The following is a 71,650-nucleotide window of genomic DNA, read 5'->3' as shown; positions in this document are numbered from 1 at the left end:
GGAAGTGACGCGCCACCATCAGCGTCAGCCTGAAGAAGCCGGCAGCTGTCGGCGAAACCGTAGCTACAAACAGGTAAACAAAACTGTTTCTTTGTTTAAAAAAGAACGAAAGCATGGATTTACAAAGACACAGCAAGAACACACCTAAGATGCCCTAAAAGTGTTCTACATCACTAACAACCCGCATTTAACTTTGTTTTACAGTTTCACCAAAAAAGTCTTGCAGTGCCAGGATTTGAAGATTTCTAAGTCTACAGGCCTTCAGAAGGTTTTTGAGGCTGGGAAAAACAAACAACAGCTGTTTTTGCTCATTTAAAAAAAAGGCATGCAGCCATTTTTTTAAATTCATACATTTCAGATATGAGTCTGTTTGGCCAGATTGAGATCAGATATGTTTGGCACAAACCACAATGCATCTTTTAAGAAGAAGTACTTGATGCAAAGTGTGAAGCATGACGATGGAAACGTTGTACAGTGAAGTTGCCGCTGCCGTAGGGATTGGACAGCCTGCTGTCACTGATTCAACCATGAACTTGGCATCAAATTTAAAAAATGATTGAAGATGACACTGTCTGATACACTCAGGGTAATAATCTTATCTGGAGAAGGCAAGTAAATGTACCAGGTACAAACAAGTCCCTGACTTTATCTTGGGTGCTGGGATTTAAACTACAAGTAAAAACTAAACCTTAAAACATCTCACAAATGCAGGGATTTGCGACTGAGGTGTTTAAAAATGAGCAATTTTCCAAAATGTCTAATTTACATGATTTAAAAAGTCAGTTCTGACGATTTTACTGAATGATTCTTTCGACAGAAGAAGTAAAACCATATTTGCTGTTATGGGGTAGAAGCAGATGGACAGGAGATGGATAAAAAGTAAAAAAGTGAAGGGTCACTTGAGTGAGCTAAGTGCCGCTGTATAATGTCAGGCCACTTCCTCTCCGTCTCGCTAAGAGCGGCTGGGCTAAGCTTCTCTTGGCCTACATACAGCCTAAACAGCAGATTACTGACTGTCCCGTAAAATCCCATGCACCAGGGCTTGTGCCACTGTCACCATGTACAAACCACCCAATCAGCCTGCAGCCACTATCACAACCTCCTTAACCTCTCCTCTTCAATCCACAGCACCTCCTCCATTTCTGTTTTTGGATTTTTGATTTAAATTCAATCTGAAAACATCTGTGTAGAAGGAGATAAAAACTTGAATCACCTCTCATTCCCTAGCAACGCTACCATCTCCCAGTTTTAACCTCTCCGTGACCACCTGGCACGGGACAGCTTCCTTCAGTCTCTCACCTAAACCACCAGACCTGAGATTAGGGTTAATCTGGACCTTGTGTCATCCTGGATCCATCCATCCACCACCCCCACAGCCCCATTCTTTCCGCCCTGCCTCCCTCCCTCTGCTTTACCAAAGAGGCTTTGGTTTAAAATCCTTTATTGTAAACCCCCGCTCCCTTTGCAGTGGCTTTCCGCCTGCTGCCAACTGCAACTTTTCCTCCCGCACCACATCCTCAGCCAATCCTCGAGCAGACAGAACCTGTCCCCGAGCTATGCTAGTTAAAAGATGCTAGCAAAGGATTTTCCCCCTTCTATTGTCTCGCCCTTCACAATAAATTTGGAATCGGGCAAGAACTTTACAGGTTTTGCTCATATGAGAAGCCCCGGATCGTATAAATGCATATACGAGCCCTTGGTGACTATACATAGGAAGCGTGACTCTTGCGTAACGACTTGCTGCTTTTGTCTGAGCTGTTTGTGCCGAACACGAATTGTTTGAGAGTCCTTTTAGCTCACATGTACCATGAAATTACTTAGAAAGCATGAGAATTCCTCTTCTATTCTGCCGTCTCAATAAACCCAACGCTAAGTACATTTAGCCATCCACGGCCCTCGCGATCCTCGCAGCCCGAAGACAGAGCGAAGGCCCGAGATGGACGGAGGCAATCTACAGCGGTGGAGAGAGCAAAGACGCATGGAGAAAGGAGACAAAAAGATGCAAAGACACAAAGCGCTTAATGCCCTCCTTTTTTTCTCTCTCTCTGTAAAAATTAATGGCAAATTCTCCCTCAAGCAAAGTCTCCCGTCTTGCGTTGAAAGGCCAAAAACCTTTAGTTGACAAACTAGAAGAAAAGGGGATTGAGAGTTCGGAGAGCTGTAACAAATATGGACCAGAAAGGACCCTTCAGCACCGAAACCTGCACCAAACGGACGATTTAATGATTAAACGGCTTCAAACCTGTAAGTTAAAATCATCAGCAAATATTTGAATGATAATTTGAGAAAGGTTTAATTTGTTTTAATTGCAGACGATGAGCAGACGATGTTGTTAATGGATTTAAATTAACTGCCGTCTTGAAAATTCGGATCCAAATAAATCGGGGTCGAAGTGGTCTCCGGTGCCGTCTCTCCACGACCGGGAAAATACAGCAGGCAACTTTAACCTGCACAGAAATACACAAAGTCACAAAACACACACGGCGGTGGCTGTTTAAATGCAATTAATGTGGAAAAATTCACATTTGAGATGATTCTTGAACTTTAATATCACGTGTTTCTGTAACTCTGTACATTTACATTTGTACATTTTCGGCTGTGATGTTTGGAGCGCTGAGTCCTTCGACCTAAAATGCACCACGAGCCAAAACAGCCATCCTGGATGCCAAATGATGCAGACCTAACTGGGTCGGTAATGCAACGTGGTTGGATGAATTAGCAGTGCTTATTATTAAAAATTACCACTGTGCTTTCTGCTTAGCTAGGCTGCAAAAATTGATTTACCTTATTTCCTCAGTCTGCAACCATCACAAAGACATCCTGTTACAACGAGGGCGCTGACAATCACTGTTGGTGCTAATCAGAGAATACCACGTCTTTTACAAAGCAGGCAAGGGCAACGTTCACAAACTGCAACAACACCGGATCGCAAATCAGAACAAAAACATGTCCGTGCTGATGTTGACTTTTCCATATTTAATTCTCACGACTGTATGCTGTGTTGTCTTTGAAACTGCATGCCCCAAAGCAGATCACTCATGTTCAAACAATAATATCTGAAGACGAGCGAAATGGTGCAAAATGGGAAGTAGGTCACATAGCAATTTATTTGACAAAAAGGGATGGGGGGTGGGGAACTGGGGCAGGGTGTGTGCAGAGACAGCAGCAAAAAGAGAGGGGTTGGGGGGTGGGGGTGGGGGGGTGGGGGTTTACAGATCAGATAGTAAAAGTGTGTGTGTGTGTGTGTGTGTGTGTGTGTGTGTGTGTGTGTGTGTGTAGAAGAGCAACTGACCGTGCATAAAGAACGCAGTCAGCTCAGGAAACAAGTTACACACACTTATCAATTAATAGTCTATCTAACTGAAACTCACTCACTCACGCACGCACGCACGCACGCACGCACGCACGCACGCACACACACACACACACACACACACACACACACACACACACACACACACACACACACACACACACACACACAAATAAATAAAACACATGTTTCAGAGGCGTCGTTACCCGTTTTAGTGAATTTGAAACAGATATTACAGCGTTGCAGCGATATTGCACATCAGCAAAACTGACACAGATAGTGTCAGCAACATTGATCAGTGATCAATTAACAGCATAGCTACATTTGGCACAACTAAACACACACACACACACACACACACACACACACACATACACACACACACACACACACACACACACACACATTTAAGCTCATCTTCTTTTATGTATTTTATTTTACCATCTCTGAACATCAAAAATACAGAATTTTCAGAAGTCGGAGCTAAATGCTGCAGCGGATTAAACTGAAAACATGTTTTCTCAAAAACTCATTTAAAGCAAAAGTTTAAATATTTTTCGATAAAGAACAAACACCATAAATATGAAACTTAAATGTAGTTGCTATTAATAAAAAAATGATGATTTCTCTAATTTGTAATAAACAAAATCTGCTTTTATTTTATTCATTTTTGCAATAAAAGCTGCAGCAGTTTGACTTGAGGCTTCCTAAGCAGACATACTTTTATAAATTTAGAAATAGCTTCAGTTAGATTTTTGAATAAGATTGTTTGAACACGGATGCACATGTACAATCCAGTCAGGTCTTAGGTCTGTGAGTTTGCATGTGTGGAGATTTGGTCCTCCACAATCTGCACAGACTGCGCTGAGGACATGTAAAGCCACATTAACACATGAGAGAGGCTCTGGAGCACCAGTCTTTTCTAATGACTCCATAATCCGACCCAAATGCTGCCTGTTTGCTAATCTCTCCATCAGATTACCAAACTAGAGACGAGCACTGCCTATTTGTCCCCATCTGTCTCTCTGCCTGTCTCTTCTCTCAGCTTGTCTCTTTATATAATCGCTCGCCTGTTTCTCCCCATGTTTCTCAGCATGCTAAAAAAAATTTCTTTTCTTGCCTCTTTCTGATCTTCCTTGAAAGCCTGTTTGCCTGCTCTCATCCTCACATGTGTGAGTTGTTTTAAATCAAGTTGTAAGATACAAAAAAATAAAAATCTAATTTGTTTAAATATCCTGCCAACATGGAGGACGGGTATAAATATGCAGAACAAATCTGGTTTGAAACTAAAATGGAAAGTCTAAAAAATACTTTAAATAAATTTAAAGTAAATTAAACAAATCATCAAAAAAAATGTGTTTTTATGCTTTTTTAAAAATCTTCTACAAACAGAAGCCATCTGTCGTTCCACCTCGAAGCTCTGCTGCAACGTTTCTGTGCACTTTGTCTGCAACGCATCTAAACCAGTGGCATGTTTGTCTCACATCAGCCATGTTTGAACCTGCGCGCCGCCTGTAACGTCACTTTGATTTTACAGAAATCACCCTCTGTCCCTACACCCATTGATTTTATCTTATGCAAAAATATAGATGAAAAAAGTACGTTTGATGCATGCAAACGACGTCTTTAAATCACATCTGCAGATCGTTCAGATTCTGTGACAAACTGCAGTCTGCATTTTTCATGAAGTGCATCAAATTCTAGGACATACTATTCCTCAGAGGTAATTTATTTGGAGCGGTGTTTAAAGTCGACGTTTTAAATAGTTTTAAAATGGAAATTAAAGAGTGTGTGTGGAAATGAGCAGCAGTTTGGCCTTTAGTCTTAAAAATTATATTTAGTACAGATAGAAATGCTTAACCTGGAAACAACACACACACACACACACACACACACACACACATATATATATATATATACATATATAAATATTGGTATATGATAAAAAAAGAAAAACACAGTTGGATGAGTCAAATTATGAAAAAAATCTTATCCTTCTCTCTCTCTCTCTCTCTCTCTCTCTCTCTCTCTCTCTCTCTCTCTCTGTCTCTCACTCTCTGCAGACATGACAGTTGCAGATGTCGACACTTATCAAAATAATGAGAAAGGTTAGCAGCGGGAACATCAGGCTGGGCTGAGTGGTGAAGGAGCGCTGGAGAAAGATGGAAACGGGTTGGTGATGAAATAAAAAAGATGCGGGGTCATCCCTGGTAGATTCAGCTCTGGACTCGTGTCAGTGTGCACGTGTGTGTGTTTGACAGGGGGAAAGGAAGAAAAAAAAAAGGGGGGGGGGGGATGCGACTGCCCATTTACCAGAATCAGCTGATGGCCTCAGATGATGGAGCGGAGTGGGGTCAAGGGTCAAAGCCTTGCATTGTCAGCCCAGTCCCGCTCTCCCCTGGGGTTCCCTCCCTCCCCCACCCCTTCTGCACATTTACATACATTTATCAAGACCGTGCACTGGGGCGACCCACGAAGGAGGGCGCGCGGCATGCGTCTACGCCTCACCTGCACGACTCCTTTCGTTTTGTGTTGCATTCAGGTTCTGGTGCAAGGATCGTCTTTGTGGACAAACGTGCATTTCCACGCACGTCCGTGTGCAGGACAAGACAAGAGCTCCCATCCCAACACCACCCCCTCCACCCACCTTCAGCATTAGACCTAGCATCTCACCCCTCTTCCCCTACACACCTCCCCCACTTTGCCTGTGTAATCCCTGCCAGCTGGCCCTGTTGGCTAATCCCTCTGCACTGATCAGCTGGGCCATGCATCCAGTAGGGGACAGGACAGGGACAGGGGCAGATAGGGGCGGGACACTCTATAGATGTGCGTGTGTGGTGTAGCTGTATGTGTGTGCGTGTGTATATGAGATGGGGGGTGGTGTCGAACAGAAAGCATAAATTGAAGCCCGTGCCTTCTCCTCAGCGCACTGTGTTTGTGTGTGAGCCAGCTGCCTGTTCCTCCTCGTCCGTCCATCCCTTCTTTCCCTCCTTCTCCGTCTTCTTCCCTCGGATCCATATACATATATACCTACCCGGCTTATATATGTATATTTTACATCTTGGGCTTTTTTCCTTTTTCTGTTTCAAGTTTTGTCTTGATCAGATGGATGTTTTTTCTAACGGTGATGACTGGCTAGAATTTAGCCGAGTCTCTTGTTTTAACCTCTCCTCCTTCCCCTGACTGCATGCGTGACACCTGCCTGCCTGCCTCCCATCCCTTCGATCCCCCCACCCCCTCGTCCGCTGTCCCTCCAAACCCCTCAATCCCCCCGCTCTTCCCAACGCAGAAGGACCTTCAGGAGAGGATGGAGCTGTGCAGTCACAACTACAGCAACAACAACTAAACCAGGACCGAGGACCGGATCGAGGAAATACTCTCTGCAGCTTTTTTTTTTGCCTCGTTTTTAGAGAGGAAGGACATATTTGAGCTGGGGCGGTTAAAAGATTTACATTAGCACCCTGTAGGCTAAAACTGAAAGGAATGATTTAAAAATGTGGAATTTTAAGTGGACAACAACAACTTTAATATTTTATGTTTGTTAAATGATCTATTGGTACGTCTCACTAGTTGTACAACATCCAAAATGTTATTTTGATGCTGTTTTTATTCTGTCCCTGGCTAGAGTTGCATGCGCAGAGTGTACACACACACACACACACACACACACACAGACGAAGAGAGAGAACAGTAAAGGGATGAGAGTAGGAGGGAGGGCAAAGGGGAGATAATGACACAACTATAACAAGCTTAAACCGTACCAGGCGCTTAAAAAACAGTAAAACTGGAGCCATGTTCAGATTTAAGACATTGCGACGCATCGAAACGTGTGCATGCGTCTCTGTAAAAATCTAGTCTCTGTCCTTTGTTTTGCTCTGAGGGGAAGATGGTCTGCAGGAATGGTAGAAATCAGGTGCTGCTGCTCTCGGTGCAACAAAGGTAGCTTTGCTCGCTCGCCTCTCTCTCTCTGTTTGTTTTAATCATCTGTTGTTTGTACACAGGATATGTTGTTGCTATGTTCTCTTCATATGTGTCGCTGCAACCCCCCCACCCATTGCGTGCATGCGTGTGAACACTTATCAGCTGATCCAAGGAGTCAAAGTCGGTTTAGTTTTCCTGCATTACACCAAAAGGAGACTCTGCATGTTTGCGTGGGATTAGTGTGTGAGCCAGAGCCGCACTCCCGCCCCTGAGCCCACAGGGACAACAGATCACAGGTGAGGAGAGACGAATCAGAAAGTCAAACAGGGACGAACGAGTGATGCAAAAGCTAAAGCTACCTGGCAGTGCTTAGGAAAACTGCTGCATTCCCAAAAGCAAGGGGGAAGGACGGAGTACGGAAAGTAGCTGAGAACGCTTTGGAAGTTTTGGGTTTGAGCTCTTTGTGTTCACAGTGGACCTTGATTTAATTTCAATACAATTAAGGCACGCGGTGAATGCCAAGAGAGGAGCCACAGTCAACCCCATCGCGCTCACAGGCAAACCGGAGAGGATAGGCACCATAGTAGCTGGGCAGAGTCTGCTGGTGTACTGGTTTCCATATTGGCAGAACAAACAGAGCCACTGGCGGTCCACCAGGGCTGGTCCTGTGGCCAAATGGACAGAGGGCTCACAGCGGGGGGATCCGGCGTATGGTGACAGAGGGATCCTTCAAAGGTCTGTGTGCTTACTCCTCACTGAGGAAGTGGCGTGAAACTGCTACGAGCTGAACCATCCGCATGCACGCTGATCTACGCTCAGTTATCAGGCTGTGAAAACACATCTCCCTTGCTCATTTGGAATGATTTACTTCCTGTATCACATTTGTGCTTTTATTTAGTTTTTATTTTTTGTCCTCAAAAGCATTTCAATAAAGACGTAATTTCATGGACCACATTTTTATTTGTAATGTTGTTTTTTTATTTTGTCAAACACAAAAAAAAGCCCTATGAGCATAATTTAAATCAAAAGCATCCCCCTAACATCACATCAAACGACTGAAGCTGTAAACCGCTGCAGGCAACAGGGATGTGAGCTGACCTACATCTGAGAGGTTGGAGGCAAATTATGCAAATAGTGTGAGGAGAAAAGGTGCTCTGAAGTGATGCTGCATCCTCAGGTCTCACATTTAAACACTTTATTCAGGTCAAATTTGGACTTAGTGTAAATCTAAAAATATTTCATGTCTTTATGTTGTCTCTGCACAGTTAGCAGCATATATTGGTGGTGGTGGGGGGGGGGCACACGTGCCACATATGTTGAGACAGAGGTCATCAACTGTTTTCAGCCCCCTTTTGACGGTCTGCACATTATGCATTTTCAAAATGCTCAGCACAATTAGGAGAAATGAGGGGGTAATACTCCACACATCAACAGAGCAGGACCCCCCGGTGATGGAGAGCAGGTGACCGTACACAGACCCCCCCCCCCCCCCTCCATCCCTCCCCCACATGTGATCAAATTATTCATCATCCTAACATGTCCCTATGGGAAATAAATCTTCTGTTCTAGTTTAGGTCCTTATCAGCTTTTGTTTTCTTTTCAAAAATAATTCTCAGAGATTCAGCGCGAGCTTTTGTGCAAAGTAATAAAGCGACTAAAACTCCAATCGGGAGGTCTTAAAATAAAATACAAAAGGTCTTCTATAATAATGATGAAAAATATTAAGCACTACAGTTTGATAAAGCGCTGCCTTTTCTTTTTAAAGGACACAAAAAGAGCTGAAATCCAGTCTAATCATGTTGGCGACATGGTGAAGCGTCACTAATGGAAGAAAGAGATGGATGCTTTATGATAATGAGGGGAAAATAAAGCAGAACCATAACCTTGCAGAGCAACATGAACCCAAAGACACGTTCTATAAGGACTCTCTGACTGGACAATTATCCATCATGAATTAAAAACTGTTCCACCAGGTGAAAGAAATGCAGGGTGACTCTTATGTGAGCTAGGAACGAGCCTGCACCAATCCTCCTGAACATATTAAATCCCTGAAACTGCATGAAAATAAACACAAGGATGAAGGTTTGACCAATTTCAAGTGCCTCTTCTGAGGGTTTGTGGAGTCTGTTGTCATGAAAAAGTGAGACTCAACCAGAGCTGTTTTTTTTCTTCATCTCTTTCTGCTTTATGTGCTGTGACCCTCCACCTCCACCTCCACCTTCCCCTTTCTTCTCCACCGTCGTCTCGGAGGCGTCCATGCTCCTCTGCTTTCTGGCTGCTCATTTGCATCCCAGGAGGGGCTTAAAGGCATCCCCAGAGACGCACTGATAAGGGTCACAGGAGAACCCCTTGAGGTGGCGTGTTTGCCCCCCACCCCCACCCCCACCACTCACGACACGTGCCGTCGACCCCCAATCTGACTCAACACACACACACAAAAGCGCTAAAAAGCTGAGTTATGGCCATTCGGAGAACACATGCATGATTGTGTAAAATATCCTTATTGCTGTGTGTGTGTGTGTGTGTGTGTGTGTGTGTGTGTGAGAATTAAAATTACATTATTTTCTAAAAAGTTTGACCATTATTTAAAAGACAAATGATAATCTGACTTTTAAAAAGTCAAAATACAACACGGTGACTTTTGATACCGTGTGTTTCCTTCCAGCTGCAAAAAATTAAAAAGAAAATTTTTACTTTATCATCTTTTGCTTTCAACAAACCCTTAAGTGTACCGTAAAACTTGGACGGTTTTACTTCTTTGCTGTAACCTATTTAAAACACATTTATGTTAAACAATTAAAATGTATTTTCTTAATGGATGGTCCTCAGTATTAAAAGGCATTATTCTGATGCATAATGTGAAAATAATATAAACACAATTTAAAACAAAAATGCAGAGAGCTTGATATCAGGCCCCAAGTAATCCAGTCTTCAAAGAAACAGTCATCTGTCGCCCTCTTGTGGCCACTACGCTTAGTACATCTAAGGACAGAAAATGGCGGGTTGCAGACGTTTATAGTGCTGTGTGAAAATCCTCTTTACAGTTTTCCCTCCTTTTTTTGGTCACCTCTAAATTTTTAGAGCAGTTGTTCCCAATCTGGGGTCCATGACTCACATGATTGCAGGGGGTCACCACAATTTCTTCCAGTGCGGAGGTTGTGAGGTTACCAAGACACTATATTCTTGAAAATTATTTATAAAATACAGATAACACACCAAATAGGAAAAATCTAAACACTGTAAGAAGCATGACATCTGTAAAAAGTTTGCAATTATTTGTAGGAGTTTGGGTTGGGGGCCCTGGCTCATCTTGGACACGGGAAAGGCGGTCCTCGTGAAAAAGGGTTGGGAACCACCATTTTAGGTCCTAGACTTTCATGTCAGAGAAAGGTAAATACAAATTTGACTTTTTAAATCATGATTTAATTAAAGGTGGAGAGCATACTTCTGTAAACCGGCCCTAAAAAACACCTCGTGGTCACTCTCGTGCCTCTCAGTCTCTGGAAAGTTAAATCCAGACCAGTTACACCAACTGTGCTAGGTCTGCTTATGGCCCAAATGTAGAATTGGGAAAACCCTAAGGCTAAAAAAAATAAAACCTCAAAAAGCAACACAAACACTCAACGCTTTGAGACATTCAAGAAGAAAAGTACCCAGAAGTAGGGACGATATGCGATAGCACTGATGTTATGGATAGCCGATGTAATCCATAGATTTCCCTAAGCACCGTGCCAAAGCAACACCACCTTCTGCTTCAGTTAAAAAACCTAAACTTCATCACTATCACATGTCCAAATACCCCATAGCCACTCCTCCTCCTGAAACATATAGTAGAAATAAATACTGGCAGTTTTACTCATCAGATCAATACAATACAAATTACACAACAGCCACAGTTTATGCAAATATCGTTCAAAACTACAAAAAAAGTGTGTGATGACCAAAGGATCCCAAAGATCTCTCACCCCGCCACACCAAAAAAATAAGAGTAACATTTGAGTAAAAAAATAGATCACATAATTTCACTGCACCAAGTCAAGCATGGTGGTGGTAGTGTGATTATTAGGGGTCAAATGTCTAACCTCTGACCTTAAACAGGGTTAGGGTCATGAATGCTAAACCACAGCAAATATATGAATATCGAGTCAAAACTTATTTGAATATTACAACCAGTTAAGTTTCTAGAGCCATACCTTTTATCTCCCCATAGGGCTAGGGAGGTTTCAGTAGCTTTTCCTTCACTCATTTGAAAGCTGTGTTTGTACGTACTTTGGTTTTCTGACACTGTGTGACAAAGCTAAAACAGAAGAAACCAGTTTGGGAAGACACTTTTTCACAACATGTGGCCTAAACACATTTACACAGCGAGGAGTCAAACCTTTTACACAAATGCAGCAGTGTGTTTGCTGCCGACATTAGCAGCTACACTAAGGTGACTGGATGGACAGACTGGCCAATGAAGAGAAGAATCCAGATTGACTTTGTGGAGCATCTTTATTATGCCACAAATAAAAGCCAGTAGTTCTTAAAGAGGACGTTTCTGTTTCGTTTAATAAGCCGACAATGACACAGAGGAGGGTTTCCTTCAGTTGTGACTATATTATGAAAGTGTCTGAGCAGAGATGAGAATCGGGAACGACAAAAGCTGAAAGTAAGAAAGATGGCATAGAAGTATAAAACAAAGTCTTGAATGATTGCAGGCTGGTTGTAAAGATGAAAAACAACATACTGGTACATGTGGAAAATACAAGAATAAAAGCACTTTCCACGGTCAGACATAAGGAATGCACACCATTCTGCTGAATATACATTTATTACTTTTGAACTGATTATTAGAAAGAGTGGAGCAAGGCCACTCACATCAGTCTTAAAGAATGAATAAAATGAGGAAAGAAAAACAGCAGCCCATTGCAACATTGATTTGAATGAGAAATAAAAAGATGAGGAAATAAGTCCAATCAAGACTAGTAACAGAGGGCCCGACATTTTCTTAGACCTTTAAATTATACAGTATGGAAAGACCATCAACTTAACTTTCCCTCTGAATACAAACAAATTATCTTGTTCTTCAATGTTTGTCTTTAGATCTTCCTAGTCCCGTCTCAAACCCAACACCCCAACCAACACAGGAAAACAAAAAAGCAGAGGCCCTTCAAGAACATCTGGAGTTCTTGCAAATAAAAACACAACATGTACAAAAAAAAAAAAAAAAATCTCGGGTGTACGATTGGCACCAGCCTACGCTGAAAATCCACTGTTGAGGAGGCTCCACTGGGTCCTGACAAAAGATATGAACATCCTTTGAAGGGGGAGGTAAAGGTGGGGAAGGTTACTAAGAAAACGAGAAATTGCCCATCCTTCACTTTGGGATATTATTACCAACACTACAAATTTCTATTGGATTTGTGTTTGTGCAAGAATGACAGACATGCTCTTGGACCTTAAAAAAATAAAGAGGATGGTGATCTTTTCATTTCAAAAAAGGGGGAAAAAACAGGACATTGTAGCATACAAAGGAAGAAGCATTTGTAGTGGAATGGGGTACGGCAAAAAAGGATTTCCCCTAGGGGTGCTATGCATTTAGTTGTAGTCCTATGAATAATCGTTTCCTTTTACTACAAGTTCGAAGTAAGTCTTTAAAGTCAAGAAATTAATGTCTTCATTTAGTTTTCTCTTTTTTTGTATTTTTGTCCTCGTGTTTAAGTCTTCACCCCTACTAGAATTTCTTAGAGATCTGAATGTGATGACGTATTGGGGCAGACGGGGCTCTAGAGGGGGCCACTGCAGTCACTTGAGCAAAGCACCAACTGTTACTTGACTCGTCCTTGGCGCTCCTAAAAAGAGGAAAACAAGTTTGTTACACATGACCGCTACAAAAGTGCATACTACATATGAACATGCAACATAAAATAAAGACTTCTAGTTTATGCTTTTATGTAACCCCAATTTACAGAATCCCTTCGTTTTTTTGGACACAAGTAAAAAATGTTATCAAGTACTTGGTAGGCCTGTACGGTATACCGGTCCGTACCAAAAACCGGTGTTCATTTCTTTTACATGAATTTCTTTTATACACACTGGAGAAAAGCCTAGACAATATCTGGAATGTATGCAGTAGGAAGTGTTTCAGCGGGGACGGATTACAGTGCTACACACAGTGAAAAGTTCACATGTAGCACGGTAACCGACCAGAGGTAGCTCCGTAGTAAATTCTGTGCTTATGTGGCACTTTTGGCTAAAGGCCAGTCTAGCCTCTGCCTGCTCCCCTCCCCGAGACCTCGGGTTGAACCAGTGCACCAGACAGAAAAAGGTGGCTACCACGACCGATTCACAGAACAGACAATGCAGTTTTAACGTCCAATCTTTTGAAAATGTTAAAGTGTAAAAAAAAAAAAAGTCTTGCTGACCATTTCCAATATAATTTAACATGTAGTTATTACTCTAAATCTTTTCATGACCCTGACGTTTATCTAGCCAACAGGTGTAGCCTAGCAAACACCTCCGTAGCCGATTGTTTTTGAGTCAGACCGGCTCAGTATTCATTTCCATGGCAACAAGTACCTGGGTGTTCATCTCAACAGCAAACTGAACTGGTCCAACAACACAGACGCTGTGTAAGAAGGGCCAAAGCCACCTCCACCTCCCGAGGAGGTTGAGGTCTATCTGAGTTAATTCCCAGCTGCTAAAATCATTTAATCACTCTGTGGTTGGATCTAGGGCTGCAACTAACGACTATTTTAATAGCCGACTAGTCACCGACAATTGAAAAGATTAGTCGACTAATCGCATAATTATTAACCTTTTCTTAAATTTAGCATGAGATTGCTTTAATTATGTGAAACATGATAAACAAAAGAAGGGTACTACAATGGAAAATGCTTATTTTATTGAACTTTGCTGCTGATAGGCCAATTCACACTAAAAGTAAATAAAAATGCCCCGTCTAAACACCAATTAGGCACAGTGCTCTGTCAGTATAGACATGTAGCATCATGTTTTTGACCTAAAGGTCATGATCTGCTGTGTCTGCTCGAGCAGAGACATAAAGTCAACAACCAAGCCAAGGTCTCTCATGCACTCTGCTCATCTGAACTGCTTCACCTCTGTCAGCGAAGACAAGAACTATTTTGATAAATACATAAACAACAACTTTGTTATTACCAATAATAATGTGATCAATCAATCTGAAATGACAATGTAATCACTTGATATAATAATCCTGTGATCAGTAGTATTTTACAAGTTATTATAATCCTGGACACTAAAGACACGTTATGCTAAAGTCACACGACACATTTCCTTTTGTCTGATCCAATCAGAAGCTTCGTTTCTGGCTAGGCATGGTTATCTGTGGTGTTTGTATAAACCCTCTTTTGCATGTCAAATTCTGATCCGCCAGTAAACCAAAATATGACAATTATAAAAACTATTCCACGCCACATTTTCTTTAGTTCAAAGTGTTCTAGAGAAATCTCGGGCAGGCCATCCGGACTTCCTCTTCAGCCACAAAGAACCTCGACAAGTTGGATTAAATCTGTTGTAAGTTACACCTGACCGCAACGGTTCCTTCAGAATAAAAGCTGAACCTCACGACCTCTTCAGGGCCTCGCTGACCCCAGTGATAACCTGTCATGGCCTGGAAGCATTCCAAGACTAGTCTGGTCGGCACCGCTGCTTTTCTACCGGCTTCGGTACCAAAGAGGGTCCACGAGGACCTTGGCATTCTGGATCTGATCGGAGGCTTCCCCTGGGGTACGTAGACCGACAGATGGCGTTTCATGTGTGTTATAAATCTCCTACTAAAGTTTAGAGTGAAACATTCACTCCCACTCAGAACTAAACGCTTCTCCGGATCCGCTGGTTCTGAATAACACACACACACACCATCATCATTTCACGTCTCACTCCACCTTAGTCCATCAGTACACAGAGTTTTAAGTTAAGTCTTGTTTAAATTGCGTAGAAATAAATTTCTTAACCATTTTAAACCAGACTCTCTCGCTTTCCTTGGAGTTAATATGAAGTGTTGCTTAATCCCTGCAATAAAAAGTTCTGATCTTCTGGTTAAAATAGTCAAAGATCCATCAGATTGATATTTCATATTTCTATGGAATCTCACATTTTATGGCTCATAAAGTAAGATGTAAACGACTCATTCTTTACAGACATAAATGCATAAATAAAATTAAAATCCTTTTGTCAGGCAGTTGGGCATAACATTAAATCTTTTTTAAAAGTGAAAATATGTTTAAAAAATGTACATCCAAAACAAAACGTATTGGCTTTCGTGTTATTTAAATCTTACCAAGGCGAGTCAGACTGTTTCATTCAACTATCCGACGTGCTTTCTCTTTAAGTGTTCATGCATCACAGAGGTGCTGCCGTGATCCGCAAGGACTGCTTTGCAAATAATGCAGGTCATCTTTTTATTCGCCGAATTCAGGCTAGAATGCTCCCAAACTCTAGATGTTTGGGTACGCGTAGCTGCTGTGTTGGACACCGCCATTTCTGTTAGTTGGCGCTCAGCAGACAAGCTACTGCACATGTGCGACTCTCAGCAGCGATTGTAACGAAGTGAGATGCCTCACTCGGTCGGAAAACACGTCTGGCGACAACGTCGATGATGAAATTCATTGTCAACTATTTCTATTGTCGATATTTGTCGACAACGTTGACGAATCATTGCAGCCCTAGTTGGATCCGTTATTTACTCGACTGTGGCATGTTGGGGTGCCGGCAGCTCTGACAGGAAGAGACTGAATAGGCTAGTTCACAAGGCTAACTCTGTTCAGAGCTGCCCACTGGATACAGCAGAGGAGACACGTGAAAGAAGGATGCTGGGGAAGATGACCATCATCTTCAAAAATACCTCCCAACCACTGTATTCCACTGTGGAGACCATGGACAGCTCCTTCAGCGGCAGACTGAGACTTCCCTGATGTAAAACAGAACTCTACTGTAGATCTTTCACGCCCTCTGCAGTACAAGTGTATAACTCCTCAGTTTAAGTTGTACTGGCATTATCCTGGTGCACAATTACACCAATGCAATACTCAGTATGTGTTTAATACCGGATTAACGTAGTATGTCTGTGTCTCTTGCAGTATGCTGCATAGTTTTGGAACCAAGGCCTATGTGCACTTACATGTACCTTTGTTGTTATTTTCTTCAAATTATTCTACCAAGTGTTGGTGCTGCTGCTGCAACAAGTGAATCTCCCCACTGTGGGATCAATAAAGTCTATTCTATTTTATTATAACACCTGGGAGTTTTATGAAAAACAAATAAAATAAAATACTGTAAAATACCATAAACCAAATATAATTTATTAAAAAAAAGGATGAAAATTTTGTCAGCTCTAATAATGTTCGACAAAAACACACCACATCAAGGAGTGCGTTAGGGTATTTCTGAGCCTTTACCTGAATCCTGTAATGACTCCTGTTGCTTGGGTTGCTGGGATATGGCTCACTGCCTTGGACCTCCACCTGCCACACAAAGGCCAGACAGCTGATCAGGATGAACACAACCCAGATTTTAAAACAAGCTGATGTCAGTTAAGTTTCAAGACAAAGTAAATTCACCAACTTGTGATTACTAAAATAGGTTTTGAGGCAGTGACCAAACCAAGCAAACAGTTTAGAAAAATAAAGTAAAGGAACACCAACAAATATTATAAAACAAATTGTGTTTTACTTTTATCTACTTATTATGGGGGATGGCCTTGATAAAACGTTTTCTACCAGAGCTTGCTAAAGCCTTTGTTGCAAACATTCTTTTGAATTTGAAGATTTCAAATCAAGGTGATAAAACGACGGAGTAAATATGAAAAGGCCAAACCAGCTGCAATCAGCAAACTCCACAATAAGCCTACATATGGTAAATAGATTCAGGTACAGATGAAAGCAAATGGCAGATTAAACCATTGCACCACAAATAATCTACAAGTGACAGATTATGACAAACCCATTTGTCCCTGAACCAATCATCTTACCTGGTAACGTTTTACAACACAAATACGATATAATGAGAAATGGTAAAGTTTAGAAAATATTAGCTGGTGATCAGATTTGGACATCACTACCAAGCAGTAGGGCTGTACAATATTAGGAAAACCTGCGATATTTGATAACAATGATTAATACTGCGATGACAATATTACTTGCGATAAATAAAAACTTAACTCAGGAGCTAAAATGATCAAAAACAATTAAAAAATTCTTAAAAATTAGAAAAGCAAAAGATGTGAGGAAAGGGGAAAAGAAAAGGCAATCAGTGGATCCTGGGAAAAGCAGAAAGAGCAGAACAAAGCTAACTCAGGTGTTTGCTAACCATCAAAATTAAGTGCCGCCCGCCTCGGGGCGGGCATCTAATGGGCCATTCCCATCTGTACCGGGTCGGCCCAGGCAGCGTAGGTTGTTTACATATCTGGGTGGCCTGGTATTTTTCCGGGCCAACCAAGGCTCATTCTCAGCCCTCTTCTCGAGGGGGTCTGCTTCAGGCCGACCAGGGCCAACACACCCACTGCTGACAGCAAATTCACACCTTCCATTAGAGCAAGCCTCTGATTGGTGGGTAGAATCAGCCCACATGGGCTTAAGACAAGGATGTGTTGTATCAACCGGGCCAGGCTGGGGCCGACTGGGGCTACCCGGCCCGGGCCGACCCGGTACAGATGGGAATGGCCCATAACACAAGAGAACCCACCCTATTGGCCAAATGGGTGAAGAGCTCCATTTGATTTGTTAAAAAAACCATCATGCTTCCCTTTGATTCACAGAATGCATTATGTGTAGCAAACGTTTGAGCTGACCATTCATTGCGATTTTATCTGTTCTTTGCAATATGCATATTGTGCATGCCGATATCGCGCTAACGATATATTTGCGATATATTGTGCAGCCCTACCAAGCAGAAATAAGAATCTGACGTGCTCACACCAGTGAACTCACCACCACTATGTGCTAAATCACTCTAGCAATAACAGATCCTATATGTAACATTTGACTTATTGATTTTGAGATTAATCTACATCAGCAGGTCAGATCTGTACCTGAAACCAAAACTGTGTTGAAAATAAACAATCTCAATCTGAATCGATTCTCAATGAAATTCATAACGTTTGATTTCTTACTTCTGCACACAGTAAAACGGCAACTGTTACTTTGGAGCTATTAATAAGCATTATGTTTACATCAACACTGGCTAACAATCTCTTCATATTGTTAATTGACATTAAAACAGATTGTGGCTAAATGTGTTTATTTTATTAATAGATTAGTGTCCCAATAGCAGGCCGCTGATGCAGGCGATGACGCATCCGACTTCCTCTAGCCCTTATGAACAAGACGCGCTGTGTCGCCAAATCAGCATATTACCACAACGGTGCGTCTTAACCCTTATTTTACCCTTTTAATTTTTTAACGTTTATGTCCTTTGAGCACAATAAAATGCACTAAGGTCGTATAAGGGTTTAAAACACACCATGCCAGCATGGCGTTGCGCGAATTTAGCCGCATTTGTTCCGCCTAACTTGGTAATAATATTGCTGTAATTGTCTGTCCTATAAACAGCGATTGCGTCTAGGCGCAACAGAGGGAAGTGTCATGACCTCGTGGGGAGTCACTGCCTAGCTCTGGCCAGCATTGAAAAAGAAAGTAAAAATAGGGAAGTTTTGATTTTGTTAACAGAACCAGGTGAGTGTATCTGGAACAATGCAGCGCTCCTGGAGCTTTTCTCCGTTAGAACTCGAGGTCAGATCACCAGGCTGCATAGGGACTGTGGGGGACAGACACCTTTAGGAGCAGCTTGTTAAAAGACTTTAGGAGTGCAGCTTTGGTTGCTTTTACCATACTAGCTAACGTTTTGGCTACTTCCTGTAGCCATCATGATTGCACAGCATTACCGCCACGGTCTGACCAATTATAAACGACCTAAAGCTCTCAGATGCCGCTTCAGCGTTTCGGCAAATTGACGGCATTGTTTTGTAAAAAGTGCTTCTGTTACCCGTCCTGGATCTGCTCACTGATTCAGCATGTTTGTGAAAAGCTCCTTACAGCCATTAACTACCAATATTACATAAATGTGCTTATGAATGTCAATAGTATTGATGTATTTAACTACAAAGTCGTGTAACTGAGGTAACGGCTGAAAATGAACAATGTTTGATAATCGGAGCAAATTAGACCGATTGTAAATCTTGAGAATCACAATTAAATCGATTCTTGGGATTTGAATGAACAACCAGCACTACTAGAAAGAAACAAAGCGGTACCAGCTGTCAAAATCAGAACTGGTGCATCACTAAACCTTTGTTTATAAAAACAAAAAGTGTCAAATATGTAAATACACTACATTACACATCGACAGTCTACTTAGCTGAATATAAAATGAACACTTCCTAGAGATTTCAGAATTCAATGAAAGGATATTAGATATAAACTCCCAAAAGTGTTATTTTAGACATTTTTCCAACTTGTGCATTTACTGGCGACATGATTTTTCACTTTGTTAAAGGAAAACATTAAACTTTGTCTAAAAAACAAAATATAGGACAGAAGTTGTGACATGAAAACATTCGTTTTTCTGTTTTGGTTTTCCTTAGTACTGGAAATCCCACACTGTCAACATTTTACCCCGTATAAAGCTTGTTCTTATTGGGAGTAACTTGTATCGTTACCTTTTTTACACACTCTTCTTCCTCCTGACGCTTCTCATAGTGAGAAAAGTCATCAAAGATGGAAGTGGTGTGTTTATATCCAGCGATGATCTTTAACACCTGCCTGGCCTTGTCCAGCGGCACCTCCTGTGTATCCCGGGAGTTGGTCACTGGTTTGTTTTCGTTGTTTTCCAGTCGAATGTGCCTCAGCTGACTGTTAGGAACGTCTTTTACAAAGACCCAACGTACGTCAAAACGCCCCTTCCACTTGTCCTGTGACCACACGCCGGCAGACGTGTTGTAGTCCACGGGTGAGCGCATCTCTGCTACACCACAGAAGTGACCGCTCCCATTGACACTGAACAGAAGATACAGAGGCCCTTTGCCACTCAGTGAGCGGTAAGCAGCATCCAACCTTTTGTTGCCGTGCTCCGTGCTGCACCAAATGTTATATTTGATGGAGCGGTGGATGTCATCCTCGGAGTAGCTCTTGATGATAAACACCCTGCCCTGCTTGAGATTCCAGTCAAAGTCCTTTGGGTTATAGTTGTTAACCATGCGCAGCTTTTCTAGAACTGGGTGAGGCTCTGAAGGGACTCCAGGAACCACTCCTACATTTGAAGAAGTGGGAGGTGACTGGCCTGTCCCATTCCCACTAGCATCTCCAAATCCATTGGCCCGGTTTCGAGGAGGGACCCAGCGAGTAGGCTGAGAGGGTTGCTGTTGTTGGCTTTGTGGTGGAGGACCCTGGGAGAGAGCAGGCTGGGGCATCTGAGCCAAACCTGGTTGACCAGTAGGTAGAAGCTGATGCTGCCCCAGTTGGGAAACGGGTGGAACCAGCTGTCCATTGCTCAGGGGCATTTGTGGGTTCCCTGTTGCTGTAGCTCCAGGCTGCGGCGAAGCCTGATTGGGGGGCTGACCGTTACTGGGAATGGGAGGCACCTGCTGAGGAGTGGCAGCTTTGGGCATGGTGCCCTTGTTGTCCCAAGTGCCAATGTCCATATTGTGTTTAATGGGCGGAGGAGGCAAATTGGCACCCACCATGCCACCCTTGGTTTTTAGTTTGGGTTGAGGCTTGGCTGGTTTGCTGGCAATGTCGGCCCAGGAAGCAGGCTTGGCAGGGGCAATCGAGACAGGAGGTATATTGGGAGGTCCAACAGATGACACGGGGCCAAGAGGGCCCCCACCAGGTAAACCAGAGCCAACCACCTTAGGAGCCATTTCCCCATTACCACCAGGAGCTGCTCCACCAATCTTAAGCCCTGCCATGCCCTGATCAAGGCTGTTCATACCAGGTGCCTTGTTAAGGGGTTCATTGGCAGCAGGTGCAAATGGGGACTGTCCATCAATCATGGCCCCCCCAAGAGAGCTGGGAGCATAAGCATAGCTGCTGCTGTAGCCAGAGCTCTGCGGTGTCCCAGACTGTCCCTGAGAGCTGCTATTACCCCACGCGGAGAAATCGATGCCACTGGGGAAAAAGTTGAAGCCATGCTGGCTTAGGAATGGGTTGCTCCCCAGGGGGCCTGGCTGTCCAAACATAGCGTCCGGGAGGTAGTGGGGTTCCCCATTGCTCAGCTGTCCATAGGAGGCCAGGTAAGGCATTGGAGGGTCCCCACCTGTGGACCATGCTGCCTCGTTGAGAGAGTAGGAGAATCCTATGGAGGGGCTGTAGTAGCTGGGCATGTACGAGTCTGACATGGCCGTATAGGCATTGCTCTAGAGAGAGAAATTACAGTTTTAGTGGCAAGTTATGATAAGTCTTTCAAATTAAATCCATCCTCAGCCGTGTTAAAACAATCAGTTTTTGTAAATATTGATTTAAAAGCCAAAGATTAGCGCAGAAAAGTTGATAAAAGGCTTTATGGAAAGTAAGAATACATCTATTTTTCAAACAAATTACAGAATCATGAGCTATGTCTAAACACAAGGTGCACTTCTCTCAGTGCTTCAGGGTGAATCTTTTTTTCACGGGGGAATAGCACCTACCACTTAAAGACAAATAAAAGTCAAGGCCATTGAAAACAGGAGTCACACACTCATCCATCAAGTTTCCCGTATTTCTAAGAGAACACCAAAACCCAAAATTTGCACACTTTTCACATTAAGGCCTGAAGGACAGTAAAACTAATAGGAAATCCTACCCAAGTTTTAAACTTGTAGGAGTTGTGTAGACTTTTTGCACACCTAATACTGAAAAATAAATAAATAAAATACTTAAAAAAATATTTTTGGATCTACTTTCGTCTGTTCATTTTTGGTTTGGTGACTCCCCAAAGAAAAAAAAAAAAGAAAAAGAAATCAGGCTAACAAAACAATCCTGGAGTATATCAAATATTTATTTAGCTTTAGAATAAAAAGAAGATTTTTGGGACATTAATTTAAACACAATCATCACCAGGGTATTTAGCAAGTGACCGCTCCTTTCATTAGTTGATCCAAAAATAAAAACACAGAAGAGTATTCTGAGTATTTACTGTTGTGATCAAACCAATCCAGGTGGACAAGAACATTTGTCAAATGCTCACCTGTCTGGCCTGAGTATTCAGGTAAGGCTCAAACTCATCGTCATTCAAAGTATCCTTTTGGGTCACGGCTCCGTTTTGCACTGAAGATATAAAAACAACACTGGTGTAAATCATGTGTACAGATTTCTGAGCAGGCTCATATCAGGTGAGCGTACATCTACTGAAAATGAAATGGGCATAATTAGTAAATGCTTCAAAACAGATGGTTTCGATTAAAAGAAAGTCGATGCATTAAAAAATAACTGAATCCTGTCAGCAACATCAAAAGGCTTTGGGTTAGAAAAGGACCCTCGGCACACCTCAACATTCCTGAATAAAAACAACTAAATGATTACAATGGAAACCAAGATTAATTAATCTAGAAGCTATTTTTTCTTAAACTCATACCACAGATTAATACAGTAGAAAGTTACAAGTTGATTCATACTATTGTCACGTTTGCAACCCTGTATTAAGCTCTGAAAGCCTGAGAATCAGCTAAAGTCGATTTAAAATCAGAAACGGGACAATATCAGATACAAACTATTTTACGCTAACGTTTTGCGCTTTGAGAACGTTAAAAACCAGGAAAAGCGTGTCAGAAGACGTGTCATTTAAGGTTAACTTAGCCAGCGGCTAACGTTAGCACCATGGTTAGCACGCTTGTGATGTGGTCAGCTGCATGTTTCCGAGCGCCAAGCGTCCCTTCAAGCTGGACGGACCTGGTTTAGGACACCCACCTGCAGCTGAAAACCGTCAAAGCGCCTGATCTGGACTCCTGCGGTGTGTGAAGGAGAGAAAAAACGCTGGCCTCACACCTGTTGATCTGGAAAAAAACGCGCACCGAATAACTAGGGGAAACGACGGGGCGTGCATCATTCTGCCATTTAACATTAGCATGTCAGGACGCCTTCTACGTCTGCTACTTGTGTGATGTTAAGAGCGTTTTAAAATGTGTGTTTAAATACACAAGAATAGTTTTAGACGAAAACTGTTGCGGTGTTTAATTCAGCTGCTAAATTAAATGAAAAAATGTTTACGACGTAACACAGGCAGGCCTATTCCCAGCAAAGCTAACATCATTCGCAACATTTTAAAAGCGCACCAGCACGAAAAAAGATCCGCATTCACACCGACCCGGGTCAACAACGCCACACTTACCTTTGTTAGCTTGGCCTTTCGGTCTCTGGATTGGGTCCAGGTGATTCATGAAGGTTTGATTTATGAGAAGAGAGGAAGGGGAAAAATAGATGAAGAGATGTATTTTCAGCAGTCAGTTCCTTTAGCAGGTGGTCAGGCCTACTGCACTACTGAGCCGCTGCCTCTGAGCTACAAGCTATCTGCGCTAGCCGTCGCGATGCTGGCAAATTTGGCCCCTCGTAAATGTTCAGAAAATGCCGCTCTTTACCTGTTCAAGGAGGCTGCTGGCTGACATGTCTTTCCCCCCCGGAGTCTTTGTAACTGTTTTTGCTCCTAAATAAAAGCGGCAGGGCGTAGAAATTAACCTAGCTATTGCAGAGTTTCAGCCAAGCGCCCTTATCTCTACAGAGCCTGGTTTCTACACAATGGCGGGCAGCAGTTTGCATGACAGACTCCTCAACATGGCTGGGCGGCCCTCGTCAACTCACCAAGACCTTTATTTACACTAAACGCGCGCCCCCTAGCGACTAGGAGGAGAACCACACCACAACGAGACACCCATAGACGAATATGGGTTACACGACAAATGAAAAATGTTTAAAGTATGATTAAACAGATTTCCATTGTTTGTGGTTAAATATTTGAATCTAAAATTTACAAATAAATCCCAGATAATCAAATTATTTTGGATTAAAGATGCTGTCTCTTTCTAAAATATATGTCAGGGAATGTAATGTTATTTGATAAATTTCTTGGAAATTTTTATGTTTATATTACGATTAGTGTTTTGGAAGTTGCACTGGACGTTCAGCCATGAATCTGGACTGCAAACTCATTTTATATCTACAACCACCTGGACATTTTGTTTTAGATAAAGCGATGTAACTTCATGACCTCAACCTGCTCCAGTGGAGCACATATGCTGCTGGTATGGTATAAAACTTAAGACAGAGGAAAGTAACATTATTTTTCTGATTGTATGAAAATACAAAATAAATGTATAAATAATGGTTTAAAAAACACTCAAAGTGTCTTTACATAGTTGTGCCACAAGGTGGAATCAAACATCAATGATTTCTCTTTTTTTCTTTCCTAATTGAAATGAAGGAAATACGTCTGATTTACAGAGAACGTATTGCAGACTTTAAGTACAATTAACAAGTTACTGCACGTCTCATTTACTCTTCTTCAAGATATTTGTCTTGTTTTGTGTGCAGAACCAGAGTAATTACTTTTTCTTATAAAGTATATAAAAAACTTCACATAATCTTTAAACTTTGAATAATCTATATTTGTTATTAACCTAAGATGCATCACAAACGATTGGGGTGACCTAGTGACACCCTCAACCCCTTGTGCATGGCCTGTGACTAAATTATACCTAAAAACACATGACACAAAGACAGGAATAACACCACCTGTGCCCCTCTCAACCATAAAACACTCACACACATGTTCACTCACCACCAACACATGCCATCTCTGCAAGGGAGAACAAGGACAAACAACTCCTTAACTGATTTTTATTTAAAGTACATATGTGCATGCAGATCTGTTAAATGGGTGCATCAGCAGAGGGGATATAAGATCTTGATAAATCACAGGTTGTGTGAAATGAATCAGCTGTCTGCTGCTAGGGAGCGAACAAAGAATGCAGTCCAGGAGTAGTGACAGGACATTTGACTTGTGAAACATAGGACAGTAGCATGGCATGCTTATATCATATTCTCCATTTCAACTCTCAATCATTTTTGGGTGCTTGATTTTTCCCCCTCCTGGGGCTTGTTGACTGGTGTGGATTGGACAGGTGGCATAGCACGTAAAGGAGCTGGCTCTGTACCATCCAATAAAAATAGCTGTGGTCTCCATGATTTCACCGGTGAGTAAATCACAGACCCTGAGTGTGAGGAGGGGGAAAAAAGAAGCAAATATTTTAAAATATTGTTCTTTTTAGTTATCTTTTTCTTCAATTAACCTTCTGATTTTTGTTTAGTTTTTTGAATTTGAAACCAAAAGACACTTTACATCTTTAACTGCACTGGTTTTTCACATTTTTATTGCAAACTAAAGGTTTTGAAGCAAGAACAGATCCACAGTGCCACGCAGCCAGTGGTGCAGCCACGTTTGGCCGCTCACACTGGCTGCAGTCACAAGAAAAGTGCAGAAACTAAAGTCAGAGTCTGATCTCACTTCCATACCTGGTATTCTGAAACCACAACACCATGTCGCTGATGAGGAACCCGATCATCTGTAAATCTTCTCTGTTTGACCATGTGACACTCCACATTTGTGATTCTGCCCTCACTCCACCCTTCGCATTATTTCCCCTCCGCCTTGCTGTCACCCGTGATGCCCTTATAACTGCTTCATCCTCTGGCATGAAGCAGAACCAGAGAAGGTGACGATCACACGTTCACAGATCAGCTCTTTGTGTGTGCACCTTTCTCATATTAGTCTGATTTCTAAAGATCTCTGTGTGTTTATGTTCAATATGTGAATTTTATTTCAGAAACTCAGCAGGAGGGTGTCAGCCGAGCCCTAACGGGAATGTAGCACTCGTCAGCCTCTTTGGGGATGCGCTTCCGTCACATTCTATCAGTTAGACAAAGTTGGCTTTAATTGAGGCTTTCCTGTTTGTTTTTTACGGAAGCCCATTCCTGCCTCTCTGATAAAAAATGCATCTCATAATAATGAGATACTATCTTATAATAATGAGGTAGTATCTCATTATGAGAAGCTAAGTCATAATTATGAGAACTATATTTTTTTAATAGTAGTGGCGGGAAGGGGCTTCCACAGTTGCAGGATTTGAGGCATGTGACAAACATTTTAAACACTATTTATTTTAATTTAATGGATAAAAATACACATAAAATGTGTATTTGATAATAAATCAAATTCTTGCTGTTTATGTGTCCTTTAGCAAAGAGAATCAGGTATTTAAACCTGGTTTAAGTAAATAATTGTCAAATCCATGTCAATTTAAGAACATTTGCAACAATACATTATTTTAGGCTTTTACAGAATATTTCTGCAAACTTGCAAAAAAACTTTGAAGCAAAATTATGACCAATAAAAAGACCACGTTAGAGCCAAACACATGTTTTTCATTCAGTTATTTAAAAAATGGAAAAATCTTTCATTTCATATGATGATCTTCTACAAAAATATATTTATTTTCTGCAAAAGAAGATATGAACCTTATAACATATTACTAAAAACTACACATTACTTGTGTTTTGTGATATTCAGCATGCAGTATCACTCCATTTAGTTCTGAATCGGTTAGGGTTGGGGTTTCATTAAAAAAATCTGTAAGATACTGAGTAGGATTTAAATGGAGTGACTCAAAATGCAATATATTTGACCTGTAGGATTCTGCACTTGCATCTGAGCTGGAGGAGACTAACTCTGGTCACTGAAGGCAAATATCCAGTAGGTTTCATGACATATCAGGTTTATGCACACCTGGACTTGCTGAAAAGGTAATTCAACCATTGAATAACATGTTTCAGACCAGGGACGCAACAAAAACTTGCAGGAAAGTTTCAAAATTTTCAAAGTAACAAGAGTTACAGAAGAGCTACAGCCTTTTCAAAATAAACTTCCTGTGAAACACGTAAAATACAAAATAAGTTATTTATTGATTCATACGCAAAATAATCAAAAACTGTTTATTCCATTTCAATCAAATAATACATATTTAATTTAGAATACTGAGTAATTATCAAATTCTAAAATTCTAAAATTAGCACTTGCCACATTTTCAGGTCCTCCACCAGAGACTAGAATGTGAACTGCAGAGGAACGTACTAATCCTGATAAGAGGTAGAGGTCTTAGAAATGTATTAAAGGTATTTATACTTTTTATTGTAGTAATTGTGTGTGTGTGTGTGTGTGTGTGTGTGTGTGTGTGTGTGTGTGTGTGTGTGTGTGTTGGGGGGTAAAAAAAAAACTACATAATCCCTCATTAAAGAGCAATTCAAATGCAACTGCTTTAGATTTGTCCGACTTCTGGATTTCGGGTATCCCGGTGGTCTGCAAGCACAATACGGAGTCTGTTTGGGAAAGAAAATAGCTGCACACTTGCACATCCTATCAGAGAGGATTTATCACCAACATTTGTGTGGAAGCTTGAATGAGCCAGACCTGTCCATATGTGGCCCTTTGTGAGTGCCTGTGTGCCAGAGTGTCTTTCCGATGACTCCGGGTGACGATTCTGAACAGCTGAGATGAGTTTGTGTGGAAGCGGACAACGAGGCAGCTGTACGTCTCTCTTTTGGACATATGCACACACTGCACCACATAAACAACAGTGGAATCCCAAGGTCCAACCCTCTTGGGGCTGAGCCGCTCTGAGACCTTAATAAAGGACTTGTTGTTTCAGGAGGCGGCTTATATGGATTGGGGTTCAAATTGCAATCCCTTTACACATTGATGCTAACAGCTTTATCCTGATAAGTGATGACGATTTTTCTAAAAGGTTAGCAGTAACACCTGTGTTTGTTTTTCTTTTATGGCACTCAGGTACTTCTAGCAAAGTATATATGCTATTAATAGGGCTGTTGCAATTCGAATAGTGTGCTAAATAAAATCGAGCTGCCATTATTACCTCAACTGGCCTGCAACATCTCAGCCAATGAGAGACCTTGCCTGGTCAGTCCTCTTTTAATGGGGGTGGGGGTTTGCTGAAGGGTCACGAGGAATGATGTAACCTGTGTTTATTTTGAGCCGTAAACGTAGACGACTTCACACACGCTTTGCTTACGGGATCGCACGAGAGATAATCGGATTAGCGTTAAAAAGTTTTAGCGTTCTAAGGTTTTGGTAAATGTCGCGACTGTTGTATTCCTGCACGTTGGTGGACTTTCATTCTTGTTAGGCGATGAGAGCAAATGTCCCTGCAAGTTCTCCTGCTGATGCATTTCCATGTGTGCATCGATGTTTACTGGACAAACGGGGAAAGGGTGCCTTTACTTGATTGCAAGAAAAGACAAGTGAAAGGCAGAGACAGAAAGAGAGAGACAGAAATGTAGTCATGGCCAATAATACTTTTAGTGACCTCCCTTCCGTTCCGTCAGCTGCAGCTGTTGATCACGCTGGTGTAACAGTGATCGTTCTAGCATTGCATCACTCTCTTTCCCCTGAGTCCTCTGCTGTCCTGCTTTACCCTGCATACATACAAATCCATTGGTCCATCTCTTACCAATAGAAATGAGCAGGAGCGAGACCAGCTTCCAATCATTTAAGTATATTTGCACAATTTCCTCATAATTCAGACAGTTTTTTACCCTTTTATTGGTGCTGCAAGCCAACCTCGCAATAAAACATTAAATTAATACTTTACAACAGTTGTTAGCTTTCTCTTTTCTTCAAAAGCATGCTTGATTCATTAACTTGCCAAAATTCAGCCTGCAGTTATCCACACTATGTGCGATGTATGCACATGGACTTGTTGGTCATGTTCTCTATCTAGAGAACGCAGCAGAGGGACCATGTAACTTCCCAAGGAGCTCGTCCACTAGCATACTTCAGAGACATTCCACCTCATCTGACACTCATCCTTGGAATTCTGCAAATTTTCCACACTATTCTCACAAGCATGCTAAAGTGCCTGTCAAAAAGACTGGCATGCCTAAAACTCAGGCTCCTCCAACCAAGAGAAACAGTGAAAACAATAAAAAAGTGTTTTATGCCAACATTTATTTATTTTTTTTGTGTCTGGATACAAAAATAAACCCACTGCTATTTTAGTTCCTATGATTTTTTGTGTCTCTTTGTGAAAATGTATTTTGTTTGCACTGCTGATAGGTGATAATTTGTCATAGATTTGTGCAGAGTGCCTTTCTCCTCCTTGCTGGTATGACCAGTGTATGCAACCTATAGTTGACACCTATGTGTCTCACTGGGAGCCCACTAAATACTTTAGGTGATTTAAGGGTTTACTTGGCAACCGACGGCTTTTTTAAGACCATGGATACCCTTTCAGCTTGGACTGAGCACAAAGTTTTCAAGTATCCAAAGTGCATAGAGAAGAAATAAAAAGGCACAGAACTGCACTCATTGTTATGGTCTAGTTAGCTGAGTGACTTCATCCAAATCTATTTGTGAAGATGACCTAATATTTAACCATAGTTCACAGCAGGAATCATAAGTTGTGGGTCTAGAAATAAGGTTTATACACATTTCTTTACATATTTTTAAACCAAAGTGGGAATTTTGGACTCATATACCTTGGTATTAATTATATTTTTAGTATGAAATAGAGCTTTGAAAAATATTTGCTCTCTTGCAGTTTTTTGTCACTCGAATGTTTCAAATCAGCAAACAAATTCCATTGTCAGCCAAAGAAAACCTGAGTAAAAGCAAAAGGCAGTTTTCAAATGATGACTTAATTTGACAGGGCGTAGGAGTCCTCCGGACCAATCTGGTCCTGTGTGAAAATGTAAATGTGTCTAGAACCTAATGGTTCTAACAAGGTCAGACATTCTCCTTCGGGGTTTTCTGCTAGTAACTAGAATTTGTGGTTCCATCAGTTACAACAAAGCATCCCCAGACCATCACACTACCACCACCATGTTTGACTGTTAGGATGATGTTTGTGCTTTGAAAAACAGTTAGTTTTACAGCAGATGTGTTGGGAAACTCACCTTTCAAAAAGTTCCAGTTTTGATTCATCCATCTTGGGGATCATCAAGAAGTTTAGGAAAAACTGGAATGGGCCGTTGAGGTTTTTTGGTCACCAAACAATATGAACACCCTCTCTGGATCAGGAATGAAGTCCTACCCCAAGTGGAGGAGTTCAGGTATCTCGGGGGCTTGTTCACGAGTGATCAATAGGCAGACTGGTGCTGCATCTGCAGTGATGCGGGCATTTTATCGGTCTGTCGTGGTGAAGAGAGAGCTGAGCCAGGAGGCAAAGCTCTCGATTTACCAGTTGACTTACGTTTCAACCCTCACCTACGGTCACGAGCTAGTAACTGAAAAGAGGAGATGGTGGATGCAAGTGGCTGAAAGGATTTTTCTCTGCAGGTTGGCTGGGCTCTCCATTAGAGATAGGGTGAGAAGCTCGGAGTAGATCTGCAGCAAATTTAGAGGAGCTAATTGAGGTGGCTCGGGCGTCCGATTTGGATGCCACCTGAACACCTCCCTGTTGAAGTTTTCCAGGCACATCCAACCGGGAGAAAGCCTAAAGAAAGACCCAGAACATGCTGAAGAGACTGTGTCTCACGGCTGGCCAGGAAACACCTTAGGATTCCTGGAGGAGCTGGCCCAAGTGGCTGGGGAAAGGGAAGTCTGGGCCTCCCTGCTTAGGATGCTGCCCCCGCGACCCGACTCTGGATAAGCAACCAAAAACGGATGGATGGATGGATATTATGCAAAACTCACCTTTTGCATCCTTTTGTGCTGCCATGCGGATCTCAACTAGCCTAGACATCCAGACAGACAGTAGGAGAAGCAAAAGGATTTTTCTCTGCATATCGGTCTAGCAACACTCCTTTGGAACCTCCGCAGCATAGACCAGTGGTGTGCCAATCGCAGTGGTTTGGTGGGCAGAATATTTTGCGACTGAGCCAAACTAAGATCGGGACAGCTCATCTGAAATGGCTTTGGCATCAACTTTTGACAATTTAGAATTGCCCTTTTCTTTAAGTTAAGAGCAGATAGAGGTTCTCAAAGGGGCCATATCATGGAAATTCCACGTTTTTGAGCTTTTTACTATGTGATATTGTTATTTCCTCGTGAAAACAACCACCAAATCCATTTTTGGCTGTATTCGTGCATTTTCCTTTATAAGCTGCAAATTTAGAGATTTTGAAAATACTGAAAATGCCTGAATGAAAACTATTTGCGCCATCAGCCATTTCTCTTCTCCCTGAAGCCGGTGGTCACTGTTCTGAAACCTAGATACTCTGACAAATTACTTCTGCATCGGGGAAACACCACCGTAAAAACCATGCATCCTGTCCACATGAACACATAATGGCGAGCTCAGGATATGTCTTAGGCGACTAATATTTTATAACGGAGTCGGTAGTTCAGAGCGCCAGGCTGGCATGTAGTTTTGAACAGGTTCACCTTGCTGGTTGCGACATAAACAATTTTCTTCATAAGGACTAATTAAAAAACATTTTTTTTTACTTTTCTTTGTTTATTTAGCCAGTGTGAGTGTGAGGTGAGCAGAGTATCAACTAAAATGCTGTTTGGAAATGACCAAATTCAAAGATCTTTAGAGACACAAAATATTTTGCTGAAAATATTCAACAAAACTAAAATATAAACAAAGGAAATCTACTTCAGCTGGCTAAATAATTTACTGATGACACCGAGAATCAAAACGATGTCAGCATGTGACAAAACTAGATGAAAGGCAGGTGCTTAAAGCACTGCACTAGCAAAATAGTATAGCAGCAGGCTGGCCTAAGACGCTTTGTAACTGCGTTTTGTCGGGGTGGGCGGAGCTTCACTGAATGAACTGTTTTATTTCCGGGTATAAATTCAGGCTGAAGAAAGTAACTCATATTTACGATAAATTACATCTCAGTAATGCCAACAGTACCATCGTATCATACACCGCACCTACCTTTGCTCTCAAAGGCTTAAAATAGCGTGATCTAACTCCTTTAATTCCTTTGTTGAAAAATGGTGTATTTGCATCTTCCTCAACAGTATACGGCGGACTGCCTGATCTGTAGCAGTGAGTATGCCATGCTGTTCACTATCTAATAGCATGCAGAGACAGCACGAAAGATATTCATACAGTGGGTACGGAAAGTATTCAGACCCCTGTCAAGTTTTCATTCCTTGTTACATTGCAGCCGTTTCCCAGAATCAATTAAATGTGTTTTTTCCTCATTAATGTACACACAGCACCCCGTATTGACAGAAAAACACAGCATTTTAGAAATGTATGCAGAGTTAGAAAAAAAAGACAAACTGAAATATCACAGAGAAAACCAGGCACTGCTCATCACTTGTCCAATACTTGTCCAATACATTCCCCAAAGTAAAGCATGACAGTGGCAGCATCATGCTGTGGGGTGTTTTTCAGCTGCAGGGACAGCAATTGATAGCAATGGTTGCAATGTTGCTGTCAGTGTAGCTGAATTGAGGGAATGATGAATGCAGCCAAGTTCACGGATATCCTGGACAAGAACCTTCTCCAGAGTGCTCAGGACCTCAGACTTGGCCGAAGATTTACCTTCCATCATGACAATGACCCTAAGCACACAGCTAAAATAACGACGGAGTGACTTCAACGCAACTCTGTGACTGTTCTTGAATGACCCAGCCAGACCCTGACTTAAACCCAATGGAGCATCTCTGGAGAGACCTAAAACTGGCACTGTAGTTCCAGCCCATCACTGAGATCCATCTGTGGATTGTGGCCAGACTATATATCCACACACACTCACACACACACACACACACACACACACACACACACACACACACACACACACACACACACACACACACACACACACACACACACACACACACACATATATACACTGCTACTGCTTCTATGAACACTTGAAACACAACATAAGCCAACCCATCCCTCTTCTGTCAGTTTTCAGGAACTATATGCCTATAACAAGCTGTTCCAAAAAGTCATAGCTTCAAATGTTTATAGCACCCCCCTCCCCTCCTTACCTCAGGCTGGAGGAGCATTTGCTCTACTCTGAGCCCCTCCCACCAGATATCAGAGCTTTTCAGCTTAGCAGTCTAAACAGGGATGGGTGGGCGCGGGCAGCTCCAGCTTGTTTTCTTTAAAAGACAGTGACCTGAAACGACTCATTCTGGAAGGTACTGAAAATGTCAAGAAAAAAAACATCTGTTTTGTAAAGTGTTCGGTGTGAAAGGGATTTAATGAAAATAACTTCCATGTAACTATTATAACATTTTAAGTCACAAAACGTGCCATTTAGGAATGAGGAAAAAATTTAAATGACTAAGTTGGTTTGGACAGTTTTTTCGCTTAATAAATGAAAAAAAAAATCAGCTAAAACTGCATTTTACATTTACTCAGGTCATGTTTTTATCTGATGAAATGTATTTGCTGATTGGAAACATTTAGGTGTGACACAAAAACGCTAAAGCAGAGACATCGGTGAGGGAGAAAATCCCCTTTCACATCCCTGCAGTTGACTTCCATCCTTAAACAATTTCTCAAGTGAACTGAATGAATCAGTTTGCTTTTAAGCGTTAAATGATAGGACGGACGTGATTAATGTGGATGGGATGAAGGTAGGAGGGGTTGACTTCGATGCACAGGACAGGACCCCCTTGTGCTCGCTTCATAAACCTCACCACGTTTTGCTGCCGCAGCTGTTGTGGGGCGCGCTGGAAGTCGGTGAGGTGCGCGCTTTCTGTAGTGACTATGTCAAATCTGGCACGGGCTTTCTCACGCTGGGCAGCGAGCAGAGCACTGAGCCAGTTTCACTTCGACTCTAAACTAGACGGGATGTTGTCGCGCTCCCGCTGTCTGAGGTCGGATTCAGCAGAGCAGTGAGGACACCGCTCATTTACCATGAGCTGTTTGGATGTTGTGTACCCAGCCTATGGACGTTACGCACAGTACGCACCGACTGCTCCTGCATTTATCAACAGCTTACAGGTAAGGGAATCAGCACATTTGTAAATGTTCCGTTGAAATGAACTAGTTCCAAAAGAAAACCCGAGTTATTTAGACGAATAAGATTAATAGATATTAGGATTAAACGGTTAAATCGATTTGTGCGTAAAACCAAACAACCAGCTTTTATTTAAAGTAGGTTATTCAACATTGTATGAATTATTGGAAATATTTTTCAAGTCTTTAATTTTTGTCCTCCAATATTATCTCATTTTGTGCACGCGTGTTTGTGCACATGCACGCCGACACTACCACACAAAGAAATGCCATATGTCAAAATGTCTTTTTTCAGTTCCAGAAGTGCCCTGTGCAACACCTGTCCTCACCCTCTCCCTGCTCCTCCCCCCTTTTCAATGACCTCCTCCCCTCCTGACAGGCTCCTACAGGTCTGAGCAGCACTGCGCCCCACAGTCGGGATTTAATGGACACTCCCAGCGTTCCTGAAGGGATGTCTGGGGGCCCAGGCACGGGAGGATCGACTTCCTCCTCATCTTCATCCAGCTCTTCTTCCTCTTACACCTCCACATCATCAAGGCCAGCAGACGGACCCAAGGAGAAGCAGGAGGCGCCCGAAGCAGAGTATTTGACTTCTCGTTGTGTCCTCTTCACCTACTACCATGGAGACATCAGCAGCGTGGTGGACGAGCACTTCTCCAGAGCCCTCAGCTCCTACATGGATGGAGAGGGCAAGCGGCGGGCATCAGACCAACAGGGCACAGGTATGGCACTGCCCCTTTAGTTACAGGGACACCTTTTGCTTCTTGCATGTGTGTGAAGATGAAACCAGAAACCTTCTGAAATCCACCACTCCACCACTCTGGCCCACTTCTGGTGAGAAGGTTTCTGGACCCCATGAGCTGACACTTGTGCAGAGGGTCCAACAGGTAATGTGATCAGGTGATAGAGGATGTAAGAGTGGTTGTTCATGGAAGCCAGCTTCCTATCAGCCAAGAAAGATTTACTTTTTTCTGATTCAGATTTTTTAAATGATGATTCGAGATTTTCTGAACTATCTGCACCTAATAATTTACTGTATAAATTGTAATTTTAGAGCATTTCCTCATATTAAAGACCAAGTTCACACATTCTTTTTTTCAATACGTTTGCAGTCATCTCTAGTATAAATGCCTTGTTAGTCGATCTCTGTGAGAAAAAAAGCTCTGGCGCTCTTGTTTCAGGAAGTGGCAGTGAGCTACTGCAGAAGGGAGCAGAGCACGGCATGATTTGGAGTCTCATTTCCTGGTATTTGGACATCTTGCCTCTGATTGGCTAACAGCAACTTGACTCCACCACTGACGTCGTTTGCTTTGCAACATTGATGTTTTATCTCCACATACAACCAAATCCTGAAAGAGTTCTGCCATGCATGTTTTGGAGTTGCTAATGCTAACAATTAGCTACTACTAGCCAAGGTGCTCTCTCCTGGATGCTAAATCAACAACCACCTTCCTTGTTACAAGCCAAGACAGGTGAGACCATGAATGGTAATTTTTACTGTGACGTATACCTAATCCAAACTTTTCCTCATCAATTTTTCATTGCTGACTAATGCAGGAAATAAGGGCAGAAGAGTATTTTCACGTTCAGCCTGCACGTGAAACTCAGAGTGACCGATCATATTTCACAAATAACAAATAGAAAACAGTTTCTCAGTGAACTTGGTCTTTAAAACATTGCTATAAAAAGTTCTAGCTAATAATTCGCTGCCCAATGCTAATAGGCACTAGTGATGCTAACATAAATAAATAAAATCACAACAAAGTCATGTTAGCTTAACAATACTAGAGGTAATTATCAAGTAAACACATAGGGTGTTTCTCAGTGTCAAGGCGCCTTGCCTTGCGAGGTGATGTCTTGCGAGGCCAGGCGCCTTGCTTACAAGGACACTGTCCTTTGGTCAACGAAAACGGTTAAATGGAACAGACTTGCATCACGTGACCGCGGCTTCCACGGCAGTCACGTAACATCACGTGACACAGGAGATAACATTATATTTTATATGTATTAGTTTCAATATAAATATATAACAAGCCTTTTACTTTTTAAATTGTGTATATGTTTATTAAATAAAAAATATATGCAAATTACAACCCACTAGCCGCCGAAGCTGCAACTGCTAAGCAACTAACCAACAATAGATAACTTCCTTGGATCTAAAAAAAAAACATTTAAAATTAGCTGACTTACTTTTAACTTGAAATTTGTCCCCGAAGTAGCTGCCAGCTTCTGATCCGGCGTCTTTTTGAAAATACCGCGGTGTGTTGTGGGTAATTTTTGACCAAGGCTAGGCTACAAGACACCTCCCGTGTGTCCTTGCTCAGCTAGCTAAACGGCTAACAAACAGAGAACACATGCCGCGGTAGAACATGAACATAGGAACCGAATGGAACACACCTTGGCGGCTCCTGATGACGCATCTCCTAGGCAACCGGGGCGGGGCCAAGACATCAAGGCAAGGTTCCTTGACATTGAGAAACACCCATAGTTAATTTCTTTCACTCTAAAGGGATCAGGCTTGAAGTGTGTCACGTCTAAAAGGGTCCGGTCGGAAGCATTCCTCACATAATGCTATATTCTCAGTCTATACAGACAATTCTGATATCTTATGATTTTATCAGTTGGATAATTTCTCATAGTTAAAAATATAAGGCTACATTAAAACTGTACGTGTCTTTAACTGCACCAAAGATCTCCGAAGGTCTTTTTCCACCATCAGTATGAGGATATCCCTCAGATTTCCTTGTAGGGGCCTGCAGCCCCACGCTGCCCTTCGCTGCGCTGTCTCTGTAGTCTCTTTTCTTGTCCAGCTGAACGTCTTCATTTCGGCACCAGCACACGCTCCCTGCCTCACAACAGATGCTATGTTTATACACGGCCGTAAGCGCACAGCCTCGCTGGCATATCCCCCTTCAAACATCTCCCCGGCTGCCATTCTGACTCTCGCTCCAACTCTTGCCCCACGATGGTTGTCTCCTCCTCAGATTAATAAATGTTGTTGTCAGTGTAGCCGAAGTGAGCGAGGGGGGAAACTTATTTTTCACGGGAATCTCTAAATATGAAATGAAACTGGTGAAAAATGCGTTGCCTGGCAAGGGCAAGGAGAGAAAGGGAGGGGGCAGAAAAAACAACAGGTGGGGGTGGAGACAGAAGAGAGGGTCGGCGGGTGCTTGTGTAGGGTCAGAACTACTTGTGTGTGTGTTTCAGACTTTCAAGAGAACTGAGCTGACATAAAAGTGAGCGGTGTCACCATAGCGGGTGATTTAACACTCAGCGGGCCTTGGGCTGCCTCCAGGTTACAGCGTCTACCTTTTATAGAGTTTTAGGATACAGGGGCATCTCTCTTTCTACTTTGTGTCTGTCTGCCGTGTTTATTTCTGTGTCTTGTTGGGACTAGGGCCTTGTGACAGTATGACCCAATGGGGAAGATATCTGGGCCAGAGGGTGTAGCAGTCATGTGAGTGACATGTAGGTTTTAGCTCCTGCTGCCTCATCTCATCCTTTTGCTTCGGTGAAATAAAACAATGCACTAAAAAGGTCACGCCACTCTTCGTGATTCCTTTGATCTGTTCTTTATTCTTTCTTCTGCCTCCTTTTTTCCATTAGACACCCCTTCACCAAGCAGCCGACGGAGCTTCCCCCCATCCTTCTGGGACAGCAACTACTCCTCACCTCAGAGCCGCCCCCACTGCGAGACGAGCACACCCTCCTATTCCATGGACCCTTACACGTCAGGGCTACATCCAGGCCTGCCGCATCCACACGCTCATCCCCACCCACACGCTCATACTCACGCCAACCCTCACCCAGCAGAGAGCTGGGGGTATCCCCAGGCCCAAGCATATGGCCCTCCACGGCCTCTACATGAACTGTATTCACCGTCGGCTTTGGAACCTCACTACGGGGGCCTGCTCATGCCCACCGTGAGACCACCTCATCTATCCGCCCTGCCGAGTCACTACGAAGTGAGCAAGCTGGAGCCCCCCACCTCTTGGCCCAGTCTACTTCCCCCTGGAGACGTTAGCCAGACCCTGGCTCTCAACATGGATGCAGGTACTCAACAGCGTTTGGCTTTTTTGTACACATTTTATAAATAATACAAATGATTTATTAGTTGTTCTTGCACTGCATTTATTCCCCCCTTAGAGAAAAAACACACTAGAAATGCTATTTTTCAAAATAAGAGCATCAAAGGACTTTCAGTGCATTTTGATTATTATGAACGGTGTTTACCTGACCAAAGTTCCCATTCTTATATGTTTTTAAGTAATTTTTGGGTGAAACTCAAATCACCATTATTTTTATAGCTAAAGTTTTCTGACCATGTAAAGCCTAAAATATCCAGAGTTCAAATTTTTAGCAGACCACAGTCACGGTGTATGTTAGTGATAGAGATGGGCGTTTTAGGTGTGAAAAAAACACGGACAACCCTTTCTGTCCATGTTTTCTAAACAAAGAAATCTGCTACGAAAACGCAAAATCCCATCAGAGAGGGCGTTTATTTTTTTGACAAGCCTTACAAGCTTTTGTGTGTTAGCTTTTTAAAAACACCATAATAGTTGTAACAGGTTAACTGTCAGATATGGTGGAAGTGCAAAACTTTAAGACCAAACAACAAAACAAGAGCATGCTCGCATACGCTGAATGTGACAAAATCATTTTTGCAAAAATGGATTCCATCATTTTTGTGGTCTTTAGGTGTCAAAATCAAAATACAATCGACTCTTTAAACTGCAAATAAAGATCTATGAATGTGTTCATGATTAAACCTACACAAGTGATGACTCCATGCATTCCTGACGGACTAGAAAGTAAAAATAAAATGTTTTTCTGATTTATGAATTACTCTATACAATAAATTGAAATGAAAGCAGTTGCAAATATCGTTTTGCAACCTTTCCTTGCAGCTGTTTCACTTCATAATCTAATTACTTTCTCAGTTATATGAAATGCATGCACAGCTGCAGATATGTTAAATGATCTAGGTCTTATGCGCGTGCGCGCACACACACACACACACACACACACACACACACACACACACACACACACACACACACACACACACACACACACACACACACACACACACACACACACACACACACACACACACACACACACACACACACACACTATAATCATCACAGAGACCCTCTTTTCACCCTTCTGAAACAGGATGTTTGGCTAGAGTAGACTCCATGACAACCTGTGTTCTGTTGTTCACTATTGTCCTCCTCATTGTCCTCCTGCTTTTTTCTTTCCTCAGGCCTCCAACAGCACAAGAAAGGCAAGGAGCTGTACTGGTTCTAACGAGCCCTTCAGTCACACTGACCTGCCATTACCAGATCCAATTAGTCCCTGGACCTGCTCCGCTATTGAAGCAGCTTGTCTTTTTATCCCCCTACAACACACCGCATCCCCATCTATCCACCCCCTTCTTCTGTTTCTAGCCTCCCATGCCAGGATACAGCCTTGCTCCAGGTCGACGTGTGTGCACCATGGAGATAAAGCGGAGAGAGGGAACAGTGCGGAGAGCCACAGCTTCTGAACTGGCTACGATCTGTGCTTTTTTCTGCATCTCTTCCTCTTGGTCTCTCACCTCTGCAGCACAGACACTGGCAAGATGAGAGCCTCGGTGACCTGTTTGGACTGAGAAAGACAGGATCACAGCAGACGTTTGCAGAGGAGAGAGAGGTAGAAGAGTAAATGGAGGGGCAGAGGGATGAATAGCAGACAGCAGGGATTTCATCCAGCGACCCTGGTTATTTCTATCTCACATTCTGTGTCGTCACTCATCTGCATTTCACAAATGCAACAACAGCAATACCCAAGAGCGGAAATTATGGCAGTTCATGCTTTGTGACATTCATCACAAAGCCTTTTTTTATTATTATTAAATATTTCTCTCTAAGACAAAGTGTTTATTTATCAGTAATGTGCATTTGTATGATGACTGGTCGGCCAGTGCTCTGAAATCACCGTGATTCATTTTATTGAGGTGATTGAGCTTTTGCTGGAGTTTCACATCTATATTTTACAATTTCACCTCATTGTCCAGTCTAAAGACTATTCATCAAAGACTGTACTGATAATTTGATGTTGTTCCATTTTAGGTTTTTATTTACTAGACGTTTTGAATTTGGGTGAATATTATGGGATTTTGTTTTTGTGTGTCGTCTTTCATTTTTGTGTCCATGGAGAATGTAATGTCAATAAATATTTTATTGTACATCATCATATCTCCTGAATGGTTACACTAATGGGCAAACATTTGCCTGCCAACTAAAGTTTCCTGCTTCTCTCCTTTGAAAGTGAAATTACAGCTAGCATTGTTGTAGCTAGCGCAAACAACAAGCTAACGCTAACAGGATTCAACAAATACTAAAATAAGACACAGAAAAATGATTCACACAGTTAGATAATTACTATTACTATTACTACAAGTCCAGACAGTGGCAAAAATGCATGGTCACCGTGATGGTCCATGATTTTGTATCCTCCTTTAGCTTCCTCAAACGAGTGTAGGCTGTGTCAATGCTCAGTCTGGGTTTAGCTCTTTGCTCATTACTCTCTTACTTTTGTTTCCAGGCTTCACCATGGTGGCAACAAAAAGTGCCAAATGTGTTTTCTTCTTAGGGACGACGATGACACAGAAGTTAAGCGCTCACCCCGTAATCGGAAGGTTGCAGGTTCGAGCCCCGCTTTGTCTGTCGCTGTCGTTGTGTCCTTGGGGAAGACACTTAACCCACCTTGCCTGCTGGTGGTGGTCGGAGGGACCGGTGGTGGCAGTGTAGCTCATCCCCACCAGTGTGTGAATGTGTGTGTGAATGGGTGAATGACTGATTGTGTTGTAAAGTGCTGCCTTGAGGTAGCCTAGTGAACTAGACCAAATTCTTGCTTTGCAAAGTTTGGTCTAGGCACACTCCATTGGAACCTCTGCAGCTCCTACCAGGACTCTGGCTGGCCAATCACAGCTATCTAGAGGGGTTTCAAACACATAAAGAGCTGTGATTGGTCCATAATGGTGGGCCAATCATGGTGCTCTATCTGCTTAGTGAACAAATCACAGAGCTTTATCTTCTTTGTGGGCCAATCAGGGCACTCTATATGCCTGGTGGGTGGGATGATGCAACAGAGTGAAACAAGAGGATGTCACATTCTTTGTCCAGTGGAATGTGGAGATCATTTGAAAGACAACGGTAGAACCCGCCCCACAACCGAGAGCCGTCAATGGAGCGTGGCCAGACTAAATAATACATTTATTTAGTCTGGCTTGCCAGGCTAGCCTTGAGGGGTTCCAGGAGTCTAGAAGGCGCTATGTCAAATACAGGCCATTTATTGTGCTTTTTATTGACGGTCTGAAAACTGAAAAGACTAACTTAGCCTTTCTATTAGCTACCAACACAGTAAATAACTATTACCGTAAAGCAGGTAGAAAGCTCCCACCAGTGCTCATGTATGGCTCAAGAACCATTGAAACCAATTTTAGAACAATAGCTTAAAATGGTAAAAACTCTTTAGTGTTGCATTAAGATCACAAAATTACCCATATCCTAACATTTGTTTTCTGTCATTGTTTGGTTCAGGAATTATCTAACTAAAACAAGCTGTATGAAAAAGTCCCTGTTTGTGATGGCACAAACGGGGAAATTAGCATAAATCCCACTCAACTCTCCAGGCTGGAGAAGCAGCCGCTCAACTCCAAACCCCTTGCGGATATCAGAGCTTCTTAGCTTATAGCAGCCTGAGCAAGGGGGTGGGGGTGTGGACAGCTACAGCTTGTTTTCTTAAAGTGACAGATCCCTGAAACAACTCACTCTTCAGGGTTCTGAAACTGAGGAATTTTGTGCAAAGAACATTATTAACATGGTCTGTGCAGTGGTTAGCATTGTTGCTTTGCAGCAAGAAGGTCCTGGGTTCACATCCCAGGTTGCAGTCCTCTTATCTATCTTTCTGCAAGGAGTTTGCATGTTCTGCCTGTGCACGCGTGGGTTCTCTCTGGGTACTCCGGCTTCCTCCCACAGTCCAAAAACATGACTGTCAGGTCAACTGGTCTGTCTAAATTGTCCTTAGGTGTGTGTGTGTGTGTGTGTGCATGGTTGTTTGTCCTGTGGGTCCCTGTGTTGCCCTACGATAGACTGGCAATCTGTCCAGGGTGTACCCCACCTGTTTGCCCATTGAGATAGGCACCAGCCCCCCACGACCCTGCATGGACAAGCGGGTTCAGAAAATGGATGGATATCATTAACATGTTTTTAGTAGACCATAGAACAAACGCAACTTAGAAAAAGTAATATTATGTCTTATTTAATATTGATAAATTCAATTTTTGTGTGATTTTTGCAGACAATTCAGATATTTTGAGATGTGTTTCTGTGCAAAGGGCATGAGCAATTATTGCTTTACTTATTGTAGTTAGCTCTTTAAAAAAACTTGACAAAACAATACAAAAATGTTTCTGCCGTCTTAAAACAACTCTAATCTCAAAAAGTCATTGCAGTTGATGTAGATATTGTTTTAAAAACACTTACATGCCCATTAATTTCACATTACTGGTTTATTTACATAAATCAATCAATCAATCAATCAATCAATCAATCAATCAATCAATCAATCAATCAATCAATCAATCAATCAATCAATCAATCAATCAATCAATCAACCAATCAATCAATCAATCAATCAATCAATCAATCAATCAATCAATCAATCATCAATCAATCAATCAATCAATCAATCAATCAATCAAAGATTATTAATCCCAGAGGGAAATTAGAGTTTCAGTACACACAATTCAGAGATCAGACACACATGGGCAAGACACATGACAAGAATTGGTGACTGTGGTCATTCGCAACCCTGAGTCGTGCTACCTTAATAGAGATAAGAGGGGTTACATGAGGAATGGTTCAGGTGGAGGGAAAAAAGGCACTTCAAAGTAGAGCCCTGCACTGAAGCCCTAGGCCCTCAGGTCGGCCCGGCCCGACAGCCCTCGGGCCGGGCTTCGGGCCAACGACTGTGCAATCAACTCGGACACGGGCCGGGCCCGGCGCCTTATTTTTAATCAAATTCATTTAAAAAAATGAAACACAAATGCAGCAGTAGAGCCCTGCGCTGGGCTGTTTTCTTTATCCCGCTCCCGCTGAATTTCTGACAATTACCGCCTGCAACTGCAACGTGTGTGTTACACTCCCGCCCGCACCCGTAGCGTGCATGTCTACTCCCGCCCGCAACCGCAAAACTCGGAGAAATTATTACCTCACAATAAAAGAGATGCATCGAGTTTGCGTCCTCTCTGGTCCTGGAGAAAACATGTCACAACCCGCGGCTCTCTGTGCTTGTAAATTAATGAATGGATATTTAAATAAAATGCTTTATATTTTACTGAATTAATTTTATATCTGTAAGTCAATTTTATGTAAAGATTGTCTGTGTAAACCTGAACAGGTCCAACTCAGTCTTACTGTGAGACCGGGTTGACGGGTCACGCTTGTGCGTAATCATATGCGCTGTCTGAGCTGAAGAGATGGGCGTCTCCTCCTGGATGTGTCGCCACATTGGAGACAGGAACAAGCACTATTCAGCCAAAGTTTCATAATCAGGGAACATTTTCTAAGTGACAAGTCTCTCTGAGCGACAGGGTTTGGAAAACACTCGCTTCAGTGGGAGGAACCTTCCCGCATGCGCTCTGGTTCTGCGATGCGCTCCAAACCCCTCTCCACTACTTCAGCTCGCTGTGCACATATGCTCTGACAGCGAGCTAAGCTGAGCAGCTGAGATGTTCAGATGGGAATCTTTTCTTGGGTGATTTAGCTACATCTGCGATGTGTGTAACAAATAAAATGTCAGTTCGTCTGCATGCACTGGGGTAATTCTTTCTAATCTTTCTCCGTCAAAATAAACTGTCAAATACGGGAACTGTCCGGTCAACACAAGCCCTGCTTTTGACTGTTTTGTTTTCTTGTGAAAATTGTTGGAAAGAGATAAAATTTAACTTGATTAACACCAGAGCCAGTGCGCCGTTATCTCCGTGATGGTAAACGAGGGAAAAACAAATTGATCGGATCCTGCACGTCTTTTAACACATTGGTCAGGATTGACGCACTTTGTTTTCATTTAGTTGGTTAAAAAAAAAGTCGGGCTCAGGCTCGGGCCGGGCCAGAGAATCCTGAAAACCTTTTCGGGCCGGGTCGGGCTGGGGCTCCACCCCCTCGGGCTGGGCCGGACACGGGCTCAGATTTTAGGCCCGTGCAGGGCTCTACTTCAAAGTTACCCTCCCACCAGGAGGGCAGCTTTGCTCTGCAAAAAAAAAACACCTCAAACAGACAGATATGCAACAGACTTCAGACCTCACACAACATAAGTGTCCACTAAGTGGGGTGGTGGGTTGGGACTATCCCTACTTCAGTTCCTGCAGCCACGATAGAAGCAGCGCATGTCACCTCAGTGTGGATAGGGGGAGGAGCATTGATGGTTGGAGGGTTGCAGTGACCCTGGAACGTTTCATCGGCCTTCCCGCAGTCCCGCCCAGGCTGGGAAAGTATACAGAGTTGAGTTGCCATAGCGACGGCACATTCCACATATCTTCAGAGGGGGGAGTTTTCGTTGGAGCCTTGCAGGCTCAAGGGCGCCAGATTCCGATTAGAAATTGTTTTGGGGCCAGACAGAGATAATTTCCTCTCTGTCTTACAGTTTGTTGGTCCTCAACCTCTCAGAATCCCAATAATGAACATTAAACTATCCCAATCCGTACTGGTTCGCCCACTCTCTCCTTGATGGCATCCATCTTTTGTGCCAAAGAATGAATCTCCTCCAAATTCCCAAGCTTACGATTCATCTAGACAATTATTTGAGTCTGTGAATTCACAGCGTGGTGCAAACCATCTCTGAGCTCCAGGATCAGGCCAATATTCCTCCACAGCTCGTTAATTTTCGAGTACGGCAGGTAGCCTCCAAGGCCAATGAGCAGGAAAACTGACACCAACACCTCAAATATCCACACGTCTTCAGAGTCCTCCACAGACAGCTGAGATGAACAAATCAAGTTCCACTGTTTCCAGGAGTCCATGATGTGTCCAACTGGGTCTGTCCTGGCGGGGCATTCGGGAGCCCCTTCTCCCGTTCTCATCGTCGAAAAAATTTTATCAATCGCGTTGAGTGACCAACTGATGAGATCCATTTAAGTGAATTTCAGTTTCCAGTTTCCAGAAAAATGCAGAAGCAGCCGTGCACCCAGCACACACAGACAGACAAAGGCCTTGAGGATAGGATATGGAGGAGAGGAGGAAAAAAGCGTCTGCACCCTCCAAGATATGAAATGATTTGGGTATTAGCAGCAGAAATTAGCTGCAGAGCAAGTTTCTGTGCAACTTCTTGCTTAAATTTCACTATAAATTGACAGAAATTATCATAAAATGTTGCTTATATGGCAACAAGATAACAAAATACATTTTACATTAACTACTATGAGATTTCAAAAACTGAAGTTGATCTATAACAGTTTCTGTCTCCACAGTGAGCTTGTTTTGTTGGTCAGGACTAATCTCTGTCTGTGAAGTTTGTTCTGCATCTTTTGAAGTCTTGATTTAAGTTTAGATCGTGCTTCTTTTTGCCCACACAAGGTAGCAGTCATCTTACCTATCATTTCTGACCATTTACTCACCATCATGCCAGTTAGAAATTATCTTAAAACAATATCAGTAACAAAAATTCAATCAGATGTTTTTGTTTGATTTCAGAACCAACACATGACAAAAGGCTTTACATTTCATGGTGATTCAGTCAAAAGTATTAAGAAATTTAAACCAGAACAAAAATAGCTGCAACTGCACCAATCAGTTTTTTTTATCAAACCCAAAGGAATACATTTTCACAAGACAAAAAAGTCAACCAACAGTGAATAAAATTGATAAAAACTAGACTTTTGTCAGATTTTGCACAATGCTATGTAGATGTGCTGATATTCCAGTGACAGCAACCAGATGTGGTCCAGGTTTGGCTTCATGATTCTTGTTTGAAAGGCCTTCCATTTGAATTCCTGCTCGCATTCACACTTTGTCACCTATAAAGTAGGAAGGAGTGTTGAATGCCAGCAATGTGCAACCAGAGAAGAGGACAGCCATCCCAGCTATGTGCCAAATGTTGCTATGTTATTGATCCAATAATCAGATTATGCAGTGTGCAGAGGAATGCCAATCTGTGCCACTGTCACAGTCTAGAGGCTGCTGGCTAAAGTGTTACGAGTGGCCAAGAAGAGGTTCAAAATTAGACAAGTTTACCGAGGATAGCTTTCCTCTCAGCTTCAGATTCCAAACACCTCATATCCTTTTCACAACGGCATTTCTTTTCATACCCCATAGTTAGTATGCCCACACAGATTTTCACCATACAACACTCAGCTGCCAGTAAATCCAGCATTGCACTCGCCAAATTAACCAAATATAGAACAATTAGACAATTATTCACAAATGTACTCGTTTGCAAATTAAATCTTTTAATTCATGGAATAAAGACAGATTGGGAAACTGAACAATTTAGAAGCAAGATGATTTTCTTGTAATGTTGTGTAGTTAATTAACTTAAAGATGTCTTTCAGGACAAACTGGAATCTGAATAAATGTGTGAGAAAATGCTGCCATCTTGTGACATCTTTATAACACTGCAAATACCAGCCCAGCTCAAGATGAAAGGTTTTATTTTTGTATAGTGCCTTTCAAGACTAAACCACAAGGTGCTTCACAAGCTCAGTACAAAACATACCAAATAAAATGAAAAAAATAAATGAAAGATGTGATAGACTGTTCGAAACAGCAGCAGGAAAAGCAGCTGGAAGAAGAGGATGAACAGGAGGTCACACCAAAGCCAGCCTGAACAGATGAGCTTTCAGCCGCTTTTAAAGGAGACCACTGAGTCCACTGATCTCAGGCTCAGGTAGAGAGCTCCAGAGTTTGGGGGGCCACAGCAGCAAATGATCATTCAGCTTTGGTCTTTAGCCTGGTGCGCTGCAAGCTTTGGTCTCTGGACCTCAGGGACGTGCTGAGGGTGTAGGGACTGAGAAGTACACCACTGTAAGATGGTGCTTGTCCATGTAAGGCCCTAAAAACCAGAAACAGGACCCTGAAACGAACTCTGAAGTTAACCGGCAGCAATGGCGCTCCCAAGGGGTGGCCATGGCCACCCCCTAGAAAAAGAAAAGAAGAGAGATGACATGGGTGTGCTTGGAGGAGTTGGTCATATGAGCACAGAGATTCTGAACCACCTGTAGACAGTTCAGGGAGGTTTCGCTCAGACAAGTGAAAAGTGAGTTGCAGTAGTTTAAGTGTGAGTGGATGAAGGTGTGGATAACTGGCTCAAGTTCAGAGCAGGACAGAATGGGACTCAGCTTAGCTATATTCATGAGGTGGAAGAAGGAAGTAATTCCTGGTAGAGGGTTTGGTGTGAGAAGAAAGCTGACCAAGAGAGTCTCTGACTTTGGGAACCAGCTTGTCTAGAGCATAGATGAGGATCTCAGTCTTATCTTCATTCAGCTGTAGAAAGCTCCCAGCCATCCAGGTTTTAATGAAGTCTAAGCAGGTGTGCAACAGCTGCAGCTTAGACATCTCATGGGGCTTAAAGGAGATGTACAGTTGGATGCCATCTGCATAAAGATGGTAGGAGATTCCTTTAAAGGAGCTCAGAATGTGCCGAAGAGGAAGCAGATAGAGGAGGAACAGTAGAGGTTCCAGCACAGAACCTTGTGGGACACCATGGGTAAGGGAGGTGGTGGAGGACCTAAACTTGGAGACGGCCACAGAAAAGTAACGTTCAGACAGAGAAGAGGAGAACCACTCCAGAGCAGTTCCTGATAGGCCTACCCAGTCTCTCAGCCTCTCCAGTGGCAGGTGATGGTCAACAGTATCAAAGGCTGCAGTCTGGTCCAGCAGGACCAGAACAGAACATTTCCTTGCATCACTGTGAGCCAGAAGGTCATTAGAGACCCTAAGAAGAGCTGTTTCAGTAGAATGAGCTCTACAAAAATCTATCATAGTTGTTATGTTCATCAATAGTAGTCAGAGGTCTTCGTGGAGTTAACTAGTTTGGTTAGCTCAGGCAAAGAAACAGGAGCAAAACTATCTAGAATGACGGACCGGGCTGGCGTTGGAACAGGCAGAGATGAAGGTGAAGGAGAGATAATATGGTCTACCCTTTTTGAGCAGAAATGGACAAGCAGAAGAAAATGCATGATCTGAAATTCAAACCTTAACATTATTTGTTCATTGCTGTCAACACATGTAATGCAAAGCAAAATGATTTTTTTGGGGTCAAATTTCAGTCAGACTCAAAAAATGTTCATTTGGTTTCCTGGCAATTGAGAAGTGTGAAAATGCACATTTATATTAAGGAAGTGTGACATTATATTAATACAAACCCAGTGTATAATTGTGGGGCGATGAAAAATAACACGTTGACAGTAAACCTCAACAAAAAGGGAAGTTATGGTTAACATTTCCTAAAAAGTCAAGTTCTCAGTGCTTGGAAGTGGTTTTAGTCATGATTCCCAGTTAGACAAACCGTCAGCAGAGAAATCCCTCGGTCATCTGATTAGTCACATGGTTATTTTGCATATTCATGCTCACAAACAACTTGCGTCATGAAACATAAAAACAAAAAGTGAAACTTTTTTATTTCCGATTTATTTGTTTCTATGACAGATCAAGGGTCACAGTTCACAAGCCTCAGCCTCAGGAAAGAAGACGATCCTCAATCTTCTGCCTGAAAGAAAGAAGGAGGAACTTCAGAAACCAACTTCAGAGACTATAGCTGAAAATAAAATAAATATTCAGATATTCTTCTAGCTGCATTTGATTTCATCAGTGCCAAAAATTTATATTAATCCCAAGATGTCCCCACAAGAGACAACAAAGGGGTTTTCAATTCAGTTCAATTCAATTCAATTCAATTCACTTTATTTTATTTTATTTTATTTTATTTTATTATTTTAATTAAAATAATCCTCACAGGTTCAAGAGCATCAGATTCAGATAAGAATTTGTTTTGGGGCCAAACAGAGATAATTTCCTCTCTGTCTTGAAGTTCTGCTGGTCCTCAACCTCTCTAAATCCAATAATGGTGTAATTAATCTATCCCAATCCGTGCTGATTCGTCCACTCGCTCCTTGATCGCATCCATCTTTAGTGCCAATGCATGAATCTCAGCCAAAGTTCCAAGCTTACGACTCATCTCAACAATTATATGAGTCTATGCATTCACAGCACAGTGTAATCCATCCTTGAGCTCCGGAAAAGAGCCAATATTCCTCAACAGCTCGTTAATTTTCTGCTAAGCCAGGTAACCTCCCAGGCCAAAAAGCAGGAAACCTGACACCAACACCATCAGATGTTTACATTTAAAGTCAAATTCTGAATGGTGTGTCAGTGAAAAAGCTAGCTTTTCTCAGGGTGTGTATTTTTACAGTCAACATTATGTTAAACATCCCACAGAGACCTGAGTTTTATTTTGGTCCAAAATGTTAATTTCCACATAATATTCTAACCTTAAGGACAGAAACACATGGGTTGTTTTAACTTAGTTTAAAGCTGTAGATTTCATAAAATTAAAAACCCAGTCTAGCAAAATAACAGGTCTAAGCTAAACAGAATGAAATATTAGATTGAAGGAAGCCAGTGTCCTTTTAGGGCACAGCTACAGGAGGGCAAGATAAACACAGATCCTTCAATACCTTGGACCAAATGGAAATTGCCTTCTAGTGGAAACTTCAGTTCTCATCTCATCTATTCAAAATCCCAATAACAATCACAACTGAGGTTTGTCAAAAATGAGGTTACTGCGACACAATGAATGAGACGTGCCACAGACACAGATCAGGAAGTAATTTTATTTCCTTTGCAGTTATTTACTTTCAGTTTCCAGACTCAGCTGTCAGTCTCCTGATCAGAAATGCGGAAACTGAAGTTCTCCTTGCGAATACAAGGAAACACAAACTTAAAAACCAGGATGGCTTTTGTGTTTATGAATTTGCTGAGTCATAACTCCATCATTTCTCACGGCAAGCTTTGTAAATATTTTATAGAAGTCGAGATAAACCCCGACCTTTATGCCCGTTTAAAGCTGCAGCTTGTCCTCTAGAGTTTTATCAACAGACTCCCAATGCTGACCGACTGTCCTAATGTGGGTCCGTATTCCTCAGGTTTGTAATTAGAATATTGGTTTTAGACACTAAAGAAAATCTCATAAAGATAATCTGTAGAATAAAATCACGACCTATACAGCTAACTTCTATTAGGACATTCTCATTTCAACATTTAGCAGACTAATTAAACTGTAATCTGCAAATATTTAAGATATTTCTCCTATCAGTATCAGTAAAATCTAAATTTGTGTGGAGACAGGTGAAAAAAAGTATCAAAAGTCAAAATCATTGCAGGAATCGGACTGGGATCACTGAAAAAGAAGACGTTTCCCAACCACCTCTCAATGTTGCAATTAAAACTACACTGTAAAATCTGATTAATTAACCTTACTCTAAGAAAGCATGCAAACTGGCCGCACTTGAAATCATAACTACATGAGAGTAGGTAATCATATACAGAGCTCAGGATGTCACGTGACTCTCAGAGAGTAGACGCCATGTTGGCAGGCAACAAAGGTAAACAAAATGAACGGGATTGGCTTGGATTTTACTCCGTCGGAGTTTACTTCACACTTTAAAACCAAAGAAATCGTTTTATATAGTCAGAAATTAAATAGACTAAACATCTCTGACCCTTACCATGCCCCGGGGATACTTTTTAAAAATGCCAGAAGCTGTCGGAGCGGACCTCTTACCGGATTTGACATGCCCTGACATTTATAATTTATATAACTAATTAAAGGGGCATTATGGAAGTTTGACAGCCAAAACATGTACAGAAATAATACATTTCTTCTTCATACATTCTCCTGCAATGCCCTGGTCCTGTAGAATGAGCCCTGGCATTTTTACTGTGATTGACAGTTTTTCTGTAAAATCACAGAAAAAGAGAGCTGCTCGGGTCGAGCAGGCTGCTTCATGCGCGTTCACGCTCAGGCATAGCCCGTAGCCTTTGCTATCAGTAGCTTTAGCAGCAGAGAGAGAGGTAGTGCCACTTTGTCGCTGTTCCTAACGCCTAGTGATGAACCTAGCTACATTTCTGAGGACCCTTAGCTACTTTCTTCTAGATATTTCCTGCAAATTAGCAACAAAATAGCCATTTTTTGCTCCGAACCGTTCTTTGAACGTCGTTTCAGCTGTCATTAAGGATATAAATGTTACAGATACAAAGGATGTCACTGGTGCTTTAGCTCACCCAGTAAGATGTCGGACTCTAGTGCAGAAGACCTGGGTTTGATTTTGGATGTGAACATCGTTTTTTATTTAGAGTTTATTTTTTACATTAATGGTGTATTTTTTTACAGTAAGATGCCCAAATTTTTATTTGAGACTCGCCGAACGGCATTGAATTCACAGATAAAAAAGATGTGGGTTCAACTTTCATTTTGGAAAAATTTTTCAAACAAGGGAAAGGAATTATCTGAGCATGCAGGAAGACTCACCCATCATAAACCTTTGTCGGCTGTGCTGAAGAGAAAGGTACAGAACCAAATTATTTAATTAATTAGCTGCGCGTTCTCCTGTCGTCTGTCCTCCGACACACACACACACACACACACACACACACACACACACACACACACACACACACACACACACACACACACACACACACACACAAGGGACTGACTCAGCTGTTATTTTCGTTAAGGAGTGTGCACGTACAGCATGCGCGCCTCATGCACGAGCCTACTATTGAAGCTGCCGTTACGCTTTTGGCCTGAGGGGGCAATCGCGAGCATAAAAATTCAAAACTCTGTAAAGTCCCTTTAAGACAAAAACACAAATAACATAGATTTACATGTAAGAAGTTTAAATAGAGTGCTGTGCTGTTTGAATGTATAAACTGAACGCCAAGAGAAATCACTAGTCAGATTTTTTTCCGTGAATATAATAAATATGTCAGGCAGGATTGGTGAGACAGATAATAGCAATCCAAAGTGCTTTTTATGTGTGATCTGACAATTTAAAAAATAAATACAGCTTAGCTGGTTAATTGCTGTGATCATAAGACACGCAGAAATCACGAGGCAACATTTTACGTGATGTTTACTTGTTGCTGTGAGTAATAAGACAGAAAAAGCCACGCCAAAATAAGTTTAGGAAGCCCACTAAGAATCATTATAAAAGCATTTAAAATAAATACCATACACAGTTGAGGAAACGTTGGTTTAAGTACTTGATATGAAGTGGTCGCTTCATAAGCGAAAACCTTTACTCTCGGGATCCCACAATTTCACTTTAGCCTGGAGGCTAGCGCGTTTCATTGCAATGATCCAACGTTTGCGGCGTTCCGGATCTTGGGGAATCCTATAGAAGGCTTTTCCCTTATCTTGTCCTGGGGCACAACAGGAATCTACGTTTGATTGAGTTTTCTGACAATAACAAATAGCCTAGCTGCGAGCTACTGCCTGCCAAGATGGCACCGTTTCAGTTTTGAACTGTTGCATGCCGGGAGAAGTGACGTCAACTCCCGGAGCTCTATTGGAGTTAAATTGCATTTAAATGCAGGTTAATTTCACTAAGTCAAAAAATATATACACGTATGCAGAGATTTGCTTACTAATCATTGGACATATTGACTTGAGTTATTTTCTTAAATTTCAAAATTAAGGAAACTTTTTGAAAACCACAAACTGCAGATTCTCTGTTGACTATTTGCACAAGAGTCTATGACATTGACATTTAAGTCACTGTTAGCCCTTTCATGCATAATGGTCTATAGTGGACAGCTACTACGGGGCGACGGTGGCACAGGAGTTAAGTGCTCGCCCCGTAATCAGAAAGTTGCAGGTTCGAGTACCGCTCAGTCTGTCGCTGTCGTTGTGTCCTTGGGCAAGACACTTAACCCACATTGCCTGCTGGTGGTGGTCGGAGGGACCGGTGGCGCCAGTGCTCGGCAGCCTCGCCTCTGTCAGTGCGCCCCAGGGCAGCTGTGGCTACATCGTAGCTCATCCCCACCAGTGTGTGAATGTGTGTGTGAATGGGTGAATGACTGATTGTGTTGTAAAGCGCCTTGTGGGGTTCCAGGACTCTAGAAGGTGCTATATCAAATACAGGCCATTTACCATTTACCATTTTACTAAAAATTGTTTCTTTAGCTATTAAGCACAACTGTTAAAGACTTATCTTATCAAGCCAACACATTTCATGTTCAGAACGCTTGGTGGCCACTGAGGTGGAAACCACTTGTAAATTAAATGTTAAAAAAAAGAAATTGTTGAAATTTGTTTCATTCTTAACTAAAAGTGAGTGAAAAATGGTTTTTAAAAAATCGTGGTTGAAGACTTCATAATTCATGTATGAAAGGGTTAAATATATACAAATCTGAAGCACATGAGGACACCTCGATGGGACACCTACATAGTTCAAAACACTTCCTGTGTTATACACTCCCTCATCTTCCAGTATGATGGGCAAGGCTCACAAGTTTTCACGAACACTGGAAATACAAGTTCAGTATTGAAATGACTCAGTTCTATGGTATGTCTTAGTTACAGTAACTTGAATATCAGTGCATTTTACTTTGTATGCTTTAGTGGCTCCAACACACTTATTCCTGTGGACTTAGTATTGCATTAATATGGTTGTTCATTGTAATTTAAGAGTTTTTTAAGAGAAAAAAACAAAATATCTCACCTGAAACTGATCTGCAGGAACATTCATAGGGTCAAGAACGGTCCAAGATAAGTAACTATTAAAGCGATGGTTGGTCATTTTCAGAGGTGTAACCAAGTCACTGCTTTGCAAGTTACAAGTAAGTAACAAGTCTTTCCAGTCAAGTCTCGAGTCAAGTCCAAGTCAAAGACAACCAAGTCCAATTCAAGTCCAAAGTCAATGATGTGGAAGTCCAAGTCAAGTCAAAGACCTTAACTTAGAATTTTCAAGTCATAATCAAGTCATCTGTCAAACTTCATTTTAATGATAATGATAATAAATAAATTCCAGAATTAAAGCTTCTTGAAGCTTAGTTTATTTGCTCAAACAAGCAGGAAGTGCAACAGAAACAAAGTGCTGCTGCATTTAGCAGTAAATCAAATGCAGAACGAAGAATGGTTTATGACTTTTGTCCATGTCGTGCCACTTTTGTGTTAAAATATCAAATATGCTCGAGTCATTATCTAGTCAACAGATGCAGTTGATTAAAGTGGCAAGTCATTGGCATTCAAGTCCGAGTCATGTTGTAAGTCTTTATAGATTTTATCAAGTCAAGTCAGAAGTCATTCAAATAATGACTTGAGTCTGGCTCGAGTCCAAGTCATGTGACACGAGTCCACACCTCTGGTAATTTTAAATTATTTTATGAATAATGTCTGTTAAATAAAGGTCAGAGAACTCATGTGATGCAAAGCAACCTCCCAGCTTGACCCAGAAGCTCTCACCCACCTGTTTTTTAAACCGTGACGCTCCGTTTCAAACACCTACTTCCTGTTTCCAAGTCATTACCTTCAACAAGGGATTCTTCACTTACTGCCATTGTAATGAGCTATAATGTAATGAGACGATCAGTGTTACTCATTTCACTGATAAAGAGGAGCTAATGCTGCAGCTGACAAGAGTATAATGATCACTGAGGGAATTTGTTTTCATGCTATGTTAGTTTTATTTGACACTTCAGTTGTGGTTTGCTTATTTGATGAGCATTTTGTTTTGTTTTTTTACTTGTTGGAACATAACTTAGTAAATCAGAAACTGTTAAAACACTGCAAACCATTTTCTGACAGGAAGCTCAAAGGGGTGGTTAGAAGTCACAAGAACAAAATATTTTAATGGCATCTGTAAACTTTCAGCTTAGTTTTCAGTTTACTCTCATTTTACAGGATTTTTATGGTCTGAATGGTCATAAGACAGGAAAACCTTGTGACAACCATCTGTTAGGAGGTCAAACAGAACCCTGTTGGGATATCACAAAGATCAAATGAAGGATCACATCTGGAATTTTAATCATTTAGGAACTTTTGTTTCTGCTTAAATGCCAACTGGGATTTCCATACATCCCTGATGGGTTCGATGGGTGAAATTTGCACAACAATGCAGACAAGGAGTTTAGCCTGATTCATGCCGAAGCAAAGGCACATTTGCGCCCCCGCTGCTGCAGCGTCGTATCTCCTCTGCATTCATACTGGCCCGACCCTGCTGCAAAGAAATTCTCCGCCAAAACAACAGAGGGCGCACTCCTATGCAGGTGTGCATACTCTTGTAGTGATGTGTCTGCCCTACTACTATTTACCATTTGCGACGCACATACACTCGCGAAAAGATGGACGACACAGACACAGAGCAAATTCTTTTATTGAGCAGGAGCTGTTTGAGCTAGAGGAACAACAATTGTTATTAGAAAGAGCACAGCGAGAACGACAAAGGAAGAGGCGTCGGTGGAGTGTCCGTCCATTGTCAACACTCGCGCTGTTTACATTTTTTAAGGGAAGCTACGTCGTGCCGGAAATGACGTTGGGTTGTTTGGCTGACCAGTAACAGATGTTCAGCATAAAACGCGGCCGTCGGATGTTTAGAAAATGGAGCTCGACTCCAACCGACGATCCAACAGTGTTGGATCGCTCATACGACGATCCAACACTGCGACGTCGTATGGGTGATCCAACACTGTTGGATCATGTTGGAATGTCAGGTCACGGCGTGGCCTGTGGCTGATCTTTTCTGTCCTCTGATTGGTAAGTTTTTCCCGCTCCTTACCCGCTATCTCATTGGCCCATTGGTTTCCTCGCGGAGCACAATGGGGGTAGCGGAACAACAAATCTGATTCAAACTTTAGCAAGTGCTGTCATAGCTCAGGTCGTAGAGCCGATGACTTTCACTTGGAGGACTTGGGTTTGAATCCAGGCAAGAACAACAGATAACTTGTAAGGTTATTTTTTTTTATTCCAGTGATATTTTTTACAGTTATGACAGTTCAACTGTCATGTGTTTTGGCACCCATCTGACGCCATAGAATGTGTTTCCTGGTGCCGTAGGAGTGCAAATGTACCTTTGCTTAAGCATGAATCAGGCTTCAAACTTTCGTTTCTAGCAATCGTGACTAAACCAACCCTGCTGTTGGGAAATGTAAAGGAAGATTTGCTTTAAGTATGTGAGGAATTGCTTGTGTATATAAAATAAAAAATGAGCAAATTAATAAATGTATGCATATTTTGTTACATTTCTGCGTCCCAAGTGAGCCAACGCTTCGTGTGAATCCTGATGATTCCTTTAAATTCACCAGATTTTTAACTGAGTGGGCGTCCTTGTACAAAAATGCACCTGCTTACGTTCAGTGCTTTCCAAAGAGGCGCGGGTTTCATAAAAAACAGTTGGGTTTTGATTTTAAATTCTAGTTACAGTCTTGACTGGAATCAGATGAATGCATAAAATCCCAGCTGTGACTTAACTTCATGTGACTTGATGTTCTCAAACCAACAACCAGCTGGATCGTGCACCAAAAAACCCTCCAACTGTGGATTTGCTGAGGCTGAACCTGTTTAACAGAAAAACTTCTCATAATTCAAAACTCCACCTTTTCTTGCATGACTTTGTCATTTTTTTGTCATTGTTTATGAACTCATGACAGCCACCTGACAGGAATGCTGCCGTCATAACTTTTGCAACCTATATAAGAACTGTTCCACGCAGCTCTGGAGGAGAACCCTCAGTCTTCAGCGCACACACACACCTGAGGCAGGTAAGCTGACGCAACTCAGATAAGATACACATGTTGTTATACATTAACACTGATAGAAAAGGGTTGGAGGAAGAGGTGAAGGAGAAACAGGTTATCAAGCTGATGTTCTGCAGAGGCGGTAACATCAAATACCAAGTCAGGAAGCAATTCTGATCAGAAAACAGGATCTGCTACAACCTGTGTGGTTTCCTGCAAGTCACAGGATCTCTGCTCTTTTTTAAATTTATGTTTCAGTCAAGATGAAGTTACTGCTTGCCGCTGCTCTTCTGGCTGTAGCCAGCTGTGCCAGGGTCTCCCTGGAAGACCTAGAGTTTCACGCCTGGAAACTCAAGTTTGGTAAGGAGCTGATTCATTTTTTGAAAAATTGGCTGGGTGTTTTATCGTCAGCGAATGGAAAAGAAAGCTTTCTTCATTTATTTTGTGGATTGCAGGAAGATCTTATAGCTCTCCATCAGAGGAGGCACATCGCAGGCAAACCTGGCTCAACAACCGCAAAACGGTGCTGATGCACAACATCTTAGCAGACCAGGGCATGAAGTCATACCGCCTTGGCATGACCTACTTTGCTGACATGGTATTTCCATCTTTACAATCTTCAGTTGCATTTATAGCTGGAATCATTCACATTTCCTTGAATTGTGACATTATTCCTTCCGTTTTTCAGACTAATGATGAATACAAGCACCTGATTTCTCGCGGCTCCCTGCGCTCCTTGAACTCCACCCTGCCTCGCAGTGGCTCTACCTTTTTCCGGATGTCTGACGGAAATGACCTGCCCACCACCGTGGACTGGAGGGACAAGGGTTACGTTACTGATGTCAAGGACCAGAAACAGTGTGGCTCCTGCTGGGCTTTCAGCACGGTTCGTGCAAAAAAAAATAAAATAAAATAATAATAAAATAAAATCTCAACAATTTGAACAAATACAGGCTCATTGATTTTTAAAAAGTCCTTTTTTTGGTTTAGACTGGCTCACTAGAGGGTCAACACTTCAAGAAGACAGGAAAACTGGTGTCTCTGAGTGAGCAGCAGCTGGTCGACTGCTCTGGTGATTATGGCAACTTTGGCTGCAACGGCGGCTTAATGGACAATGCCTTCAAGTACATCCAGGCAAATGGAGGTATCGACACAGAAGACTCCTACCCGTATGAGGCAGAGGTAAAAACAAAGCTATGAGGTCCAAAATGTGTTGGATTGATCAGTAGTTATGAATGATTTGTCATATTTGTAAGATGCAAATTTGTTCTGTGCTCTAAAAGTATTACTTTTCATAAAAAGGGAGGGAAGTACAGCCATCTAGTGGAAATTCTGACATACTGCCTCGAATCAGTTTTTGAGCTTTGATTAAATGGGTTTGATCAACCTTAACCCTAACCCCTCCCCCCCAAAATATAAATATAAATGTAGCAAAATGTAAATAGCTTTTTAATAAAATTGTGTTATGGAAAAGGTTTTGTGAATTCTGCTATATTTTCTTCCAAGGATGGAAACTGCCGCTACAACCCCAACACCATCGGCGCCACCTGCACAGGCTACACTGACATAACCTCAGGTGACGAAGACGCCCTGAAAGAGGCCGTGGCCACCATTGGACCCATCTCTGTGGCCATTGATGCATCTCATGAGTCCTTCCAGTTGTACGATTCAGGTAAACCCTGCGAAATACTCCCCACAGAAGAAACGTGAAGGGCTCCTGGTGCACCGATCTAACTGGTGTGTATGTGTCATCTAGGAGTATATGATGAGCCTGACTGCAGCAGCTCTGAGCTGGATCACGGCGTGCTGGCTGTAGGTTATGGCACTCAAAACGGAAAGGACTACTGGCTGGTCAAAAACAGGTAAATGTGTTCATATTTACTTATGTTTCTAATATGAGAGCCAAATTGACTCACTTATTTTCTCAAAAATGAGAAAAATGAAGGGCTTGTGTTTTTAAAAGCCAAATGGAAGCAAATCATTGTTTTATTCATATTTTCTAGCTGGGGACTTAGCTGGGGAGACAAGGGGTACATCATGATGACCAGGAACAAAAGCAACCAGTGTGGCATCGCCACTGCATCCAGCTACCCTCTGGTCTAATCAGGTGAGAAAAAAAAGTATTTTCTTTCATTTTTGCCATAAAATGCTTTTTAAACCTTAATCTTAATGCTCTTTACAGCTTTTTTGACTAAATAAATTATTATTTTTCTGTAATTTGCAGGTCCAGAATTGTCCAAAACAAGAATAATTATTCATTTTAATTCTAGTTTGTTTGTTTGCACATAAATCTTCTAAGTCCTGTACTGTAACTGAAAATGTCTTCTTTGCCCTGATGACGTTTCAGTAACCTTGTATGAATAATGTAAATAAATGTAAAGAAAATAAATAAATTTTCACTCTATGAAAAGTGGAAGTTTTCTGGACCTTACTTTTTGCTGTTTCAGTGTGGTTAATGAATAATGACAATGTCTATTTTAAATCAGTTTTAGCAAAAATTACTGAAAAAGTCCCCTGAAGTGGGAATTATATGGAAGCTAATTGATGTCTTATTGCTCACTGAATGTCCTTTGTTTTAAAGAAAAAAAGAAAACAACTTTTATGTAGATAAAGATAAAAATCACGAGGCAATTAACAAAAACAAAACATTTTAAATATAAAAAAGATTTTAAATAATACATTTAAAAAGACAACATTTGTGATTAAAAAGGGAAGGAAAGAGAGAGAAAATAAATAGGAAAGAGGGAAAGAGATCAGCTTTGACTGAACAGATCAATTGATCACAACATTGCCAGTTAGAAATGATCTTAAATCAATTCTACTTAAAACATTTATAAGATATTTTTGCATGAATGAATGAAAACACGCTGGAGGGACTATGACTCTCGCTTTGCCAGGGAATGTCTTGGGATTCCCCCTGAAAAGCTGGCCCAAGTAGCTGGGGAGGGGGAAGTCTGGGTGTCTTGGCTTAGGCTTCTGCCCCCGTGACCCAACTCCAGATAAACGGAAGAAAATTGGTGGATGGATGGATGGATGGATGGATATGCACGAATTCAGAACCATTACATGAATAAAGCCTGGGGCACACAGAAGATAGATGCGCCACGCCATGGAAGCGCCACGGTTTTGGGAAATCAAATGGTCATACAGGACTCGGTACACGCCAGAACGCTTCTTGGAAAATCACGCAATAGTCACAACATCAGATGGGACTTGAGAACAGGAAGTAGAAAGTGACTCTTTTGTTTATACGTGATCAGACTTGCCGTCGTGTTTTGTGAGACATAAAAAATGGGTAAGTACGCTATAGGGTTGCACAATATATCACAAATATGCCATTATCGTGATACCAGCATGCGCAATATGCATATATCGCAAAGAACAAATAAATACCGCAATGAATGTCAGCTCAAACGTTTGCTACTCAAAATGCATTCTGTCAATCAAACAGAAGCATGATGTCTTTTTAACAAATCAAATAGAGCTCTTCACCCATTTGGCCAATTGGGTGGGTCCCCGAGACGGACGGCGCTTCATTTTGATAGTTAGCAAACACCTGAGTTAGCTTTGTTCTGCTCTTTCGGCAGATTCTGCTTCTCTCTGGATCCGCTGATTGCCTTTTCTTGTTCATTTTCTTTTTCCCTTTCCTTACATCTTTTGCTTTTCTCATTTCTATGATTTTTTGTCACTTTTTCATTTCTTTGTTTTTGATTATTTTTGTTCCTGAGTTAAGTTTTTATTTATGTAATATTGTCATCACATTGTTAATCACCGTTATCGCTTATCGCAGGTTTTCCTAATATCGTGCAGCCCTAGTATGCTATTTATTAGAATATTTTAAGATCAACAGTCCTTTTGGCGGTTGGATTTGTGTCGTAGAGCCATTTCGCATCGTAATGTCTGTTGTAAAGTACTCCACCATGTTGTAAATAGCCTCGCTTGAAAAAAAACTGACACCTATCTTCAGCGCTTCCGTGCGGACCGGCGTTTCTGGGACGTGGCGTTGTGCTCCCCATGTAGCCACTGTCAGTAACTAGAATGACTTCTTTCTAAAATGACGGCGCCATTCTGTCAAAATTAAAACATTAGAAAAGACAATAGAAAATAGCTGGTTATCGATTTTCTAATCTGAACCCCTTTCTTCTGCAAATGAATATATAATTAGATGTAAACAACAACAATAAAGAGAAGGTAAATTTATGGTAATGCTAATTTAGAAAAAATAGCATTTTGTAAAACCCTATAAACATTTGAGTGTTTTCCAACACTGAATAATTTTTTCATTTGCAGATGAACTTAATAATGGAATAAAAACAGGCTGATCCAGTTTGTGAAACTGATGAATATTTGTAATTTTGAATGAATTTTGACGTCTTTCAGGACAAACTGGAATCTAACCAAATAAATGTATGAGGAAATGCTGCCATCGTCTGACATCTTATAGCACTGCAAATACAAGCCCAGCTCAACATGAGCATGAACTTTTGAGACCTTCTGATATGTGATCAGTGACAATAGCTCAGGGCTTAGGAGTTCACCCTGGAGCTGGTGGGCTGCTGGTTCAAGCCCTGGCTCTGACACTCCCACATTGCCTGCTGGTGGTGGTCAGAGGGACCGGTGGTGCCAGTGCTCGGCAGCCTCGCCTCTGTCAGCATGCCATCGTCATCACCAGTGTGTGAATGTGTGTGTAAATGTGTGAATAAATGACTGTAATGTAATGAAGTGCAGGTCATTTATTATTCATTGCTGCTAACACACATAACACAATGTTTTTTCAGATTCCAAAAATGTTCATTTGGCTTCTTTGCAACAGGGAAGTGTGGAAACACACATTTATATTAAGGAAGTGAGACATTATGTTAATACCTCCATGTGTAATTATGTGGAATAAAAAAAAACAAGTTGGTTTCAGAAAACCTCAAGCAAAAGGAACATTATGGTTAATTACTTCCTAAAATAATCACGTGAAGTTCTTAGTGTTTGAAGCTGGTTTTATTTCAAATAAAAAATGTAGATATTTTCTAAATGTCTTTATTTCATCAGTACCCCAAAAATTATGTGAAAAATAATACATCATCTTTTCGGAATGTCAGCTTTATTCCTTTATTTTTAAACATTATTTTTCACACTGGGAAAAGTTATGAGCAAACAACCAATTTTCATTAAACAGTTCTTAATATACTTTTTGTTAGTCTATGTTTTAAATTAGAAACTGAAGTCAGAAACGGCGGGTTCTACCATTGTCTTTCAAATGATCTCCTCATGCTATTAGACAATAAACAACGTAACCTACTCCCAGCAATGGATGTCGGTAAATGAGGCAGTCTGCTGTTGAAGGAGAAAATATATCCTATTTTGTAAATAAAGGCCTTAAATACATCTATCTGCTCCTGATTCTAATAAAACCCAAGTCCAAATTGTCTAAAATTGATGTAAAATCTGTTTCAAAAGAGCTGTCGCCATCTTGTTCCATTCCGTCACGTCATCCTGCCCACCAGACGAATAGAGGCCCTGATTGGCCCACAAAGCAGAGCACTGTGATTAGCCAACCATTGTGGACCAATCACAGCACTGTAACAGTTTGAAACCCCTATAGAGAGCTGTGATTGGCCAGATGGATTGCTGCTAGGGGCTGCATAGGTTCCAATGGAGCGTTCCTAGACCGAAACTTTGCAAAGCAAGAGTTTGTTCTAGTTTCCAGGCTAATAAACTCCAGCGGAATGGCTATGTTCACTATATTATTGGGTTATTTTGACCAAATATTAAAATTAGGCTACAGCAGATAAAGTAAACAAAAAGGGCCATGAGAGGCACTAAGATACATAATTATTTTACAAAGTAACATTCAGTGACGACACAACAACCAGAAGCCACATGTTGCTTCACTGAAATTTGTCTCAGTGTGAATATTTGGGGATTACAAGATATTAAATATCCAACTAAAACCTGAGCTTTCTTTTGGTGTAAAATGTTTATTTAAAGATTAAAGAGAAGTTAAAAGTTTTATTTTAGACATTATTTTTATGGTTTTATGTTGTGAAGCTGCCAGTATTTTTCAAAAACTGGGCATCATTTCATTCATTTTTAACAACATTTTAATGGATGTTTTCAGAGATTGTTGGTAAAAACTGCACATTGTCACTTTAGGCTAATTTTTTTTTCCAAATTTGCTATTGCAGCTTTAAATGTGCATTGTGTAAAAAGGACATAAGAATGACATTCTGTGGTCAAATCTGGTTACCCATTTTCAAAACAAAACCAGTCACTTTTCCCCTATCATTACGTGAATCTCACAGCAAGTGCCATAAGATTCTAGATGACGAGCAAACAGCGACAGCAATATTCAGCTGTTGGCAAATGATAAAAGTACTCTGAGATATTTTTTATTTGCTTTTAGCATTATTATCTCAACATTAGCCTCTAACTTCTTTACCAAATATTAGAGTAAAACAAAAAGATTCCATGGCCTCTTAAGGATTGAAGAAATAACTTGTGGGTCGCTCCTGTCACTGGCATAGAATCTTTATGAAACGATGCTGCTGTTTGCCACTAGTGTCAAATTACAAATGCGGGCTCAGACTGGGCAAACCTGCAGGCTCACAGATTGTAAACAGTAACAAAGTCCCTTTTTTAGCTTTTTTGAAAGGAGAAAACCATCAGCCAACATCCGGCTGAATGGAAATCTGTTTCAATGTAACCTTCCTTCCAACATGTTTGAGATATTTGACTGTTTTATTATTTCACGGTAGAAATCTTACATATTGTAGCTTTGATTTAGTAGTTTAAAGCATTATAAGTTTTAATTAAATCCACTCTCTAAATAGTAAAAGCAGGTCTAAGTGAAACTGCATAAAATATTTAACTGAAGGAACCTAATGTCCTCTTTAGGGAACGCAGGGTCCCAGGAGGATAAGGTTGACGCAGGTCCTTTAAATGAAAATGGCCTTCTAGAGAAAACCTCATGTTATCTTATCTATTTAAATCCCAACAAAAATTCTAGCTGAGTTTTGACCAAACTGAGCTTTGAGGACAAACTGAATGTGACACGAAGAACAAAATGCACCAAACAGAACTCTGATGAGGAAATCACTTTTAATCCTTTCAAATGATTTACTTTCAGTTTCCAGACATCAGCCCCCTGGTCAAAAATGCTGAAACAAGATGATTTGTTTCTTGTGAATTTGCTGACTCATTAGTGATGTGACGTTCACGAACGAATCAAATCTTGTGAATGGGTTTTCAAAGCGAACAATGAGAGCCGAGTCCCTGTAGAGAGCCGTTCATCTTGTCTTCCGGTAACAAACCTACCTGGAAGTCGGTAAAGCGCACCCCCTCAAACCCGACCCACCACTGTGACGGACTTGGGAGGAACCCTAACCAACCCCGTGCGCCCTCACGGACACCGCAGGAACACGTTGCTCTTCTGCATCTTCAGCAAGTTGAGGTGACTCGAGCATCTGGTTAGTTTTCCGGGCACGTTCAATCGGGACAAGACCTAAAAGAAGACCTAGGACACTATGGAGGGACTATGTCTCTCGGCTGGCCTGGAAATGCCTTGGGATTCCCCTGGAGGTGCTTGCCCAAGTGGCTGAGGAGAGGGAAGTCTGGGCCTCTCTCCTCAGGCTGCTGCCCCCGTGACCCAAACCCGGATAAGCAGATGATAATGGATGGATGGACGGACTTTTACAACTAACTTCTTTTGTTAAGTGACCAACAACCAGCTGGATCATGCACTGATAAACACTAACTGAATTTGCTGAGGCTGAAAATGTTTAACATGCAAGCTTTTCATAATCCACAACTCCACCTTTTCTTCAGCCAGCTGACAGGAAACCTGGAGTCGGCCTATATAAGAACATTCCTTCACAGCTCTGGAGGAGGCCCCTCAGTCACCACACCGACCAGGCAGGTAAGATATACATGCTTTTGCACATTAACACTGATAGCAAAGGAACCTGTGTGTCTTCCTGAAAGTCACGAAGGACGTTCTGTGTTTTAATCTTTCAGACAAAATGAAGCTACTGATAGTTGCTGCTGCTTTTCTGGCTCTAGCCAGCTGTTGCAACGGCTCTCCAGAAGACAACGCGTTTCACGCCTGGAAACGCAAGCATGGTAAGAAGAGGATTTTTAAAATTCTTTGATTTGAAATGATACAGTTTTATTTTAAGGTGTGGTTGACTGTTGTCAGCTTGAAGAAAGAAACAACGTCTAAAATTTCTTCTTTTCTTATCTGGTTTGCAGGGAAAACTTACTGGTCTCCAGAAAACGAGGAACGTTGCAGGAAAAACTTTTTTGACAACCGCAAAGAGATCTCGACGCACAACGCATTAGCAGATCAAGGCAAAAAGTCATTCCGCCTTGGCTTGACCCCTTTTGCTGACTTGGTATTTACATTTTTATAAACAAACAATCACCAGTTGCATTTATAGCTCGTATTTCCTGTAATGGTGACATTTTCCTTCCATTCTTTAGACTCATGAAGATTACAAGAAACATGTTTCCAGGGGCTACCTGAATTCCACCCTGTCTCTGAGTAGCTCTACCTTTTTGGTGTTGTCTACTGTAAACAGTCTGCCCGACGCAGTGGACTGGAGGAACACGGGTTACGTTACAGGAGTCAAAGACCAGAAACAGTGTGGCTCCTGCTGGGCTTTCAGCACAGTATGTACAAAAAACCTTGACATTATTATGTCTCTTTGATTTTTAAACAATCTTTTATCATTATGATTTTTTTTTTGTTTAGACTGGTTCACTGGAGGGTCAGTACTCCAAGAAGACAGGAAATCTGGTGTCTCTGAGTGAGCAGCAGCTAGTCGACTGCTCTGTTACATTTGGCAACAAGGGCTGCATGGGTGGCTCAATGGTCAACGCCTACAAGTACATCAAAGCAAACGGAGGGATCGACACAGAGGCCTCCTACCCGTATGAGGGAGTGGTAAATAGTCTGTTGGATTGATCATTGGTGATGAATGATTTGTCACATTTGTAGGATGAAAATTAACTGTGGCCATGGAATGGGAGGGAAGTACAGCTTCAAATGCTGATCTTGAGATTTAATCAAATCAAGTCCTAAAAAAATATAAACAGCTTTTTAATAAAATGATTTTATGGAAATAGTTGTTTTAATTGCGCCATATTGTTTCCCAACAAGAATAAAACCTGCCGGTACAACCCCAACACCATCGGCGCCAACTGCACAGGCTTCGTTGCCATAAGTTCAGGTAACGAAGGCGCCCTGAAGCAGGCCGTGGCCACCATCGGACCCATCTCTGTGGCCATCGATGCATCTCAAAGTTCCTTCCAGCTTTATGCTTCAGGTAGACCCTTTGCAACACTCCACACATGAGAAAAATCAAATGAGAAAGTGGTCTGTCTCTTTAGCATCAGGCTAACTGGTGTGTTTTCTAGGAGTGTATGATGAATCTGCCTGCAGCAACTCTCGTCTGAATCACGCTATGCTGGTTGTGGGTTATGGCACTGACAATGGAAAGGACTACTGGCTGGTCAAAAACAGGTAAATGTGTTGATTATATTGACTTAATTTTTCATTATGAACAGCATTGTTGTGTCTTTCACTTTTAAGAGCCAAAATGGAAGCAAATCATTGTTTTCTTTATACGTTTAATAGCTGGGGAGTTACTTGGGGAGACCAGGGGTACATCAAGATGCTCAGGAACAAAAATAACCAGTGTGGCATCGCCACTGCATCCAGCTACCCTCTGGTCTGATCAGGTGAGGAAAAAAAAACAACAGTTTTTTTGTCATTTACACCCAATGTTAGGAAGGTTTCTTGAAGGTAGTAATCACATTCGGCAAATTAAATTTGGTTCAAATCTCCCTAATGTGGCAAAATGGAGAAACGTGGGCTCGGGCGGGATTCAATCCCCAGACTCGCGGGTAAGAGTCACACGCACTAACCAGTAGCCAGGTCAGGTCAGTCAGGATACAGTGACGCTCACCCTGTCACACTAAAAAGATCAAATATTTGCTGTAGCATCATCCTTAATTGAAGCATATACATTTACATTCAAATCTTGTTCCCTCAGGTGTTCATTTGCAGCTAAGAATTTTACCTTAAATGATCGTAATCTGTGTTAATTTAGAAAACATTTAGTGACTTGATGCAAAGACCTGGGTTAGCATTGAGGAAACGTTTAATTAACTGAAATAAAAAACTTGACTCAATGCATAGTTTAATGGGGAGGTTCAACTGTAATATTTGCTTTGTTAAGTGCCTTCAGATGGCAAGTGGTGGAAATATCTGCTGTATAAACTGCACTGAACTGAGTTAATTTTGGACCACCTTCCTGCACATGGGAGTTTGCTTTGCTGCTGCGTTGTTTGCATCAGTTACAACCAATTTACACCGTTTCTCTTTCTTTCCATTTCAGACATTTGCAGGCAGCAAGCAGGTTGTTATTATCCGTAGACATGAATACATGGATTCCATGTTGCTGCCCAATTTGGTGGGATCCTCACACTCCAAATGTAACCGGAGTCAACACAATGTGATCAACTATGTAACGGAATGAAAGGACTGTTTCCCCTCTCCTCTGACACAGGACTAGTCTGCATGAGATATGACCTCAAGATCTCATGCATTTGCTTCTAACCTGCTTCTTTTCAGCTCAACAGAAGAATGAAGAATGGACTCTCTCCTTTTAATTAATCAAAGAACTCTATTTTAATAAGCTAATCACACGAGTGTTAGTTAATAAATAAGATGTGACCAATCTGTGAAATCAAAATATTAATTACTTTATTATAATCCTATAGAATATAAAAGTAATATGACTTTAAATGTTCCAATAGGACTGATCTCACGTAGCGTTAAAAGACGACACATTACTTTCACTGATCCAATCAGAATCTGCCAGATCTGACGGAGGCGTGGTCTTGATGGTGTTTGTTAAGTCTGTCAACTTTTCATTCGACCATAAACCAAAACATCCGAATTATAAAACTATGCCCACGTCCATTACTCCTCCATTATAGCCTATTTTCCAAACAGGAAGTGTGGGTTGAGGTAGACTCAGCTAGGGGTGACTTGCTCTTTAAAATAACTTTCCTTTAGGCCAGCAGCAGCTCGTTCATAGGCGGCCATGGTGTGTGCCTACTGAATTACTTGCTCATAATCAATCAATTTCCCTCTGGGATTAATAAAGTATTTTGAAATGAATTGAATAATTTTCACCTGCTGTGTCTCCTTAAAAATTGCATTTCTCCAACAGACTCACTAATATATCTCTGGGGCGACCCAGAGCTGCAGCTATACAGCCAATAATGTATGGTCTCTCTCTCTCTCTCTCTCTCTCTCTCTCTCTCTCTCTCTCTCTCTCTCTCTCTCTCTCTCTCTCTCTCTCTCTCTCTCTCTCTCTCTCTCTCTCTCTCTCTCTCTCTCTCTCTCTCTCTCTCTCTCTCTCTCTCTCTCTCTCTCTCTCTCTCTCTCTCTCTCTCTCTCTCTCTCTCTCTCTCTCTCTCTCTCTCTCTCTCTCTCTCTCTCTCTCTCTCTCTCTCTCTCTCTCTCTCTCTCTCTCTCTCTCTCTCTCTCTCTCTCTCTCTCTCTCTCTCTCTCTCTCTCTCTCTCTCTCTCTCTCTCTGCACCTAAGTTGTGTTTTTATATATATTTGATACAATTCAAGTAACAGAAGGTTGATTAGCTCTTTTATCTCAGCAACAAATGCATTCAAAACACTTGTAGTTCATGTTATTAGAGCACTTACATCTAAAACTGGTGGGCCAACCACTCTAAAGAACATATTGTAGCTTGTAAATAATAAAAAGTAATGAAAAAACCTACTAAGCAAAAAATATGGAGATGTTTGAATAAATGGTTAATTACTAATTTTCCAGTAGTGTTAATGCTAATGCCACCACCACCACCACTACTACTACTACTAATAATAATAATTTGTTGTAGTCATATTTCATTATAAGTAATGATGATAAAAATATTGCTATCTTTAAATATTTTTCTGAGCTGAAAAGGAAGAAACAATGCAGATCTGACTAAAATTGATTTTTTTTAAAGAAAATCTTCACTTTGACTCATTCACCACCAGTGAGAAAACTTAATTTTAGTTTGAGGTGACATATTTTTTAAATTAAAAAAAAAAATTTAGATCAGTTTCCGTAATGTAATTAATAAAGTCACATAAGGTGCCTTCAATTTGTTCAGGCTAAATGTCACTTGTTGCGTCTGGTTGTGATAATATTTGATTGGAGTTGAAGAAACAGGGGCTCCACAAAGACGGGGGGCGTATTAAGGATTTAATCAGCTCGTGTGACAAAATGTGACCTTAACGTCTCTCCTTCTTGCCTCAGCTGATGCAGCAGCTGCAGAAAGAGACTCAGTCTGGAAGCAAACATGCACAGACAAAGTAACTGAATGAGAGATTTAAATGATCTTTTGCCAGGCGAGGCATGCAACAGCAGACGGAAAAAAATATCTGTCCTCTTTTTATCAGCGCCCCAATGTGACACTATTCAGCCAATTAGGCTTGAATGATTGTTATCCAGTGACATTATCTTCATTATTCCTTTTATTTGCCTCAGTATGAAGTAGGGCATTATAGGAGCGGGAAAAGCAAACGATGAAAAAGCTCCCAGACGGAGACAAAAGGAGACAGAAGTAGGGCGCATAAGAGGTGAGTCAAATTAATTGGTTTTGCTAAATCCTCTTCAAACAGCAGAAGCCAATGTGGTTCCACAAAAGGCCATTAGTGGTAATCAATTTAAATCTGTTTTCCCCTTCCCAAGGAAACCAATTAGGCAATTTAATTTGGCTTTTTTGATTCACAACATAACCGCTGCACAAGACAGGACATCCAATTCACTTCCCGCAGAGAGGGACAAGTGAAAACGCTGGGAGGTGTTGCTGCAACAAACAAAGCTATTGATCTGAGGGAGGCTATATGAGAGGGAAGCGTGGCAGGAAGAGGGAGATGAAGGGGAGCGGGCTGAACCCTGCTCCTGCTGTATCAATTAACCCCCCTCAATGATTAAAGTTTAACACGAGTTAAACTTTCAGCTGAATCCAGAGTTTTCCAAGCAATCTGACTCCTGATCTAAGGCAGGTTTTCCCTCCTGAACTACAGATGTACAACTTTTCACCACTAGATGACAGCACTCAACTACTAATGATCCTCTCAGCTCTTTAGAGTTGCTTTGACCTGGCTTAAATCATGCAACACTCTGGTTCAAAGTCACATTTTCCCGTTGATTTCTTCCTGTCACATGTCGTTGCAGCGTACATGTAACACGAATAGAGATATTACAACACACGCACACTATGAGATTGCATTTTCTTGCACCAGTGAACTCATCACGGCGTGGCAACACACACACACACACACACACACACACACACACACACACACACACACACACACACACACACACACACAAAGTCTCTGCTTAATCAACAATGTCACAGCACAATTTCAGTAGATTGGCTGCCGGGTTGGAGGGAAGTGTCAGTCAGCCGTGTCACCCATCATCGCGAACAAACCGGCTCTCCTGTGGGGATCCAGAAGGGGGTCATGGTGTTTCTGCGCCTTGTACCCGTCTCCCGTGATCCTTGTCACATGTGTGCACATGTGCCATGTTTATGTGTGAAAATAGCTTGTTTATCTTGATGATGTGTGACTGACAGACTCAATGATGCAAAATTGTTACAAATTGAGCATTGGAGTAGAAAAAATGTCAACATTTCTCATAGCTTTGACCAAACTGGCTTCATTCATAATTTAAGATCAAGTTCAAATTTTTTTTCAACTTGTCAGCAGTGGTCTCTAGTATACATGTGATTCACTCTGTGTTGGAAATAACAAGCTCTGGCGCTCCTGTTTCAGGAAGTAGAAGTTAACCAGAGGAGTGGGAAGCAGAGGACGGCAGGATTTGGAGTCTTTTTTCCTAATATTTGAACGTCTTGTATCTGATTTTGTAACAGCAAATGTGACTGTTCGCTCTGCAATAATGAAGTTTTATCTCCCCAAATAACACAAGCCTGAAGGAGTTCTGCTGTGTGGCGGAGTTGCTAATGCTAACAGTTAGCTTCTACTAGTCAAGACGTGCTCTGCTTTTTACTGGACACTAAATCAGCAGTCTATTTTCCATCAGCGGCTAATGCGGGAAATAGGGGTAGAAGACTTTTTTTTACGTTTAGCCTGCATATGAAACTCAGAGTGACCGATCATATTTCAAAAGCAACTAATTGTGTATGGTCTTTACGGTTTATCTTTATCTCTCCATCCTTTTTTTCTTTGCTTCCCATCCCTCTATCCTCCACCAGCCAGCTGCATTTCTTGGAAAGGACTCCTGGCTGTGGTCTGAGAGGCAAGTGAAGCTAACCGTTTGAGGAAGAACAGCCCTGGCAAGGCCAATTACACACAGACAAAGCACTTTGCATGTTGTTGTGTTAGGGATTCATGCTTGATTGACTGAATGGGTTCTAATGAGGCTAGGGGATGACGTGCATGAGGGGAAGAAGCACTGCCTCCGTCTCCCTGATGGACTGAATTATCTAGACACTCACGCAGGTACAAACACCCTGGCTGGTGAGTGGTGACAGCTGCAGCACAAAAGGGTGCAAATTCACATTGACAGGAACACTGAGAGGTAAAAACTGTAAAAATACACACAAATCTGCAGTTTTTTCTCAAGCTACTGCCATAAATCTGTGCTGTCTGG

At 41.7% G+C, this 71,650-nt stretch overlaps 4 protein-coding genes across 4 annotated transcripts; 3 read left to right on the top strand and 1 right to left on the bottom strand.

The window, feature by feature from the left end:
• Positions 1–12,501: 12,501 nt before the first annotated feature.
• ythdf2 (YTH N6-methyladenosine RNA binding protein F2) lies at positions 12,502–23,965 on the bottom strand. Its single transcript, XM_015969871.3, has 6 exons — positions 23,805–23,965; positions 23,558–23,582; positions 22,418–22,497; positions 19,914–21,608; positions 16,657–16,722; positions 12,502–13,068 (listed from the first exon to the last, which is right to left on the bottom strand). Exons 1-6 carry the CDS (start codon positions 23,829–23,831, stop codon positions 13,045–13,047), a joined length of 1,917 nt encoding a protein of 638 aa, XP_015825357.1. The 5' UTR covers positions 23,832–23,965; the 3' UTR covers positions 12,502–13,044.
• A 9,897-nt stretch (positions 23,966–33,862) lies between these two features.
• Positions 33,863–39,713, top strand: vgll2b (vestigial-like family member 2b). Its single transcript, XM_015969870.3, has 4 exons — positions 33,863–34,160; positions 34,555–34,897; positions 37,782–38,228; positions 39,445–39,713. Exons 1-4 carry the CDS (start codon positions 34,074–34,076, stop codon positions 39,486–39,488), a joined length of 921 nt encoding a protein of 306 aa, XP_015825356.3. The 5' UTR covers positions 33,863–34,073; the 3' UTR covers positions 39,489–39,713.
• A 17,132-nt stretch (positions 39,714–56,845) lies between these two features.
• ctsl.1 (cathepsin L.1) lies at positions 56,846–59,369 on the top strand. The gene is made up of 9 exons (XM_015969869.3): positions 56,846–56,983; positions 57,218–57,319; positions 57,415–57,557; positions 57,648–57,845; positions 57,950–58,141; positions 58,466–58,631; positions 58,716–58,821; positions 58,963–59,066; positions 59,184–59,369. The coding sequence occupies exons 2-8, from the start codon at positions 57,223–57,225 to the stop codon at positions 59,060–59,062; spliced, it is 1,002 nt and encodes a 333-aa protein (XP_015825355.1). The 5' UTR covers positions 56,846–56,983; positions 57,218–57,222; the 3' UTR covers positions 59,063–59,066; positions 59,184–59,369.
• A 4,377-nt stretch (positions 59,370–63,746) lies between these two features.
• LOC107392036 (cathepsin L) lies at positions 63,747–68,302 on the top strand. Its single transcript, XM_054741682.2, has 9 exons — positions 63,747–64,868; positions 64,967–65,071; positions 65,201–65,343; positions 65,432–65,620; positions 65,703–65,894; positions 66,111–66,276; positions 66,368–66,473; positions 66,588–66,691; positions 67,351–68,302. The coding sequence occupies exons 2-8, from the start codon at positions 64,972–64,974 to the stop codon at positions 66,685–66,687; spliced, it is 996 nt and encodes a 331-aa protein (XP_054597657.2). The 5' UTR covers positions 63,747–64,868; positions 64,967–64,971; the 3' UTR covers positions 66,688–66,691; positions 67,351–68,302.
• The last annotated feature ends 3,348 nt before the right edge of the window (positions 68,303–71,650 follow it).

The sequence above is a fragment of the Nothobranchius furzeri genome, chromosome 18 (assembly GCF_043380555.1).
Source record: "Nothobranchius furzeri strain GRZ-AD chromosome 18, NfurGRZ-RIMD1, whole genome shotgun sequence".
Classification (NCBI taxonomy): Eukaryota; Metazoa; Chordata; class Actinopteri; order Cyprinodontiformes; family Nothobranchiidae; genus Nothobranchius; species Nothobranchius furzeri.
Note: the sequence above shows the minus strand (reverse complement) of the source record. Positions and strands in the feature narration are given on the sequence as shown.

Coding starts and splice junctions, on each gene's coding strand:
- ythdf2 (XM_015969871.3), bottom strand. CDS start 23,831: ATGTCAGCCAGCAGCCTCCTTGAACAG. Junction 23,583..23,804: donor CCAGCAGCCTCCTTGAACAG/GTAAAGAGCGGC, acceptor GACCCAATCCAG/AGACCGAAAGGCCAAGCTAA. Junction 21,609..22,417: donor TGAATACTCAGGCCAGACAG/GTGAGCATTTGA, acceptor TTCTCTCTCTAG/AGCAATGCCTATACGGCCAT.
- vgll2b (XM_015969870.3), top strand. CDS start 34,074: ATGAGCTGTTTGGATGTTGTGTACCCAGCCTATGGACGTTACGCACAG. Junction 34,161..34,554: donor CATTTATCAACAGCTTACAG/GTAAGGGAATCA, acceptor CCCTCCTGACAG/GCTCCTACAGGTCTGAGCAG. Junction 38,229..39,444: donor GGCTCTCAACATGGATGCAG/GTACTCAACAGC, acceptor TTCTTTCCTCAG/GCCTCCAACAGCACAAGAAA.
- ctsl.1 (XM_015969869.3), top strand. CDS start 57,223: ATGAAGTTACTGCTTGCCGCTGCTCTTCTGGCTGTAGCCAGCTGTGCC. Junction 57,320..57,414: donor CGCCTGGAAACTCAAGTTTG/GTAAGGAGCTGA, acceptor TGTGGATTGCAG/GAAGATCTTATAGCTCTCCA. Junction 58,822..58,962: donor TACTGGCTGGTCAAAAACAG/GTAAATGTGTTC, acceptor CATATTTTCTAG/CTGGGGACTTAGCTGGGGAG.
- LOC107392036 (XM_054741682.2), top strand. CDS start 64,972: ATGAAGCTACTGATAGTTGCTGCTGCTTTTCTGGCTCTAGCCAGCTGT. Junction 65,072..65,200: donor CGCCTGGAAACGCAAGCATG/GTAAGAAGAGGA, acceptor TCTGGTTTGCAG/GGAAAACTTACTGGTCTCCA. Junction 66,277..66,367: donor CTTCCAGCTTTATGCTTCAG/GTAGACCCTTTG, acceptor TGTGTTTTCTAG/GAGTGTATGATGAATCTGCC.